The sequence below is a fragment of the Ictalurus punctatus genome, chromosome 5, assembly GCF_001660625.3.
Source record: "Ictalurus punctatus breed USDA103 chromosome 5, Coco_2.0, whole genome shotgun sequence".
Classification (NCBI taxonomy): domain Eukaryota; kingdom Metazoa; phylum Chordata; class Actinopteri; order Siluriformes; family Ictaluridae; genus Ictalurus; species Ictalurus punctatus.
This window is the reverse complement of record NC_030420.2, coordinates 8,948,107-9,019,637: the sequence shown is the minus strand read 5'-3', so window position 1 is coordinate 9,019,637 and position 71,531 is coordinate 8,948,107. Positions and strand designations below refer to the sequence as shown.

At 38.6% G+C, this 71,531-nt stretch overlaps 4 protein-coding genes across 9 annotated transcripts in view; 3 read left to right on the top strand and 1 right to left on the bottom strand.

Annotated features, from left to right (window-relative positions):
- LOC108265386 (solute carrier family 35 member E2A) overlaps positions 1-16,211 on the top strand; it is a 26,133-nt gene extending 9,922 nt beyond the window's left edge. For both annotated transcript variants that reach the window (XM_047155475.2, XM_017467650.3), the window contains exons 3-9: positions 1,784-1,919; positions 2,948-3,075; positions 3,851-3,971; positions 4,089-4,142; positions 6,091-6,163; positions 9,162-9,307; positions 13,098-16,211. In XM_047155475.2, the coding sequence (XP_047011431.1) occupies positions 1,784-1,919; positions 2,948-3,075; positions 3,851-3,971; positions 4,089-4,142; positions 6,091-6,163; positions 9,162-9,307; positions 13,098-13,326 (887 nt within the window). In that variant the 3' untranslated portion in view covers positions 13,327-16,211. The remainder of the gene's footprint in view (positions 1-1,783; positions 1,920-2,947; positions 3,076-3,850; positions 3,972-4,088; positions 4,143-6,090; positions 6,164-9,161; positions 9,308-13,097) is intronic.
- Positions 16,212-21,219: 5,008 nt separating this feature from the next.
- On the top strand, positions 21,220-39,536 carry cdk11b (cyclin-dependent kinase 11B). 3 transcript variants are annotated; one of them, XM_047155472.2, is made up of 19 exons: positions 21,220-21,302; positions 23,044-23,174; positions 23,690-23,805; positions 23,997-24,124; positions 24,205-24,349; positions 25,660-25,808; positions 25,997-26,134; positions 29,274-29,363; positions 29,462-29,602; positions 29,859-29,930; positions 30,539-30,735; positions 32,157-32,369; positions 32,508-32,613; positions 32,743-32,864; positions 33,176-33,283; positions 33,438-33,554; positions 34,375-34,523; positions 38,404-38,593; positions 38,939-39,536. In XM_047155472.2, exons 2-19 carry the CDS (start codon positions 23,064-23,066, stop codon positions 39,029-39,031), a joined length of 2,385 nt encoding a protein of 794 aa, XP_047011428.1. In that variant the 5' UTR covers positions 21,220-21,302; positions 23,044-23,063; the 3' UTR covers positions 39,032-39,536. The 3 variants fall into 3 exon arrangements, with proteins under 3 accessions (XP_047011428.1, XP_017323132.1, XP_047011429.1); XM_017467643.3 differs by having other exon boundaries at positions 24,202-24,349; XM_047155473.2 differs by having other exon boundaries at positions 21,256-21,302; positions 23,044-23,090; positions 24,202-24,349.
- Positions 39,537-40,856: 1,320 nt separating this feature from the next.
- On the bottom strand, positions 40,857-59,604 carry mmp23ba (matrix metallopeptidase 23ba). 2 transcript variants are annotated; one of them, XM_017467645.3, is made up of 8 exons: positions 59,246-59,604; positions 50,628-50,767; positions 50,232-50,371; positions 46,201-46,368; positions 44,565-44,729; positions 44,137-44,247; positions 41,542-41,668; positions 40,857-41,365 (listed from the first exon to the last, which is right to left on the bottom strand). In XM_017467645.3, exons 1-8 carry the CDS (start codon positions 59,351-59,353, stop codon positions 41,191-41,193), a joined length of 1,134 nt encoding a protein of 377 aa, XP_017323134.1. In that variant the 5' UTR covers positions 59,354-59,604; the 3' UTR covers positions 40,857-41,190. The 2 variants fall into 2 exon arrangements, with proteins under 2 accessions (XP_017323134.1, XP_017323135.1); XM_017467646.3 differs by having other exon boundaries at positions 50,628-50,763; positions 59,246-59,603.
- Positions 46,220-70,834, top strand: ubiad1 (UbiA prenyltransferase domain containing 1). 2 transcript variants are annotated; one of them, XM_017467647.3, is made up of 3 exons: positions 46,220-46,327; positions 67,311-67,878; positions 69,520-70,834. In XM_017467647.3, the coding sequence occupies exons 1-3, from the start codon at positions 46,322-46,324 to the stop codon at positions 70,005-70,007; spliced, it is 1,062 nt and encodes a 353-aa protein (XP_017323136.1). In that variant the 5' UTR covers positions 46,220-46,321; the 3' UTR covers positions 70,008-70,834. The 2 variants fall into 2 exon arrangements, with proteins under 2 accessions (XP_017323136.1, XP_017323138.1); XM_017467649.3 differs by lacking the exon at positions 46,220-46,327 and adding an exon at positions 66,568-66,813.
- Positions 70,835-71,531: the final 697 nt, after the last annotated feature.

The window sequence follows — 71,531 nt, the reverse complement described above, 5'->3', positions numbered from 1 at the left end:
ATGTAACTGTCATGGTTCTGGGCTGGAGTCAGTTCTCGAACTGCTCTGTGTATATTGTGTATATATCTGAATAATCTCATATAGGATGTGATTGGGTGAGTTAATTTACCTGTCAGATACAAAACGCTTTAGTTTAACGGTGTTCATTAGTGATGCTCAGATCAGGATTTTTACGACCGAAACCGATCCAGATACCAATCTTTTCTTGTTTAAACTTTAATCAGGAGGTCATAAACAGTTAAAAGTAAGCTCTCTGCTCATGGTCACTGTTAATTGAATTATAATAATAGCAATGAGAAATACTGTTGGTTAATTGATAAATAAACAAGCATAAAATATTTATTTTAACATTTCTTAAACAATAGTCCTAATTAAAAGTAGATTAACACAGGCATGCTCCATATTAGGAAAAAGGCTAATAGCCTTCTAAGGAGATAGCTTACTAAGCTTAATGTCAAATTGATATTAAATGCAACCCATAGTAATTAAACTTTATTTAATTTCTCATTTTATTTATATTTTATGAAGTTATTATAATATCTATTTTTTATATTAAATGATTTATTTATAACTAAGCACATTTTCTGTCTTTACATTTTATTAGTTTTCTGTTTGTTTATCAGTTATTCCTTTTAGATCAGTTCCCCAGTACAGCGTTGCCATGTCTGCTGATAATATTACTTTTTGGGGGGATTAAATCAAAACATGGAAACTTGTGCTGACTTTTCTAGTGATATCTGGCAACACTAAGTTTAAATGAAGTGTATATGCTATGTATTTGAGTTAGTGAAGAGCGTGAAGGAGAGCAGCAGTGTACTCCTTCTGAACAGTTGCTAATCTTGATTATGATTTGTGAGTAATTATTTAATAAAGAAGTTTGAATTATACCCACCTTGTAGCGTTAGCATTATTATTAATTTACTCCGCCCGACAGCGCTGTGTTTAAACGAGCAGGTGAAAGTTCAGGTCATTTTGCGGGATCAATAAAAGATGGCGGTTTGTGAGATCGGGAAGTCGAAGCAGATGATGTTCAGTGTTACTCTTGTCATCATAATGGCTTCTCTGCAGTATTTAAACACTTGTTTGGTTGACTGAGGAGATGAAAAGCAGTGTGAAAGTAACTGTTGCGTGGTGTAGATGCATTTTGGACTTCCTGTAGTTTTTATTCCGATTGTATTATACAACTCCGAACAGGTCACTCGCACCGGTGCGAATAAATATTTATTCACAGTCGCACAAAGTACTTTTTCCCGTTCGGCATGATGAGGTTTAATGTCCGACAACTTCCTTAGTGCCATTTAGCATCATGTTAGTATCATGATTTCCCCTCGCGCTGGAGCTCGCAGCGAAACTGGCCGCTCGAGGGCTAAAATGCTAACACCGTTTCCGGTTTTGGCATTATAAAACGATGTCATCCCTGCACCGCTCTATGTGATTGACTACAAGGTTAGGAAGCGCTTGTTTTGATCTGCAGCGGCGTTTTCTATGAGCGGAGGACGAACTTTAAACATCAATATTGCAGTCGATCATGTTCATTTAATCGTGGGCAGTCAAAATCGTAATTGCGATCGATATCCGATTAATTGTGCAGCCCTAGTATGGACCCTTTAACTTTCATAAACAACGCACCTGTGTGAACCTAGTCATTTGTGCTTTCTGTTCTCTTTTCCCTGACAATTGTTGAGTAAATTTCAACAGAAGCTCTTTAGCGCTATGCAAAATGCTGTCTCAAATGCTCTAGTGCATGTTCTTTGCGTTATTCCCAGCTCATCTTATGTTTCAGGTGCTGTACAGATGCTCTCCACCACAGTGATTGGCTGCATCAAGATGTTTGTGCCTTGTTGCCTGTACCAGCACAAATCCCGTGTTGAATACCCTCCCAACTTTCTCATGATCATGCTCTTCGTGGGATTAATGAGGTGTGCCTCGCTGTTGCCTTTTGTTTTTTTCTGTCCATCAGTTTTATGAGGCCTTATCGCCCAGCAGTTGACCTGGAAACTCGTTTGATGAGCACCAGTGTGTGCTATTAGAAGGTTCAATATCCATCTGCTTTGCTTATTAAGCTTCATGTGCATAGATTCAAAACAAAGCTGTACTGTACTGCAAATTCCTTACAAATCACTGTTTGAAATGATTCATGTACCTTCCATACTGAAAAAAATATTCGATTCGATTTCACGATTGTTATTGCGCTAGACACGGCGCAGGTTTTTTTTTATGGACATAATCCAACTTATGCAAATGTGTACATTGGAAATTCGGCTGTTTAGCAGTCCTTCCGGGATTTTGAGATTTTTGCGATCACAGAAATGAACGCAAAATCAAGCAACCGCTGCAGTATTCAGAGGAGCTTGCATGAGTACAGTTAATGTTTACCAACAAACATCACTGTTAAAGACCAGGCAGAACAATTTCGTGCAATTGCAGCTTCGCCAATTCAGGTAGTTTTCTGAAAAAGGCACACACACAAAAAACTCTGCAAGTTGCATCGGAAATTTTGAAGAAAAAAATCGTCAGCAAAATTGGGCATTTTTGACCGAAATAATCAAAAAAAAAAAAAAAACTCTGCAAAATTCTGTACGGAATGATATATTAGCGCCAAAGAGCATTTTATTATTTATTAAGTCTCTGCCGTCAGGACACGTTAGGTCCTGGATTACAATATCAATGCAGGCCTATTGTTTGTGAGTTACGGAGATTTGAATTAAACCCATTCGATTAACACGTACAATACATTCGCTAAAAATTCGATTAGTTCAGTTGTACTCTAGACAGTAGAATCCAGTTTGGTACTATAAACTGAAAAAGCATTAGGTTAAATTAGCAGTTTGTGTTCTGTTGTGATAATAACATGCAAAATATTAAACCTCTTTCCTAGAATAGTAAGTCCTGGAATATGATTATGGTGATTATTTTGTTAATCTTTTCCTCTTTGCTTTCCTGTCAGGTTCACCACTGTGGTGTTGGGGCTGGTTAGCCTGAAAAGCATAGCCGTGTCGTTTGCTGAGACTGTGAAAAGCTCCGCACCCATCTTCACCGTCATAATGTCCAGACTGATATTGGGGGAATACACAGGTATCATACAGACTTGAATCATCCTGAAATCAGTCACGATGCTCACGACACCGAACAGGGCGTTTACTGATTGTTTATTCATTTCATACTGCAGTTGTCTGTCATATCAGCATTGCTGATAAGTCCTGCATTAAAGATTAACAGGATATCGTGCAGTAACTTTTCATGTTCTGCTTTCTATTTTCATTTCAAGGCTAGTCGTTGAGTCAATAGGACTTCCAAAGGTCCAGAGAGAAATTTCTGGAGTATTTGAACAGCTACTTTCAATAGAATCTATTAAGCTCTTAAAGTAAATTTTGTGTGTTTTTGTTTTTCGAGAGAGAAGAATTATAATGCGAATGATTACAGGAACTCGTCTTGAGGACATTACACAACACTGAGTGTAATTATCAACCGCGTGAATAAGTAAATAATTGGAATTGTTGCTGTAGTATAAGAGGAGCGAAACACTTCAGGATGTTCTTTCATAAGAAAATATGAAACTTCCGGGTGGAGTCAATTAACTCCCATTCATGTCTAACTGCATCACACCACCCCAGCTGTGATTGTTTTCCTCTAACAGCATACCCGAGCGTTTTATTCTTTACGTTTTTTTCTGAACCGATACTTTTCTTTACACGCCTAAGCTGGGTTAGTGAGGAAGCCAGAGACAACAGTATCTCAATAGATCTCGAACCTTAATGGCACAGTTGACTTTCAGGAACGTAGCAAATAATCATCATGGCATGCATTTGAACACATCCATTAACAGCACGTTGTGTGTTTTGATCAACAGGTCTTTGGGTGAACTTGTCTCTGTTCCCAGTAATGGCCGGACTTGCTCTCTGTACAGCCACTGAAATCAGTTTCAACATGCTGGGCTTCTCTGCTGCTCTCTCCACGAACATCATGGACTGGTACATGTCATCAATACACATTTATGTTTATTGCACTTGCTTCCAGTACCTTGTTATCTAATTAACATTTAATATTTGACTTTACTGTTGATTTTTCTTTTCTGTTTTACGTTGTAGCTTACAGAATGTATTTTCTAAGAAGTTGCTAAGTGGGGACAAATATAAATTCAGGTGAGTGTTTTGTGTTCTCCATAGTGCATCTTTTAGGGCTTTTCACACTTGAAATCATTAAACTTGGGTCATTGTAAACCCCGGCGATACGGAATCCTGTGTTATCTTGTTTCACGCTGCTCATATTTTTTAACAGTTAATCCTGGGTATTCATAATCTGAAGTTTTGCACTGTACATTCCTAAACCCTGGGTTAACCACCTTCTTTGCATATTTGCAGTGTCAACAACCATGATGGATATATACAGCACGTGAATGTAGTTTAAATAAGAGCTTGTCTCACACTTTCTCCTCAGTGAGGAAAAAAACCTCGCCACGTAAATCCTTCTTGGGTGTTTTTAAGCCTCCCGAGACGCGCAAAGTCGGAAAAAAACAAACGAAAGAAAACAGAGGAGTGTATTATTTGAATATATTTTTTTTGGGGGGGGGGGTTCCTTTTAAGCGTGGAGAGTCTTGTGTTTACTTTACAGTAGCGGCATTGTTATCTTTTTGTCGCCTAGTTGACCAGGCGTTTGTTGCTATCCAGCTTCAACGTCAGTTCCTTAAATACACTGTTATTTCTGACTGTGCCATCCAGTTTGTCCTGAAGAGACTTTTCTGAACATAGCTGTAGAAAATAAAATCGTCTCCTATTCTCTCCAATTTGACATGTCACCATTTGACCCCCCCCCACCGTCCCTCAAACACTGCCGATATTGTCTACACACCCTGCAGGGTTTCTGTATACGAACAAAGCACGTGATATGAGTCACGCGCTGTTCAATTTCTGATTGGGTGTCTGTTGCTTAGTACACGTTTGTACACGTTTGGCACCGCAGTGCTTCGGATCAGGTTTTTATAACCCCGGGGAGAAAGCAGTGCTAACCCCGCTTCTAAATTTCAGGTGTGAAAAGTTCCTGTACCCGGAGTTAAAATCGGGGTTTTGAGCGACAGTAACCCGGGGTGAAGCACAGTGTGAAAAGCCCTTATACTAGAGTTATCCAAATGTCATTCTGTATGGGAATTTCAGCCATGGAGTCATCTAATCTATTTGGGCAGAAGATGCTCATTTTCTCTAACAGCGGCTCTGTCAGTAGTGTCGGCTCCGGGTTTACATTAACGAGCTCGTTCTAACATGTTCCCTTTTCTGTAGTAAGAAGTGCATTATAACAGTATTATCCTCTCTACACACTATTTCACTTCCACAATATCCAGTGACGTTTATCAGCAAGTATATTAAGACCTATATAGACCTGCTTACTGTTATGCACTCCACAAACTCATCGGAGTACACTCGTACAAATTTCTGCCAAAGAGCAGTCTTTTTCTCTCCAATAAAATGAAGGAAAATAGATATACTATCTGGAATGATTTGTGCAGGTGATTTTGAACTCTCCAACATTAACAGACATTTCCTGCTTGTGTGGGTTCTCAGATTACAAGCTGAACGCGCGTGCGTATGCATGTTTTTTCCTTCCAACTCTGTGCCTTATGAGGATACATCTAGTTTTACAGAAGTGTAAACCAATATAAAGCAAACAGAGATTGCTTAAACAAATTTAGTCACAGTAATATGAGTAAATAATGTGCCATATAATATATTTGTTTTCATAACATATTCATAACGAGGCAGAATGACTTTTGGACTGTAAAGTATGTTGTCAAACATGTCTTTAAAACCTCAGTCATTATCATGTCTTAACTACGTCGTAAGTTGCACTGAACTTTTAAGCAACAACTCCCTGAATGCCAGTTTGAAGATATTAATCAGATGTGCTTTCTTTTGTCTAATTCTCTTTACGCTGCAATCTTCCACAAGCCTTGTCTTCTCAAATATATCGGTTAAAAAAATGTCTTCTGCTAAATATGAAGTGGCGTGTTATTAAACGTGAATGTAGCATGGAATTGGAAGTTGGAATTGCTCTGAAAGTGACTCATAATTTGTAAATGTGTATTTTTCTCCTATGTAGCCCTCCAGAACTGCAGTTCTTCACTAGTGCAGCTGCGGTGGTCATGCTCATTCCTGCCTGGGCCTTCCTCATGGTCAGTCAGTGCTTTTGATGAACTATAAAAGTATTCTGTATATAGGGTGTGTGGGTAATTGGGGTTTTTTGTTTGTTTGTTTTGGGGGGTTTTTTGGACTCAGCATGCCATTTTTCCTCACAGACACTCTTGTCTCCACTCTTACTCTTTCATTTTATAATGACAACATGGTAAACATTGACAATGTAAGAGATTGTATGGAAGCACCGCTCTCAAAAATATTATTTCTAGTCACATCTCTCTCTCTCTCTCTCTCTCTCTCTATATATATATATATATATATATATATATATATATATATATATATATATATATATATATATATATATATATATATATATAAAGAGAGAGAGAGAGAGCCTTACTGGCTTGAATGTGAGCATTAATTGAGACTGAAAGATCATCTTATTTCTCTCAGGCTATTGTAAACAATCAAAGAAATCCCAGACACTTGTTCCAAACCATAAACAGATTGCTTCGAGTTAATGCTATTAACACTTTACCTGTTTCTCAGCAGCTATTTAATTCTTTTCAGTTTTTTAATTCTAAGACTGATAATGTTCGCAAAGAAATTTCTGTTACACCTGACTCTGCCTCTTCACTCCCCTTCATCCATCTGGGTTCACTGGTGTTTCTTTCACTCATTTCTTACTGCTTGATTCTGAGGCTCTCACAAGGGAGGTATCCAGCATGAAATCAACCACTTTCTTGCTGGATCCAATTCCCACAAACCTATTTAAAATGTGCTTTGATGTTTGGTGCCCTACTATTCTCAGCATTATATATGAATCATTGGAGACTGGGGTCGTTCCAGCAGGACTAAAGACCGCTGCTGTTATACCTGTAGCAAATTTTTAAAAATGCTGCCGTGGATGATTTTAACAATTTTCGTCCCATCTCAAATCTTCCATTTTTGGCAAAAATACTTGAGTGTGTTGTTGGCTCTCAGTTGTGTAATGTGTAATCATCTTGCAATTAATATCCTCTTTGAACCCCTTCAGTCAGGTTTTTGTAAACTTCACAGCAATGAAACAGCGTTGGTCAAAGTTACCAATGACTTGTTGATGGTCTCTGATTCTGGAGCTACTTTCATTCTTATACTTATTGATCTTAGAGCTGTCTTCGATACTGTTGATCGTGGTCTTTTACTTACTTGCCTTGAAAGTGTTTTTGCTGTGTCGGGGACGGTTTTAAATTGGTTTAAATCTTATTTTGCTGACCGTTCCCAGTTTATTTCTATGGGTGGTTACAGGTCTGACACCAGTTCTGTGCTCACTGGTGTTCCTCAGGGATCAGTTTTAGGCCGTTTACTTTTCAATATTTATTTATCTCCACTTGGGCATCTGCTGCGATCGCTCGGCCTGCATTATCACTTTTATGCTGACGATACCCAAATCTACATTCACTCAAACATCAAGGTTTTCACCAGATTTTGTTTTCTTTCTGACTGTATTTCTGAGATAAAAACATGGATGAATAATAATTTTCTGTGCCTGAATAGTGGAAAAATTGAAGTTATGCTTATAGGTTCCCATCATCAAATTCTCAAAGCTGGTCCACTGTCCTTGTTTGTTGATGGTTCTGTTCTAGAGACTCAAAGTAAGATGAGGAACCTTGGAGTAATTTTTGTTACCAGCCTTACATTTGATTCTTTTGTTCAGAGCACTGTTAAAGCATCCTTTTTTCACCTCAAAAATATAGCAAGACTGCACCCTATGCTAAACTTCTCCTGTAGCTGAAAAGCTGATTAACTAATTTGTTGTCACTCGGCTAGATTACTGTAACACCGTTTTAGCCGGAGTGTCTAAATCCACAATCAATAAACTGCAATATGTACAAAACTCTGTATTTCCAGGTCCCAGTCAGGATCCTGGCAGCGATCATATTACTCCTGTTCTGGAGTCCTTGCACTGGCTCGCAGTCAGGTTCCGTGTCGATTTTAAAATTAACATACTAAGCATTACATGGCTTGGCTCATAATTACTTATCTGCTTTATTGATTCCTTACACCCCAAATCGCAGACTGCGCTCCTCATTGTGTAATTTGTTAACTGTTCCACGAACCTGCTTAAAATCTATGGGTGACGGGGCTCTTTCTGTCTCTGCTCTTTCCTTTGGAACTCTCTTCCTCTCGAACTTAGGGAAGCTCAGATCTTTGGCATATTTAAAGCTCAACTCAAGACATACTTTTTTTTAAACTTGCATTTGACCGTTGATGTCTACTTTTATTATTATTGTTGTTATTCTTATTAACTTTTTTTTTTTTCCTGTGTACTGCTTATTTTGTGCACAGAGCTTTGAGAATCTGCTTTAAAAGGCGGTTTATTAAATAAAGTTTATTATTATTATTATTATTATTATTATTATTATTATTACTATTATTAAATATAAACCTGGCCGCCTCTGCCAGATAGTTTCAAATGGGCTGTGGTTGGATCTTCCAGCAGGACAATGATCCAAAACATACATCAAAATCAACACACAAATGGTTTACTGACCACAAAATCAAGGTCCTGCCATGGCCATCGCAGTCCCCTGACTTGAAACCTATAGAAAACCTGTGGGGTGAACTGAAAAGGAGAGTCCACCTGCGTGGACCTCAAAATTTGAAGGATCTAGAGAGATCCTGTATGGAGGAACGGTCTCAGATCCCTTGTCATGTATTCTCCAACCTCGTCAAGCATTATAGAAGACTCAGAGCTGTTATCTTGGCAAAGGGAGGTAGCACAAAGTATTGACTAAAAGGGTACCAATAATTGTTGCACCCCTATATTTAACAATTTCTTTTGATTTCCCTGAGAGCAAAGTATTTTTGTGAATTTTTTTAACAAATGATCAAAAGGACAACAATAAAGACAATTTTTCACAGCCTTCTTTGCTCATATTTACCAAGGGTGCCAATATTATTGGAGGGCAATGTAGGTATAAAATATGGACCTCTAAGCAAATTGTGGATTCACAATGTCACCTGTAGTGCTTCTCCAACTCATACCCTCAGGATATCCATTTGTTTGGGAAAAGTGGGCGTGGCTTAAACCTGACCCAGGACATTGTGGTGCTGTTGCTGTTTGACGGAGTCCTGTTTCATCTGCAGAGCGTCACGGCCTACGCCCTCATGGGACGCATATCACCTGTCACTTTCAGGTAGGAACAGCATCTGGTCATTCAGTCTCTATAGTTATCATAAAACAGTTGTGTACTTGGAATACAGACTGAGCACCAGAACTGAAAGTACATTGAATATGAAAGGAATAGGAATATGTCTGGAGATTGTGTGAATAATTGGAATGGGTTTAGTAGGTTAAGTGGAAGGCTTCAACTTTTCAATCAGCTGTGTTGTGTGAGTATTTGATGGATAAAAATTAGATTGATCGGATAGTTTAAAGGATGATGTTGGAACCATTTTGCTTGCTCCTGACATGTCTTTCCTCCGTGTAACACGCACAGCCTCCTTATAATGTTACATGAGTCCTATAATGAGTTCAAAATGGTGACTGGGTGTGATGTTCATAACCGAGGTATTTCAGCTAGTGGCTGGCAACTGGCAGTGACAAAACTGGCAGAAATCCTTGCTCTATAACCATGCAGGTGACTAATTAAAGGAAAAACCAGAAGCTTTGTTATTTTCTGGGAGGAATTTTACTGCCTTGGTTTGTGTCACTTGTCCCTTTAGAGTTAGGAGTCTTTGCAAATCAATAAAAAGTTATTCTGACTTATCATCTTTTTCCTATGATGAAAGATACAGTGGTGCTTGAAGGTTCGTGAACTCTTTAGAATTTTCTATATCTCTGCATGAACATGACTTAAAACATCATCACATTTTCATACAAGTCCTAAAAGCAAACAAAGAAAGCCCAGTTAACTAAATATTATACTTGGTTGTTTATTTATTGAGGGTGGATTGATTGATTGAAAATGATCCGATATTACATATAAGTGAGTGGCAGAAGTATGTGAACCTTTGGTTTCAGTATCTGCTATGACCCCCTTGTGCAGCAATAACTGCAACTAAATGTTTCCGGTAATTGTTGGTCAGTCCTACACGTCAGCTTGGAGGAATTTTAGCCCATTGCTCAGAACAGCTTCAGCTCTGGGATGTTGGTGGGTTTCCTCACATGAACTGCTTGCTTCAGGTTCTTCCACAACATTTCTATTAGATTAAGGTCAGGACTTTGACTTGGCCATTCCAAAACATTAACTTTATTCTTCTTTAAGCATTCTTTGGTAGAATGACTTGTGTGCTTAGAGTCTTTGTTTTACTGCATGACCCACTTTCTCTTGAGATTCAGTTCATGGATAGATGTCCTGAGATTTTTTTTTTAATTCGCCAGTGTATGAATGCATTGTTTTATCGATGATATCAAGCCATCCTGGCTCAGATGCAGCAAAACAACCCCAAACCTTGGGCTGTGACAGTGGCAGTTTTTCACCATGACTAAACCACCGTGGTGAGCAGGTGTTTGGGGAGGGGGTATGGAAGAAATGAATAGTTATCACTATATAATATTTAATATAATGTAATATAATATAATAAAAATTATATATTTTATATATACTATATACTATTTTATAGGCTTAAATTAAATAAAAACCTAAATCTAAAAAGATTAAATGAGGCTTTATTTTAGCACTTTCATATGTGAAACAATTCAATACAGCCTTGTTGTGTCATGTTGTTGCAATGAGAAACAGCCTGAGGGTGCTGTGGGATACGGTACTGTGTTTGCAAGGGGAGAATAGTAAGGGGAGTGGATAATAAAGAGATGGAGTACACAGTCGCATGTTTTTCTGACAAATGCTTTATTTCTTTGAAAGAAATACCAGTAGGATGGTAACCTAAATAATATATTAAAAATCTAAATATTAAATAAAAAAAATTTAAAAACACAGCTGGGTAACATGCCTTGTCGACATATGGCTTCATCCAAATTTATTGGTTCACCTCTCTCATTGGGCACAAATCCAAAATGTTCCCAGATCGCCGATGTAACATTTTCCCAAATGGGAAACCATCTGGTCTCCCAGCAAGGTCCATTGCAGCGACAGAACCCGAAGTGTAAAAGCAAGAATTTGCCTGACTGGATTTTGGCGCGCTCAAACAAACCCGCACCAAACTAACAGACAACACCATATAAGGTTTGATTATGATTACATAATTTGTGTATTAATATAAAATCTCCCACTATATGATGGGCTATAAATACAAATGAATATTGCAGTTGTTGTTATTATTATTATTATTATTATTATTATTATTATTATTATTACACTTGTATACAAAACATTGTACTTTCTACTTGTCATAGTGTCTGCTCAAGCAGAAACATTAACGTGCCGTGTGATGTGACACCACCGCAGGTGGCACTCCACCACCAGTGGTGCAGTTGTCATGGCCACCGTCACAGCCCTACCCAAGCCATGATACTACCACCACCATGTTTCACAGATGGGATAAGGTTCTTATGCTGGAATGCAGTGTTTTCCTTTGCCTAAACATAACGCTTCTCATTCAAACCAAAATGTCTCATCCATCCACAAAACATTTTTCCAACAGCCTTCTGGCTTGTCCACGTGATCTTTAGCAAACTACAGAAGGGCGGCAATGATCTTTCTGGAGAGCAGCGTCTTTCTTCTTGCCACCCTGTCATGCACACCATTGTTGTTGTTGTTCTCCTGATGGTGGACTCATGAACATTAACATTAGCCATTGTGAGTGAGGCCTTTAGCCACTTATAAGTTACCCTGGGTTTCTTTGTGACCTCAGACTATTACACTTGCTTACATTTGCTATTGGAGTGATATTTGTTGGTTGACCACTCCTGGGAAGCGTGACAATGGTTTCCCATTTTCTCCTTTTGTACACAATCAATCTGACTGTAGATTGGTGAAGGCCAACGTCTTTATAAATGGTTTTGTAACCTTTTCCAGCCTGATGAACATCAACAACTCCTTTTCCGAGGTCCTCAGAAATCTCTGTTGTTCATGCTATGATGCAATTCCACAAACATGTGATAGGTCCCTGTTCTGTAAATAAAACCGGTCGCTCACTCACACCTGATTGTCATCCCATTTATTGAAGTCATCTGACTCTAATTTCACCTTCAATTTAACTGCTAATCCTAGAGGTTCACATACTTTTGCCACTCACAGATATGTAAAATTTGATCGTTTTCCTCAATAAATAAATGACCAAGTATAATATTTTTGTCTTGTTTTGTTTAATTGGGTTCTCTCTGTCTGCTTTTAGGACTTCTGAGAACATTTGATGGTTTTAGGTCATATATATATATATATATATATATATATATATATATATATAATATATATGGACTTGTATAGAAAATTCTAAAGGGGTTCACAAACTTTCAAGCACCACTGTGTATCTATCCTGATGGGAGTGGTCTCTTCCAGGTGGACACTGTCCCCATCCACAGGGCACAAGGGCTCACTGAATGGTTGGATTAAATATAAAAAATGTTGCAAATCATTCGATCAGATCATATCACATCACCAGATCCCAGCACAACTGAACACCAGTGGGAGCTTTTGGCCTAAAACCTCACTAAGACACTTTATGATGGTTGTTCTTTTAATTTGTCTGTACCAAAGAGATACTTGATTGGCCCACAGCATTCCCCAAGTGTCTCATTTCTCTTTACTACAGCAGATGTTCCTGTTAGAATGTCTGCCATGGAAAACCCTGTGAATGAGTCGTTACTATAGAAATGACAACATATTAGCCTGAGCACATTAATATAAACCTGTGATTTGTATCACACCAGGAACTACTGTCAGAGCTGCTGTTCTATCTTCTGACCAATCAGATGCAAGAATTTAATAGCGCTGTGGTATAAACGTAATTTTTGCAACAACTTAAAGCATAAAGCGTTCACTTCTTGTATACTAATCTTTTCGTGTCATTTTTCTTTCTCAGTGTGGCGAGCACAGTGAAGCACGCTTTGTCCATCTGGCTAAGCATCATCGTGTTCGGTAACCCCATCACGCTGTTATCTGCTGCGGGCACCTTAATGGTGTTTGTTGGAGTTTTGCTGTACAACAAAGCCAAACAAGCGCAGAGGAATACTCTGCAATATCTCGCCCAGTCAGCAGATTCAGACCACAGACCCTTACTTCAAGAGTCCAACATAAAAGCTGCTGACTGAATCAGCTGGGACTTAAATCCTCCAAGGATAGAAGTTTTTATATTTATTTCAGTTTTCCAAGAGTTGGAGAAAAGTAATCTTCCAACTATCTTTTTTTTCTTTCTTGTTTTCCCCCCAACACGTCCTCATCGAATTCCCCTTATGACTTATTAGATACCTCACATAAGTTGTACACTTGCATAGCTAAAGGTAGAGGGTCTAATAAGGAGCAGATTATTTGTTCGGAATTGACCAGAAGCAAAATATTCTTTGGTGATTTGTTCAATTTCTTTTAATTTAGGTATATGTGCATAGGCACGTTGCTGTCTTAATTAGACGACTTTGCCGATTAGTTGGCAGGATATAGTTTCAATATGTTTAAATATCCGTTGCTTCTGTACATTTTAAAAACCACTTCACCCTTTTTTGTGCTTGCACATATACGATCATATAGACGCCTAGGGACGATCTAATCAGCATCACACGAGTAAATAAAATAGTGGAAATGTGGTGAGGGTAGGGCTGGGTGATATGACAAAAATATCATATCACGATACTTGAGGACATTTCTGCGATACACTATGTGTATAACGATATATAATTTGGCTAAACAACAGTAGTAAAAAATTGTTAAACTGAGTCTGACAATACTTTTCTTTAATGCCTACAAAAACAAACAAGATTTAGTTGTTGTTTTTTTAAAGTATGTCAAATCAACAGCATCCATTCAGTACCATTTAATATGTAATTATTATTTTTTAAAAAGGTAAAAAAAAAAAAAATCGTAATAAAATAGTATATATAAAAAAATACATTACTATACCAACGGTATCTCAGAAAAGTGCATCACGTAATCATTTATCACAATATTGGTATTCTATCGAAATATCGCCCAGCCCTAGGTGAGGGAATATTAGCAAAGTTGTGTTGTAAATCTAGTATTGTGGGTGGAGAAAAGAGGAGTTGCTGTTTTAGCACCACCACCACTACCCAATTGTGACATCTGAGAATAGAACTGGGGTTTTAACCCAAGAAACAAACTGTTCCAATGGTACGCGTTCTTTGAACACATCTTAATATCCACGGCCTACTTACTTGTACCACTATTGACCAATGTCAGCCTTGTAGCACAAGTGCTAATATTAAATGTACCACTGTCAGTATAGCTTGGGCATTTAACTATTATGTAAAAAATACAGTAGTTATCATTTTTCAGATTATCTATGATTTCTAAAAATAAAAAAAAAAACAGTTATTGTGAGCACTAACAAATAAGGCTGCTAAAAAAACGACATTTTTCACAGTGAGCCAGCGACATAAAAAAAAGATCGCTGACATTATTTAATGATCTACATTTCAGCCAAAGTGTACATTTTTTATTAAGTCTTTTTGAAGATGTAGAAAAGACTACTATTATGGTTATGAACAAGGCCTCAAAATTACTATTGACCAAAAAAACAACATATATTTAGGGTCCAAATCAATCCAGACCATGACTGTCCATAGGCCAGACTGACACTGTGATGGATGTCTCTGGTCAGTTTGTGATTATACATTCCTCTATCTTTTTTTTTTTTTTTACTTTTTAAGTACACAAATTCTACTATAAATAACTTATCCAATAGTCAAATTTTTGTCATAAGCTTCAGATTTTTTATTCATACAATTTTGCTTCTTTAGAAATAAATGCTTGACTATTAACAAAATGTGCCTGTTCTTAGAACAATCTATTTAAAGCTTGAAATTAGAACAAAAAAAGTCTAGAAATAAGCTGAACTAATACATGATTTATTATAGACTTTTTTTTTTTTAATCGTTTCAAGATTTAAACATACCACAACTTTTCGGGTAGTTCCTATACTTTGAATGAGCTACGAGCAGCTACGACCACTTTGTTGTATGACTGTGGAGAAGTTCGTTCTTTAAACCGTGATCCTTTTTACACTGGAATGCAACACAGCTCATCTTTAGGTATTAATGTGTGACCTGTTGATACATATTGATGTATTGTTGCATCCCTGTCTTTTTGGGTTTGTTTGGGGTTTTTTTTTTTTCCTGATTAGAGAGATATTTGTTCTTTAGTCAGTAACACAGTTCTGTTTGTTATACAGGGATGATGCACTGCATTCATGATGCAAGACACTTTGATGCAGATAAATTTGCATTGTACTGTTAGTCAATCTTCATTGTACTGTTGTCTGTCGTCGGGACAATTTACAGTCTCTACCAGAGCTTACAGTCTGTCCGACCGTCCGTCCCGGGCCAAATGTCTGTTACTGACAGAATACTAATAACAGAACCTGTGAAGGCCCTACGTTTCTGACAGAACTTGTGTTCCTTAGACTACTGAGCTAAAGACTGTTTAATAGTCAGTCATCTATTTTACACTCAACTAAGAGCCTCAGATTTTGGTCTTTTACTTGGTCTGTGTACCAGCGAGTTGTACATGAAGTGTTATAAACCTGTGTAATTTGATTTTGAAAATCTTTCATTAGCCAGATGTTTTAAACTGTAATTTAATTTCTTTCAATTATTATAGGTGGATATATCAGTATGACTGTCTTAACAACTGGAAGGACTATATGAGATGGCCATGTTTGTTTGTTTCTTTATTAACCACTAATGAAGTTCACATTTTAATACTGAAAATGTTTCATATGTATTTTTGTCTGTACAAATTGGTCTGACCTGTGTAAATGTTCAATCTGTGCATTGACGAGGTGTACAGGTGTAATTTTTTATTTAGAGGGAAAATGTCGAATTTATTCTCAAATTTATATTAAACGGAATGCAAATTTTGATGGTTATTTTACTCTTTCTGGTCAACTCCCTTAAAGATTCTGTAAGGAATGAGTGATAAATTGTGCGTTTGTCTGTTTCAGAAACACACATTACATGACTACTTGCAGTCAATAAGTACATCCTGTGGAAATCATTGGCTTTTTTTATATTTATATTTGGACAAGCAAACATTTGATCCTCTTTGAAACAGTGCTTATTAAAAGGTGATACACACTATCAAATGACACATAAAATTTACATTTTGTAGTCATTTTCACAATTTAAATGCACAAAAAGCAGATCAGTCACATGGAAAAGTAAATACACCACTAAATTATTACACCTTCGAAACAATAAAATTAATATCAGGTGTTCAGGATTGGGTGCCAGTGATTAGAACCTGCTTAGGGAGTGCAGGTGGAACCTGTCTTATTTATACCCCTCTCATATCTAGTGTCTGGTGTGATGTCATCATGCCAAGATCTAAAGAGTTCTGTAAGGACTTCAGAAAAACAGTTGTGGATGCTTATGAGTCCGGCAAGGGATTTAAAAAAAATCTCCAAATTATTTGAAATACATCATTCCACTGTACGGAAAATAATCTACAAATGGTGCAGATTTCAAAGGACTGCCAATTTGTCCAGGACTGGCCGTTCCAGAAAATTCATCCAAAGAGCAGACCGTCCGATGCAAAACAAAGTCTCTATGAACTCCAAAATGTCATCACAGGATCTGCTAGTAATTCTTGCAACTATTGGTGTCAAAGTGCATGCTTCTACAATCAGAAAGAGGTGAGAAAGATAGCTTTTCAGGAGAAGCACCTCATACAAACTGTGAAGCACGGTGGTAGAAATGTTTGGGTTTGTCTCGCTGCTTCAGGGACTGGACAGCTTGCATTCATTGATTCTATGACTTCTGCATCATATCAAAGAGTGCTTGAAGATAATGTGAGGCCATCTGTGTAAAAGTTGAACTGAATGTGGACCTTTCATCAGGATAATGATGCACACTAACACACTAACACACCCAGCAAGGAATGGCTCAAAAAGCAGAAATGGAGGGTTATGGAATGGCACACTCAAAGCCCAGATTTGAATCTCATTGAAATGATGTTGGGGGTATCTGAAACGGGCAGTGCATGCAAGAAAACCCTCAATCTTGCAACTCAAATAATATTGCATAGAAGAGTCAAAAATTTCCAGCAAACCTGGCAGACAATTATGCAAAACGCCTACAAGAAGTTATTTCTGCTAAAGGGGGAAATACTAGCTTCTGAGGCCAAGGGTGTACTTACTTTTTACACAGAAGAATATCACATCTATTGATATTTCTGTTGAATAAATGATTGAAAAAGTTCAATTTTCCTCTGTTCATGTACATTGCATCCGGAAAGTATTCACAGCACTTCACTTTTTCCACATTTTGTTATGTTACAGCCTTATTCCAAAATGGATTCAATTCATTATTTTCCTCAAAATTCTACAAACAAAACCCCGTAATTACAACGTGAAAGAAGTTTGTTTGAAATCTTTGCAAATTTATTAAAAATAAAAAAACAAAAAAGCACATGTATATAAGTATTCACAGCCTTTGCCATGACACTCAAAATTGAGCTCAGGTGCATCCTGTTTCCACTGATCATCCTTGAGATGTTTCTACAACTTGACTGGAGTCCACCTGTGGTAAATTCAGTTGATTGGACATGATTTGGAAAGGCACACACCTGTCTATATACGGCCCCACAGTTAACAATGCATGTCAGAGCACTAACCAAGCCATGAAGTCCAAGGAATTGTCTGTAGACCTCCGAGACAGGATTGTATCGAGGCACAGATCTGGGGAAGGGTACAGAAACATTTCTGCAGCATTGAAGGTCCCAATGAGCACAGTGGCCTCCATCATCCATAAATGGAAGAAGTCTGGAACCAGCAGGACTCTTCCTAGAGCTGGCCACCCGGCCAAACTGAGCGATCGGGGGAGAAGGGCCTTAGTCAGGGAGGTGACCAAAAACCCAATGGTCACTCTGACAGAGCTCCAGCATGTCTCTGTGGAGAGAGGAGAACCTTCCAGAAGAACAACCATCTCCAATCAGGATTGTATGGTAGAGTGGCCAGGCGGAAGCCACTCCTCAGTAAAAGTCACATGACAGCCTGCTTGGAGTTTGCCAAAATGAGAAACATTTTGTTTCAAAACAAATCTCAGCCCATGAGAAACAAAATTCTCTAGTCTGATGAAACAAAGATTGAACTCTTTGGCCTGAATGGCAAGCGTCATGTCTGGAGGAAACCAGGCGCCAGTCATCACCTGGACAATACCATCCCTACAGTGAAGCATGGTGGTGGCAGCATCACGCTGTGGGGATGTTTTTCAGCGGCAGGAACTGAGAGACTAGTCAGGATCGAGGGAAAGATGAATGCTGCAATGTACAGAGACATCCTTGATGAAAATCTATTCCAGAGCGCTCTGGACCTCAGACTGGGGTGAAGGTTCATCTTCCAACAGGACAATGACCCTAAGCACACAGCCAAGATAACGAAGGAGTGGCTACAGGACAACTCTGTGAATGTCCTTGAGTGACCCAGCCAGAGCCCAGACTTGAACCCGACTGAACATCTCTGGAGATCTGAAAATGGCTGTGCACGACGCTCCCCATCCAACCTGATGGAGCTTGAGAGGTCCTGCAAAGAAGAATGAGAGAAACTGCACAAAAATAGCTGTGCCAAGCTTATAGCATCATACTCAAAAAGACTTGGGGCTGTAATTGGTGCCAAAGGTGCTTCAACAAAGTATTGAGCAAAGGCTGTAAATACTTATGTACATCTGCTATTTTGTTTTTTACTTTTAATAAATTTGCAAAGATTTCAAACAAACTTCTTTCACTGTGTCATTATGGGGTTTTGATTGTAGAATTTTGAGGAAAATAATGAATTGAATCCATTTTGGAATAAGGCTGTAACATAACAAAATGTGGAAAAAGTGAAGCGCTGTGAATACTTTCCGGATGCACTGTATATCAGCTTCATTAATAGGCACTGTTTCAAAAATGTTTGCATATCCAAATATGTCAAAAAAGGCAACAATTTCCATAGGGTGTACTTATTTTTCACATTACCCAAACACTTTGTTAGGAGCACCTGTACTCCTACAAATTGATGCAATTATCCCATCGGACAATCTTGTAGCATCAGTGCAATTGCATAAAATCATGCAAAGAGCTTCGGTTAATGTTCACATCAAACATCAGAATGAGGGAAAAAATGTGATCTCTGTGACTCTGACTGTGGGACTGTGAGAACCCTGACCTCAGTTGCACTGAACACCTTTGGGAGGAATTGGAATGTTGATTTTGAGCCAGACCTCCTCATCAGTGCCTGACTTCACAAATGCTCTTTTGGCTGAACATTCCAAAATGTTGTGGAAAGCTGTCCAAGAAGAGTGGAAGCTATTGCTTTTTTGTCATATTTTTTTTATTCATATTTATAAGTATAAAGTCATAAGACATTATGTGTGTAAATTTGAAGGCAAAAGTGTTTGAATACTTATTTCCCATCACTGTGTGTGTATACAGTGGGGTCCAAAAGTTTGAGACCACTAATGAAAATGCTTCTATTTTGCAATGTTTTCTAATTTCATACAACAGCATCCATTACAAATTATATTAATGGTAACAACTTGAGTGAAAAGTTTGAAATATTTATATGAATTTCAGAGTTTCTTAGTATTTGGTTTTCCACTTTTTGCCCAAGCTGACCCAGACGTCACAGGTTTGTGCAAAACCTGATGATCCGTTTCAGATCAAATCCATTGGAGTGTCTTCTGAACACGCTCTTCAGTAGGAGAAATTATGGAAGCTCTGACCTTTAGTACAAAGCAGTTAACACAGTCGATTTCACACATTTGCTTACATTTAAATAGGGACCTAGAACTAGTGCAGAATCTTTCAATTTAGAATCAAATATTTACTTTATTTGTTTTGAAATATTTCACAATTCTAAAACCTTTTATTTATTTCCAATTTTAAATGAACAATTAAACAATATCCCAAATTTCAAACGTGGTATCAGACTTTTGGACCCCACTGTATATACATGATTGAATCACATAATTTTTGACGATTATTCAGCTGCACATTCTCCCCAAAGATGTTCTATTGGATTCAGGTCTGGAGACTCCGCAGGCCGTTGAGGTTCACTGAACTCTGCCGTGCTCATGGAACCAGTTTGAGACCGGAAGCTCGTGGGACAAAAAAAAGAGTGGGACATAGAGAGTTCAATTCACGAGTTGTTTCTATAATAACTCATTCACAGGTTCTTGTATGGTGCACGCTCAACATAATCTGAAACTAATAAACAAACAAACAAATAAATAAAAGGATGTGTTGGTATTTAACAAAGAAAAACATATACATTCATATTATGATATATATTGTTATTAAGTGTTGTTTTTTTAATGAAGGAGGTGTTTGTTTGCTATTTATGAAAAAGCATGTTGTGTCAGCTCTTTTTTTTTTCTTTCTTTTTTTTTTTTTTTTACTGAAAACAGTCAATAGGTTTTCCACCACATGAAAGTCTTCAGGTCTTCTGGTTCCTCTGTGACATGGAAAAGTGCCATTTAAGAAACATCAAGAAAGAGAAAGAAAAAGAGCCGATGATGAGGTGTTTGTGACTCTTAATAGCGTGATAAAAAGAACCGGTTTCATGGGTGTTCTACAACATTAAATGTAACCAAAAATGGATTAAAAGCAAGCGCTAGCTTTCATTATTAAATCGTAAATTGTAATGTTTGACACATTGCTGTGGTCTAAGAGGAATCAAAGGTATATTTTATGGTGTGCTCTTATGGGAAATAATCATCTTCAGAGTGGTAACAGTAACCCATCTTTCGTTTTTAAAGAGTCTGGGGAGAAGTCTGTAGGGACGTTGCCATAGTAACATAGTAATTCCTCAGAGACAGGTTGAGGGCGCAAATAGTACGTTGCCTATCCCGGTGCATTATGGGATTAAAACTGTGCACCTGATATCCTCCACTATGATTTCGGAGGGCACTACAAAATGGCAGATTCTGAAATCAGGGCACAGTTTCGGAGTATGTAAACTTGTCCACTAGATGGCAATAATGATCTAGTAACTTGTCTGTTACCCGGAAGTACTTTCAGACGGAAGCCCGTAGTATTTTTTTTTTTCCGGTATTTTGAAAACGCGCCGAGTAACTTTCAGGTTTGTACGCTGTTTTGAAATAATACCGTTATACTTTTATATATATATATATATTTAAAAAAAAAAATTAGATTACTTCTGATATAGCCTAAAATACTTTATTACATGTTCACATATATGTTTGGCTTATATCCAGTTAGCGAACGACCGATTAACGATATCTTGTGAGTTAGGTTAGCTGGCTAGCCGCTACTCCACTATTTAGACTGGCGATAAAACGGGATACGTATCAAATAGCGTCCTCGTAGACATCTAGTGCCCTAACTAGGCTGTCACAGCTCAGTCACAGCATACACTGTGGAGTGCACTTACATTGTGTGTGGAGTCTTTTGAGATTCAGCGCAACGTTATTTACCGTGTGCTAGCTCAGCTAATGCTACTGTTGAATGTTGGATTGAAGTTAATAAAAATCAAGCTTTGTCAAGTAGCCTGGATGCTAGCTAGCTAGCTGTTCTCCAAAACATCCGGCTTATCTTCAGTAGCTAGCTGGCTAAATGAATGAATTAACCGTGATATTTGGATTCTTATAAAATGTCACATTTTCTTGCCAGCCCTTTAAGTGTAAAATAAGCCTCGCTTACATCTTCAATTATTTAACGTTATTTCAATATGTGTTTATTGGAGCTGTGGAGGTTTCTGTTCGTGAAGTTTCCACCAGCAGAGTTTATTACATACAAGTCCGCACTATTTGTATTACCGCCATTTACTTCACGTGTCCAGTCCATCTAGTTAATAACTATAAACTCTTAATAATTATTATTATTTGATAATGGTAGGTTGTGATTTTCACCACTGCAACAAAATGTTAAACAACCACAGATCGCTTTTTCAGAGCTAGTGAATTAGTTAATGCTGGAAGAGTCACTTCTCTTCATTTAGCTTCCCTGAGATCTGTGATTTAGTATACTGTTTAAAACCTTTCACCTGTTTTTGTTTTTAATATTTTTTAACATATATATATATATATATATATATATATATATATATATATATATATATATATATATATAAATGTGTGTGTATTTATGTATGTATATAATCTTTATTCAGAACATTTAATTTGACTGGTGTTTTTGCTCTTGTTCAACTATGAAAGCTTGTTATACTGTTTTACTTTCAGGAAAACATACATGTTTTTTTTTTTCTTATTAAAAAGTCTTATTGAATAAAACGTAGCATTAGCAGTAACAAGAAAACAGGTTTTAGTGACTAAATGTTAGCGCTGTTAGCTTGGGGTTTTGTTGTTGTTGTCGTTTTAACAATTGCTTGGTGTTCTTGAACATTGAATGACCAAAAGTTCAACGAATGATTAAAAGTGTCAAATATTATTCTGTGTTTTCCGTAAGGTAAAATACACGGCCTGACATTCTCAAGTCTCACTGTCCCATATTTCTCCTCTCTCTAACTCTTATAATGAAAGGTTTAATTCAACACTGGCCTCATTCTGTCCCAAACCCTCTGCTGTATGTTGTTAGACTAAACCTTAGTTGAATTTTATGCTCTTGAATACAGTATTAAACACTAAACTGTAGAGCTATTCGTAATTACCGATAGTGTAAACATAGGCACCTGCTGTGAGCATCTCCTAATAAGTTAAGAAGGACAGAAAGGAGGACATACTATAAACCAGAGAAAATAACAGGCAGAGATAGGAGTTTAATCAGCTACAGAGCACCGAGACTTTGCAACCGATACCAAACCATTTCCCATGTATCACTGGTTTTTTGCTCTTTTCTTGCAGCTGGTTGTGACTTGGAGCTGATGGGGGACGAAAAAGACACCTGGAAGGTTAAAACACTCGATGAAATTTTACAAGAGAAAAAACGCAGACGAGAGCTTGAGGAGAAGACAGAACCTAAGCGCGTGAAAAATGTAGGCTAAGTTTTGTGCTTTAGGTATAGCTTATTTATTGGAAAAATTGAAATTTACCTAAAGAGATAACTCTCTAATCGTTTTGCTCATGTTTAACAACTGCCTTGCCAGTAGTTGATTGATCATTGGATCACACATGGGTCATTGCTAAGCTTAAGTAAGCTCACGTGCATTATCTCATTTATATCAAGTCATGATTCTCCGTTATCTCAAGGCTCAGCTGTCTCTAGTCATTTGTTTCCGTTATCTCAAGGCTCAGTTATCTCATTTATTTAAAGTCTGCAATCTCAAGTCTCAGTTATCTCAAGGTGCCGTTATGTCATTTAAAGTCTGCAATCTGAAGTCTCAGTTATCTCAAGGCTCAGTTATCTCCAGTCATTTCTTTATCTCTAGTCTCCGTTGTCTCATTTATTTAAAGTCTGCAATCTCAAGGCTCAGTTATTATTATAAGTCTGACTTATTTCCAAGGCTCAGCAGAGGGCTTTAAAATTTCAAACTGTTTCCTCTTTGGGCAGACGGATGATCGGGAAGCCAAACGTGACACTCCAGAGGAAGGAGAATTACGGGACCACAGGATGGAAATAACAATACGCAACTCTCCATACATAAGGGAGGACTCCACAGAAGACAGGTGCTCCACATACACCCCTTTACTACTATGAAATTATGCTATATAATATTGCGTTGCATTTGTTTCATTTAATAATATATCTACAGCTGTTAAGTTTCTGCATGAAGAGTTATGATGTATAGTTATGTAATTGTAACTCTACTCATATTGGCAGAAAATACACTTTAACTGTTGTTCCCAATTTAATGTAGAGGAGAGGAAGATGAATCGCTAGCTATAAAACCTCCTCAACAGATGTCCAGAAAAGACAAGGCGTACCACAGGAAAGAAGAGAAACGGAAGGATAAGAGGAGACACAGGAGCCATTCTGCAGAAGGAGGTAGCCACCGTTGCTGTGATTACTACATAGTAGTTCTTCGACTGTTTCATTTTGTGAAGTAAAATGTTCTTTCCAAGTAGGAAAGCATGTCCGCGTAAAGGACAAAGAGAAGGAACGAGAGAATGAAAGGCGGAAACGGCAATGGCAGGACGACACCAAAGTTCGCAGGGACTATGATCGACAGAAGCGCCGGGATCAGGCCAGGGCCCACTCGCGCAGGGAGAGGTGATTGCACACCCACACACACACACACACACAGACACAAAAAGATTTCTCTATTTGTTTAGAATAGTGAGCAACAAGCTGGATGTATTGACCTTAAAGCAAACAACAGAGTAAAAATGTTGAAAAGAAGGAAGAATGCTAGTGCTATTTGTCATAAATATCTTATTCAGCAGTGTTAGGGTTGCAGTTATTTTAAACAAAAAACCCCAAAACAACTGATTTAAATCAGTTACCTACACATTATTTGATATGAACAACTATCTGATGCCACGTCATTGTTTTTTGGTAAATCATTACACTTTTGGACTGCAAATAGAAAATTATTATTAAATTACTAAAAAATAAAAAAGACGTTTAAATTTCATTGGTCATCAAAATATGTCTGAACAAGTGATTGAGTGAGAAATAACGGCACGAATTGTCGACTCTATCTTTATACAAGTTTGATTATACAAACATTTTGAAGGTTTTGTTGTTGTTGTTTTTTAGCTCTATGTGTAACCTGTTGTACCTCTCACCCCTGCTCATATTTTCACGCTCACTGAATTTGCTATTATTTGAACAATCTAAAAAAAAAAAAAAACATAGCGGGTACTGAAGAGTTTCTCATGATCAATGACGTGACAGTCATGTTTTTCCTTATTATACAGGAAAATTAAATTACCCAGCCATGTGATGAAGAAAAGTTTTTAAATTAAAATATTGCTTTGTTGCTTTGAAGATTTTTATTGTGCCATGAATCCAAAATTCTTTCATCAAGATACCTTCACCACAAATTCTCATTTATGTCTACTGATGGTATATTTTTATCAGAATGTATTTTTATTAGTACTGTAAATAAATGTCCCAAAGAAGCAGGGCCTAGCCAACAGGGAGCAACAAAATGTGTGACAGCCTTTTTTTTCCTCTTTTTTTCTTTTTTTTTTTGGGGGGGGGGGGGGGGGGGGGTGTCCAAACCTCCAGTCTTCCAAACCTCCAGTCTTCCAAACTTGTGTCGGAATTAATTTCTGATGGATGTATGCATAGAGGAGGGCTACTACATGCTAATAACTCTTGTCTGGTAAAAGTGCGGGTTGCTTTATATTATATTTAGGATCTTCTATCAATTTTAACATCTTATAAATTAAAAGCTGATCCAAATTTTTATCGATCGGGTTACATTTACTGACTGAGACCGCTTAGCTACTGGGTTTGTGATTTATTGGCTCAAGAGCCTTAGGGAGTTTTGGTTGTTAATAACGCTACACACTTGGATGTATTGGAGCTAATGAATTACAACGCACCGACCAGTTTTCCTGTTACGTCCACAGGGACCGTCTGGAGCAGCTGGAGCGGCAGCGTGAGAGGGAGAGGAAGATGCGTGAGCAGCAACAAAAGGAGCAGAGAGAGCAGCGCGAGCAGAAAGAGAGGGAGAGGAGGGCTGAGGAGAGACGCAAGGAGCGGGAGGCACGACGAGAAGGTAGTTGTTTATAATGACAGCACAACGGCACACACAGTTTATTTTAATTTAGTTATTTTTAGAGAGCGGTTTCAACGTTATGTCAGATAATCACATTCTACAGTGCACAAAACTTGAAGTAATTCAAGCCTCAGACTAATTGCTCAATTAATCTTAGATTAATCTATAAGCACTTCCTGTTTACGCAGGTCCCCCTTCCCACCACCGGGGCGGCTCCCTGGAGGATTACGGGGACAAATCCAAGTCTAGGCACCGCAGCCGTAGCCGGAGTCCTGTTCGTTTACAGAGAGAGCAAAGGCCAGAGAGTAGTGAACAACGGCGACCAGGTCAGTTAAACCAAGCCAAACACAGTCCTATTAGTCATAATGGAACGCTGTATAAAGTGAATTTCACCGTATTCTCTCAAAGGGAAGCCTGTTTACTTGGTTTTCTTTATTTGGACATTGATTTACAATATACATCCCTTTTGCTGGCCAATCTGACGGGGGGAAAAAGGGCACTAAGAACCAAGGTATCCTCATGAACGGTCAAGAACAGTTATGAATTATAATGCTGGTTTTGGTGAGACACAAGAAATAAAGGGTCGGGGTTTTTTTTTCCTGGTGGCATACATGTATCATATTCTTACAGAATAAAAAAAATTTGAATAGCTGAAATAATTCTTGGACACTTCCTGTGCTATATTAGTCAAATTCTTTGGAAGCTGTAGCCTATTAATATAGCTTTTTAATAGCTATTAATATTATAGCTTTGTCAGTCAGCTTTCGCAGCAGAGATCTTGATAATATGTTGATCCAAAGCAAGTCAGTGATATGAGCCGTTGATTCCATTTTCCTAAATGCAGCCAGAAAATGTCAGTAAAAAACTATGTTGCATTAAGGTGCAGTATCACATCACAAATATAGAAAAGGAATAATCACCGTTGAGAGAAAAAAAGGCCCCTTGTAATTCTTTGACATATTAACATAAACACTCTTTTCCCCAGGGGAAAATTTGCTTTTTGAACCAGTCATAGACTTAGGAAATAATCCAGCTATGCCGTATGTGTTTTTAAAGGATTTGGACCGATTTAAGTGTTTTGCGTTCCAATAATTGACTAGATTATATTGTTGTATTATATCCAGTACAATTGATCGTGGCTAAGAACAGTAACTGTAGTTACTTGTGTTTGCTTTATTACAAAATAAGCTTTTTATCTTCAAATAAAGCAGACTTTCTGTACCCTTTGGGGTAGTGTAGATTATTTGTTCTGCATTGTGTTTCCACCTAGGATGTTTTGCTCTTTGTATTATTACGAGGCCTTTCTGATGCACGGAAAGAACTGTTGGTTAAATTCACAGTGTAAGTCTCCATTGCCCAGCCATGTTCACCCCCTTGAACTTTTTAAAATTTTGTGGCGTTACAATTGAAATGTGTTGGAATTGAAATTGGGATTTTGCTATTTGATTTAGACACTATTTGAAAGTGCAAAATATTTTTTATCGAGACACCAAGGTTTATTATACAAGAAAACGTCAGATATTTGTTGCTTGTGTTCACCCCTCTGGGTCAATAATTGGTAAGCTGCAAGCCTTCTGGGATACGTCTCTGTTAGCTTTGTGCATCTGGATCCTAATATCTTTGCCCATTCTTCTTTGCAAAATTGCTCAAGATCTGTCAAATTAGATGGAGACTGTTGGTGAGCAGCAATTTTCAAGTCTTGCCACATATTTGCAAGGAGATTGAGATTTCGGTTTTGGCAGGGCCCTTTGGCAGTATGTTTAGGGTTGGAAGGTGAAGCTCCTCTCCAGTCTCAAGTCTCTTGCAGACTGGAACAAGGTTTCTTCTAGGATTGCCCTGTATTTGTCCTGCTTCCAGCCATCAACCATGACCACTTTTCCGAGTTTCTGCTGATGAAAAGTGGCATGTCTGGGCTATGGTTGTTCTGTGAACAGCTTGCATTATCAGAGTTGTGGATCTCTCTAATGCCTTCATTGTTACCCTTGGCCTCTTTGCTGCTTCTCTTACTAATGCCTCCCTTTCTCAGTAACTGACTTTTGGTAGATGGCCTCCTGTAGGCAGAGTCGTGGTTGTGCAGTATCCTTTCCCCTTTTAATAATGGATTTAATTGCGCTTTACTGGATGTTCAATGTTTGGGATATATACATATTTTTTTTATATCCAAACCTAAGAGTCCTTTTCCAGAACTTTGTCTCAGACTTATTTTGATAGCGCTTTCCAGGAAAAACTGGTTACACAAGAACCAATTAAGATGTTTCACAGCAATGGGGGTGAATACTTATGCAACCGCAGTTTTTTCAAGTTTTTTTATTTGTAAATAGTTACACATACTATATTGGTTTTTCCATCCTCACTTCAGTATAATAGTCTAATTTGTGTAAATTCTTGATATACTTCCTGGAACTGAAATGGAGCAGTGGCAGGACAGGGCAGTGGCACTCTTCCCCACCCCTTTTTTTTCGCAGGTGCACACCTGTTAGATCCTGTCAGTCTTTTACATCCTAAAGTCATGATCTGTTTGAGATTTTTAACCATCGAGCTATCACGGCCAGAAAAAGTCTAAGACATGAACCATGCCATATGTGGTTTTCCTCAAGCCTTTTTATAAATCCACCATAACCGCACTAGTCTTCTTTTTACTTCTTCTACATAATTGCATTTCTGCAGTCTACAGTCTCCATATGGACCTTCAACAATATAATATGTATTTATATTAGGCTAACATTACATCACCAAAGAGCCAACATTCAGACACTGCAGGTTCTATGGTGGGGTTTGGGAACCGTAGACCATTTTCCAGACCAGACAGATATTATTATTATTATTATTATTAATAATAATAATAATAATAATCATAATAATAATAATAATTATTATTATATAACATATGTCCAGATAAACTGCACCTAATATTTGGTCTAGATTCAATGTATGACACCCCCAGCCTTTTTCTTTTCACTTTACCCTGTATGTTTATCATATTGACCTTGTATAAAAATACATACATGATATCAGATGAATATTTTACTGCTATTTTATTAGTCTAGTCGCTGGCTTAAAGAGTAGTAGTGTGCTACATTTGCGACTGTAATGGTAGCTATTAATAAGTGCATATAAGGTTGTTTCCACACTGTAAAATGAATTTCGGCCAGAGCTTTTCCTCAAAGTCTTAATGGACCATTCTAGCCCGCTTGTGTGGTAATAAGACACTTTTAGTGGCGTGTGCTAGCCATTAGAATTCTCTCACTGGCGGAGTATGTTGTGCGGTCTGCTTCTCGTAGGCCATTAGATCACCCGGTTTCCTTCGCTGTTTTTGCGAGATCACTGTAAAAGTGATAAGCATCCCCAAGATTGTGCCAAGCATTATATAACAGATGTCTGAGTTTTAAATTTTTTATTTTTTTTAAATACTAGCATTGATGGCATAAACATTTTTTTTGTTTTATTTTGTTTTTTTGTCGTCAGTGAAAGAAGAGAAGCAAGAGGATTTACTGGCTGATCTTCAGGATATCAGTGACAGTGAGAGAAAGACAAGTACGGCTGAGTCTTCAATTGGTAAGCATATACATGCATGCACACACAAGAAACTAAACTCTACAATCAATATCTGTTTTGGTTGGTTATCAGCATGTTAAGAACTTTTGCAATTAAAGGCTCAGCTTCTGGTTCAGAGGAGGAGGAGGAGGAGGAGGACGACGAAGAAGAAGAAGAAGAAGAGGAGTCGAGCAGCCCGAGTGAGGAAAATGAAGAGGGAGAGTCGGGATCAGACTCTGAAAGATCTGAGCAGAGCGCAGGTCAGTATCCGTCCAACCTCGGACCTGAATGCTCTCAGTTACATTCTCCCAAATCCTTTGCAGGCAAACAGAGGTCAGGTCAGTTTTACAGACTTTTCCACTAACTTCTGGCAGTATTAAGTCACATAACTGACTTATAGATTGAACACAATTCAAATTATGGCGGTGGAAATGGTTAATAAATAATCCATATTGGTCCTATTTTTAATATTGGTGACTTGTTTTTATTCAAAATGTCTAACTTTATCATTTGTAGAAGACGTGAGTGAAGACGAGCAATCAGAAGAGGAGGAGGACGAAAGAGAGAATGGCAACCACATACCTGCTGGTGAGGGTGGGCTTACAAAACCAGACACTATATGACTCATTTCAGTCTTTCAGTTTACGGGCTTCTTTTTTTAGTCCTGGCTGCTGTGAAGGCCAATAGATTTGCTCTGTACTCTTTTCCTGAAAAGCAGCTATTACAATGGCTTAGTGCGACTTAAAAATAAAGAAATGGTCGTGCAAAAAATTTTAACCAAGCCAGATACAAATAATTGCAGGATTTAAGCAAAGAGAAAGACAGAAATATTACACTGCTATAGGGAATATGAAAATCTGTGCAAATCTGTCATGTGAAAAAGTAATTGCGACATGTTTCTTTTCTATTGACATGTGGACAACGTTTTTTTAAATCTTCAGTATTAACAATATGTATAGATAAGAATTATGTAATAATTAAATGCAACAGAAATTTGACTTTGCAGTCATTAAAAAAAAAAAAACTGATATAATTTTTATATTGAAAAGGCAAGTACGCCCTTGGCTTCAGTAACTGATATTGTCCCATTTAACAGAAGCAACTTTATGTAGGCATTACCTGTAACTGCCTAAAGTTTGCTCAAACTAAGATGGTTTTAGTGTTTTTGTGTCATTAACACAAGTGTTTCTGTACAGTCCCAGAGTCACGGTTTGATCACGACTCAGAGGAGAGTGTTGAGGAAGATGAGGGTGAGGAAGTAGACGCTGCAGACGTGACCCCTCAGTCTCATTCTCAGTCAGCCACACCAGAGGAAAATTACGTCCCAGATTCTCCACCAGTCTCACCTGTAGAGCTGAAAAAAGAGCTGCCCAAATATCTGCCTGCCTTACAGGTACGCAACAGGGCTGTCACCAAGGAAGGACTTAAAATGGAGGAATTTCTGAATAGCTATAAGGCAAAATAAATGAAACTGCAAATAACTTTTTTTTGAACTATTGGTTTTAGGTTTTTACGTAATTAATCTGCTTCACTGTACACATCAATCAATGGGATTTAAATTATTAGCTAGAATACGTGTTGTTGTTGTTGTTGTTATTATTATTATTATTATTATTAGAGAAACGATAATTAACTCTGGAATAAACAACATTGTGTGTCACTCTTTGAAAAGTGCCTTAGCTCCAAACATTCACCACAGTTGTATCATGTTAGTCGGGATTGTTCACCAAAACCAATTACTGCCATTGTTTTTTACGCTGCATTAGGGGTCTGCAATCCATGTGAAATTCATCACCTGAAATTTCACTTAATTGATTAGTTTCTAACAAGGAGTAGGTGTTTTACACGTGCTAGGGGGTTGTGGGATAGTGAGCAGCAAGAACCTCATTCACGGTGCAGCGGGAAGAGTTGAGCTGGATTCAAACCACACAGTGTGACCAATTGGACAATATACATTGGTCTGTTGTCCATACACAGATGCATCCATTCACATTGTACTGTCTATGTATAGTCTCAATGACACAAATGAAATATTAATAACTGCCACAACTGTCGTCTTTCTGTGATGCATGTTGTTGCTAGTTTTTTAGTGTTTGCATTTTTAGAGCCTTTAAGAGCCTGATTGACTAGTTCATTCATGCGCTGGATTGTAGGCAGACACTGCTCTAGTGGCTGAGTGCTGGTGAATGGAGCAGAGGGATGCTTCAATCTGTTTACATTTACCTTAAATTATTGTTCCCGTAAACAGGAATGTCGTGTGTAGTTTAAAACCTGTTATTTCTAGGCATTGAAAATTGTAAAATTCAAGTTTATGTGAAGTGGAAGCATAATGGCACACTGGGTAGCATTGCTTCTTCAAGGATCTGGGTTCGATCCTAAGTATGGGTTACTGTGGGTTGGTGGTTGGATGGATGGTGTGTTTGGTTGAGTTGTTAGGCTTCTGTGAAGTGCCCACCTCTTTAGTAATCATGTCCCCAAAACTGCCGTACATTTTTTTTAGTTGGTGGATAATACCATCAAATCAGTGCTATTTAAATGTGTTTGCATTTACATTTAAATTGGCCTTGCTCAAGAGCCCAGTAGGGCCAGCTTGGTGGTGCTGGTATTTCAATTCCCAACCTTCCGATCAGTAGTCCAATGCTGCAACCACTGAGCCATTCATATCACTGCAATTTTGTTTGTATCCAATGCATACAAAATATGCATGTTTATTTTGTATATATCCAGTTCAAGCATTATTTAAATGTAGTGGGAATTTTATATGGCACTCACCGTAACATGCACATGACCGCTGCATCTCTGCTTTGTTTTAAGGGTTGCCGTAGTGTGGAGGAATTCCAGTGTCTGAACCGTATAGAAGAAGGTACATATGGGGTGGTATACAGAGCCAAGGACAAGAAAACCGATGAAATCGTAGCTCTTAAAAGGCTGAAAATGGAGAAGGAGAAAGAGGGCTTTCCAATCACCTCCCTGCGAGAGATCAACACCATCCTGAAGGCTCAACACCCCAACATTGTCACTGTCAGGGTGAGCTATTTATACCTTAAGATTTTTCCTGACCTCTGTTGAATAATTACATAAAATCACAGTTGATATAGTCATTGATTAATAAGTTGATATTAGAAAGGTTTAATATCTAATTTTTTTAAATCCATGTTTCTGCAGGAGATAGTTGTGGGCAGTAATATGGATAAGATCTACATAGTGATGAATTATGTAGAACATGACCTAAAGAGTCTCATGGAAACCATGAAACAGCCTTTCCTACCAGGTAGGGTACCTCCTTCAGAATTTATTTATTTATTTACTTACTTACTTACTTGCTTACTTACTTATTTGCCGTTTTATAAGTAACATGCAAATACAACTGTATTCTCTCTCTCTCTCTCTCTCTCTCTAGGTGAAGTGAAGACTCTGATGATTCAACTACTAAGAGGAGTTCGCCATCTCCATGACAACTGGATCCTGCATCGTGACCTTAAGACCTCCAACCTGTTGCTGAGCCACAAGGGCATTTTAAAGGTGCCACTTGACTTGTACTTTAATGTCTAATGTAATATACTGTTTCATGTGTTCGAGGTAAATCCATCCTATTTAATATAGGAACCCTGTATTGCTTACACTTGAGTTGCTAATAGAAACATTTAAAATAATAGATTACTCTTGCTGGTTAAAGATAAACTGTAATAGTTGTTATTTATCCCCTTTCCATCAAAATGAATTCAATTTGATAATGTTGTATGAGGTCCTGTTAAGTTTTTGGACTTTGGACCATATGTGCTTTGTAAGGAATGTTGTTCTTGGATTATACTTATGGTTTCTGTGTCGTGTAGATTGGAGATTTTGGACTGGCACGAGAGTATGGTTCCCCGCTGAAGCCTTACACACCGGTGGTGGTCACTCTGTGGTATCGTGGCCCAGAGCTTCTTTTGGGGGCAAAGGTAAGTAATACATACACTTTAAAATGAATAAGCTGTGCCTAGCCTTCATGTCTATTTGTAAACTGTATACAAAATTATAGTTTTTCCAAAGATTGTGCTAATGCAACTTTAGTTAGGACGTATATACAGATTGATATGATTTTTTTCATGACAGGAATACTCCACAGCTGTGGACATGTGGTCAGTGGGCTGCATATTTGGAGAGCTGCTTACCCAGAAACCACTCTTCCCGGGCAAGTCTGAGATTGACCAGATCAACAAAATATTTAAGGTGCACTTTTATACGGATACTTAAGTCCTCAGAAAATCTTGTACTTTGAGAGAAAAGCCATGGTTTTGGGAAGTTGTTGAGGAAATTTAGGAATTTCCATATCACTGACTACATTTACATGGACAGCAGTAATCTAATTATTGACCTTGCTCTGAGTAAGACAATATTGTGATTAAGGTGTTTACATGAGTCGCTTTTAGAATAGTCCTTTCATGTTCCTGTTTTACATATTATAGAACGTAGTTCGATTAACAGCACACGTCATTACATCACCGCACCACGCCGTCTGACGTCCTTCCGGAATTTCACGTTTCACGAGCTCTCTTTTTTTGCAGTAAAATGGATGAGCACTGCAGTGAGTGATCGTGTCTTGTCACAAAATGTGGTGAAAACTCCCACACGACATTAATAGTGTGATTAAGATGTATACATGTCTGTAATACACCTCGATAATGCAAATAAAACAGGACTACTCCACGTGTCTTAATTCGATTTGTTTTTACTTCGAGTGTGACTTTAATCAGATTAAGGTAATTAAAAACTGCTGTTTACATGGTAGTTTCTTAATCAGAGTATTGTCGTAATCGGGTTAATATTGGATTATTGTTGTCCATGTAAACGCACTGACTGATAATAGCAATGATTCATATGATCAGATAAGTGATCCAGTGCAGTCATGGTATTTGGCAGGTTCCCCAAACTCATTTAAATGCTGTTTATCTATTTGTTTTTTCAGGTGTGTGAACTCCCCCAAATCCTCTTAAAGCTGTTTGTGTTATAAGCGAAACTGTGTGTGCAATTGGTTTTTCCTGTGTCGCAGGACCTCGGCTCTCCCAGTGAGAAGATTTGGCCAGGCTACAACGAGATGCCTGCAGTGAAGAAGATGACTTTTACAGAATATCCCTATAACAACCTGCGCAAGCGCTTCGGAGCTCTGCTCTCAGACCAAGGCTTCGACCTCATGAACAAGTACGTTCAGGATTTTCAGGTTGCTTTGAAAGCGGTACACACAAGCGCACACATTCACAACAGCTCTATTCTCACAGGTTTACTTCAGAAGCTAGGTACTTTAATCACATAAATTTGCTCCTCTCTGATTTTATTTTTGTACAAATGACAAATGTTTTATTAGAATTCAATAAAGTCCAAATGGACAGGAAATATAAGAATCAAAATCTTATGCTATGTATTGTTATAGTACTTTATACCACATACTAAGTTTCTATGTTGACAGCAGTGGCAGCCATAATTCAAATCGCAGGTTTATATCAGTGTGCATTGAAACATGTAATCATTTCTTTCATCGTTTTTCATCAGGTTGATTATTTTCCTGTAACAGCACACCCCTGAGTCTTTTATTCCATACACATGCCAAGCCAACATGGTTGACTCCCCAATATGTTTTTGTTGTTTTGTGGTTCTGTAGCTGAGTGACCTAAATATTTCAGTAGGATACTGCAGGTAATTTTTAAATTTCACGTTTGGGTACGCATGTGTGTTATGTGCACACACGTACATATGAGCTGTGTGTTTGGTTTGAGCAGATGACCGTGTCTTTGCATTGGTGCTTCTGTCTGGAGCAGCGGGGGATTCTGTCTGTCAGGAATCTGTCTGGCATGCTAGACACAGGGCAGACAGCAACAGCAGCCAAATTACACATGCTAGTCTGCAGCCCCGATGATGTCAGGAAAAGACCCATTTACTTCTTTTCCCTCCAGCTTACTTGGATTTATGGATCGCTTTCATAAGCTGTTAGGGGTGCAGCAGTATACAAATGACATCACAAATAAACAAGACAGGGATTTAAAACAGGCTGGACTACTGTTTATTTCTACAGGGCCTATAGAAAATCATCATACCCCTTTGCAAAAGTCACTTTTTTTTTGTCTTACAGCCTTATTTTTTTGGTTCCAGCTTTATTTACACATTCTGCCTTACAAGATTCAAAACAACACAAGTAACGTTAAAAGGCAACAGTTCGGAAACGGAAAAAAAGAAAGAATATCAGAGTTGTAAAAGTGATCAGTCCCATGATTTAATACTTCGTAGAGCCACCTTTTGCATTGATTACAGCCATCACTCTGTTTGGATATGTCTCTATTAGCTTTGCGCTCCTAGATTGGGAAATATTTGCCCATTTCGTCCTTGCAGAATTGTTTGAGTTCAGTCAAATTTTGTGGGGAGAGGCAATTGACTGCTGTCTTCAAGTCCATCCACAGATTTTCAATTGGATTTAGTTCAGGGCAGTGAATCGGCCACTCAAGGACATTCACCTTCCTATCCTTAAGCCACTGCGTAGTTTCTTTGGCGGTGTGTTTAAGGTCGTTGTCGTGCTGGAAGTTGAACCACCTGTCCATCTTCAGCTGTCTAGCAGAGGGCCGCAGGTTTTTCTCAAGAATTTGTTTGTACTTGGCAGCATCCATTTATTCTTCAGTCCTAACCACCAATTGCCCAGTCCCAGCTGAAGAGAAACACCCCCACAACATAATGTTGCCATCAACATGCTTCACAGTAGGTATGTTGGGTGTTGTGCTGTTTGGTTTTCGCATAATGCTTGCAGTTCAGTCCAAATAGTTCAATCTTGATCTCATCTGTCCATAAAACCTTTTGCCACATGGCATTAGAATCTTCCAAATGTGTTTTTGCAAAGTGCAAATGAGACACTGTGTGGCCCTGTTTCAGAAGAGGCTTCTTTCTTGCCACCCTGCCATACAGGCCAGCTTTGTGAGGTTGTTGTTGCATGCACTGGCCAACCAATCTCACCCATAAGGACTCGTAAGTCCTTCAAAGTTGCCATTGGTCTCTTGGTCACTTCCCTGATCAGTATCCTCCTGATTCAGTTATACAGATTGGAGGGAGGGCCCAATCTAGGCAAGGTGTTGGTGGTGCCATATGCTTTCCACTTCTTAATAATGCCCTGAACAGTTCTCAGAAGGTGAAAGCCTTTGAAATCTTTTTTGTATCCTTCTCCTAACTTGTGCTTTTCCACAACCTTGTCCCAGAGCTCTTTTGAAAGCACCATTCCAACCATGGTGTATTGTTTGCGTTGCCATGCACTACCAGTAATGGAATCATCATGGAACAGCCGGTTTTCTTATGAAGAAATCAAAACCAACTGCAATGAATGTCAGGTGGGGGGTCAGTTAGCATGGTGTGTGATCTGGGAACAGACTAGTTGTACCTGAGCAAGTTTGTAGTGGTTACTTTAAGGGGCTGATCACTTATCTGAACCAGGTATTTCACCAATTGCATTTTAATAATTGATCAGAATTTTTTAAAATCATGCAGATGTCGATGGTTATAATGTGTAATACCAAGATGCAGCAAAAAAATCATTTATTAGGGTGCTATTCACTTCAATGTGCTTTTTTTTTTTTCTTTCCCCCCTACCAATAATCTCCCCGATTTGGTCACCCAATTCCCATCTACTAACCAGCTCTCCTCTACTACACAACAGCTAGCAACGAGGGAGGGTGAAGGTTAACGTGTGCTTTCTCCAAGACATGTGAACCTTAGAGAAAAGCACTATCTGCCCTCTTCCTTACACATGAGCGCACAGACAGCTGTGATTGGCTAGTATCACTGTGATTAACAGGAGCGAGAGTACACCATCCCTCCTACCCAGAGGCGAATTTTGCTCCCTTGCCTCTGAGCCAAGGATATTATCTCCTGGATTCGAATTCACAATTTGTGAAAAGATGGATCTCAAATTCATATAGGCACTGTTGGGAAGGGGTCAAATATGCAGAAAATGCTGGAAAAGCAAAGAATGTGCAGGACCTGGAGGATTTTTCTGAAAAACAGTGCTCCAGTTTAGCTCAGGACAAACAAGGGACTCATGAACAACTATCACAAAACATAAAAACAGTCATTGGTCATCCACGTAACGACACACAGTATTACGAATCAAGGGTATGTAAACTTATGAGCTGGTTCATATTGTGTCTTGTGGACTAGATGTAAAGGTCTGTTATGTGAAATAGCTTATTCAGAGTAGTAAAACAATGCAATTTTTATGATCCCTCTTATTTTTAATAAATTATTAACATTTTGCAAATTCTGCAAGGCCTGTGTAAACTTATGACCTCAACTGTATCTAAACACTACCTCACGTTAACACATAGCTTTGAGTACTTTTCAAAAAGATCTTTGATATATTCAGCGCAAACTTAAGAAAGGTCAAGATGGGTTTTTTTCCCCCCTGAATTTTACGTAACATTCAGATGTGGTAGACTGTTTATTGAGAGAATGATGCAAATTGAGCGAAACGGACTGAAAAACAAAAAAATGTTTATGCAGACGCAGAAGGAAAATGCACTCGTTGGTTAAACAAGCAACCTTCGTGTAAACAGTTGTGACTGGTCATGCTGGATTCAGCTGCTGCATTGCAAAGAAGATGCTAGTGGAATGAAGATTGGTGTGCAGTACATTGGGCAGTACGTGTAGTTGTTAAATAATCATCACATTTACATAGTCCACTCAGTGTTATGCCTCACCTCTTTGCTATCATTGCACTTTTATTGCACTTAACCTTGCAAACATTGCCAGACCATTCTGGATTTGGATTAATCTGACTTTAAAGTAGAATTGTCATCCATAAGAAGAGTTAAAAAGCAGTAGGGAAAAGACAGCTGCAGACAAAGTAGACTGGGCTGCCAGATTACACAAAGCTGAGTAATCCACAAAACCCAAATATTTTTGCATGGTGTTTTAAGTCAGCTGTTTTACAATGCATTTGATGGATTAGTGGCTAAAATAAAAGAGAAGCTGAAGAAAAATACGAGCTTGGGCTAGCATGCAAGCCATTTTGTCTCTTGTGTAAATCAAGCCTGCTGTCTCTCACTGTTAGATTCCTGACCTACTGCCCTGCCAAGCGGATCAGCGCTGATGAGGCATTAAAGCACGAGTATTTTCGGGAAACGCCGCTCCCTATCGAGCCCTCGATGTTCCCAACTTGGCCAGCGAAGAGTGAACAGCAGCGGGTGAAAAGAGGAACGAGCCCCCGACCCCCGGAGGGAGGCCTGGGCTACAGCCAGCTGGTAGGAGACACTATAGTTTAACTGCCAGTGTTGTGCCTGGAAGCCTTACTGTACATGTGGATCTCAAGATATCATTTATACAGTATTGTCTGACTTTGGTCTTAAGGAGTCCCTCCATGAATCTGAACTCTGTTGAAGCCAAAACAACCAAATTTAATGTTCTTAGACTGAAGAAGTGCCAAGAAGCATTGAAGTGAGTGCTGTTTCAGCTAGCACAGATTTAAACGGATGAGGATCATGTATAAGTATAGGATGAATGATTTCATACTGTACCTGATTTCTCTTCTAAACACCTTTCCATGCTCACAATTTTCACCTCGTTTCAATTATTTGTTTATTTTTTAGGGTGATGACGATCTGAAAGACACTGGATTCCACTTGACGACAGCCAACCAAGGTCTGTCCAAGTCAGGCCCAGGATTCAGCCTGAAGTTCTGAGGTAAATGGTCAGAGCTAAGGGAATTGTTTGCTCTTTGTGGCACTAATGCCAGGACTCAGCTTAAAAGAGACTCCCTGAAAGCTGGCCAGATTTTCCTCTGAGACTCCATGAAGCAAACTGTTCGAAACAGTATGAAGATGGAGAAATTCAAGTCCTATCTGTTCATCTACTCCTAGCAGTTAGAGGCAATGAACTGCTCCTGCATTGCACATAATCCCAAATTGGGGTTCTGACTTCTGATATAATTGAATCGCTCTGTCTTTCTTTTTTTTTTGTGGATTGTCCTGTTTGTTTGTCTACAAGTTTTAGCTTCCACTCAGTTTCACTACGTACAGATTTTGGGTTTCATGGTTGTTTTTTTTTAAGCACCAGACAAAGGACTGTTCAGATTCAAAACCGCATTCCAGGCTACACATAATGGATTCATAACTGGGGTCTGCCAAAACTGTCAGTTATTGACACAGGTGATATTGGGTTTTAAGAAATAAACTATTTCCAAGTCTATTTATACACTTTTACTATTTCTCAAATGTCAGTAGTGAATCTTTTTCATTTTATTTATTTTTATTTTTTTTCTTTTTTAGTTAAAGCAGCAGTTACGAAACTGACGTTTAAAACAGAAATGACAAAAAGTGGAGAAAACAGTCAGGGCAGCCTTGAAAGCAGCTCCAGTACCAGATGTCCAAAAATGATGTCATTCTTTGCACTGCACACACACTCGGCACAATCAAATCCGCCTCCTCCATTTTATTAGCAAAGAAGCCAGAGTGACTTTCCGTTGAAGTCGATATTCTCCACTTCAGTCATGGATACTTAAAGACTTGGGAGTTTAAAAATGGGAATGAGAAATAAAGTGCTTTAATTTCTAGGTATTATATAGCATCTTGTTTCTGAAGTAGCCCTGACTCACTGGATGATCACTGTGTGGTCTGCCTGTGTTTTCATTTCTTCAGTAGTCACAGTTGCTAATTAAATGGTTGAAATGTCATACAGCTGGTACAAATTTGAAGTACAATTACTGGTCAATTTCTCGGCATAGCAGCTACTGGCTATAGGATATTCAGCCACCTCGGAACACGTTTTAAGACACGGCTCAAATTCATCATGGGTTATATGGATTTTAAGTGCGTAGACTGCTTAAAGTGTATAAATTATCATTGTAAAAAAAACAAAAACTGTGACGCTGAAAATCTGAGGATCTGAGTTCGTGCTGAGCATGTCACAGGCAAGTGTTTTCATCATAAAATAAACCAATCAGTATGCAAATTAGGGTTGTTATGGTTAGTCACAGTTTATGCTTGAACCTTCATGTACGTCATAGATTCTCAATTTCATCTTCTAATGACAAAGTGATAAATACTGACTATGTAATAGATGTTATGTGAAATGTTTTCACACTTTTTCTTCAGTTTAAAGATACTCCAGGAAGCGATCTTTTTTTTTTTTCCCTCTCTCCCACTCTCTCATTTTCACCACTAGCTTGTGTGTTTACATCATTGATTAATACCATGATAGAGTGAAACCATTATATTTTTTTAATTATCGTACCATCAAAACTTCAAATAATAACACGCCTAATACAAATACACTCCTTCCATTTGAAGGACATGGGTGTATGTGTATAGGGTTACGGATGTGTCTGATTTGTATTCATAGCGTTTTGATCTCATGAAGAGTTTAAACATGTGGAACCTTTTATACCTTTTTCTATTGTCTGATGACTTGTTTTATGTAGAACTGCTGCATCAAGCAATTTATTCAATCAAGGAGAACTTGTTTCCAAAATGGTCCACAATAATAGAGTTAATAAAGAAAAGCCACAACTCTCAAAGAATAAATTTTTATTTAGCACCTAAGGAAACAAATTTACCACAAAAAAAAATGACAACAGAAAAACCCTGACATCAAAATATTGATAGCTTTATGTATGAATCTAGAGGAATATGTGCCCGAGTAAGTGAGGTTCCATGGTGCTCTTAAGCCTTTGGTTACTGGTTACATCTCATTTGTTCTTTTTCTCCTATACAGCACTTGATCACAGACTTTTTTTCCGTTTGTTAAATAAGGACAACACTGGCAGAGAGAATGGAATACTCATTTTGGACAAAACCAAAAAGTGGTTTCTGTCAGTACTATTTCATGTTGTGGCTTGACATCCTCAGAAGCGCACCCGTAGCTTCCACGAATAGGTTGTCAAAACCTTGTTCTTCTTCCTCACGATGCAGGTGTACGTACCCTCATTGATCGCGTTAGCCACAATACTAATGTGATCGTCCTTCAGGGTGATGTAGCCAGGGTGAGAGAACTCCAGCAGCTCGCCGTCTTTATACCAGCTACAAAGATCAGAGTGGTGAAGGTTAGTGGATTGATTGAACCTAAAAAAATGCAGTCATTTCTTAGTGGACCACTAATTCAAACTTCCAAATTGAGCTCAGTACAGTTGATGGACAATCCAGTCATCACTGTTCAGTGATTGGGTTACAAATTTAAAAAAACAAAAAACACTCACTCCACTTTTCCTTGCTTTGCAGCTATTTTCTTTCCACAGCGGAAGGTAAGTTTCCTTCCCTCAGCAACCAGCTTATGTTTGGTGCGCGGTGGCTTTGGAGTCGGGGCGACGGTAGGAAAAGGGAAGGCTGTTTGGGGAATAATGACAATCTCATGTCAATACTAAGCACTGACTTGCGATACTGTAACGTCTGCAGCATGTGTATTTAAAACTGTTTATGGCATTCATCTTCACGTCCTGGAACCTGACCAGGTTTCTTAAGGTTTAAGCCAGACTGTTCACCAAAAAAGAGCAACCACAGACATTGTTAAGTAATGTTTACCCTGAGTTTTGAAAACGAATGCTCGTGTCATCCACGTTGTTGGATACGGAAATGTCTGGAAACTTTACCGACTTCTAACTCATCGTAACCCCAAATGTTTTGGTCCTGCTCCACACGATGTTGATCGTTATGCATCTGAAGACCACAAGCCGCATGCTGGGATTTCAGTGGTTTGTAATCATGCAAAACATGCTCCCCGAAAGACCAGATTTCACCCTGACTGCAATGAGAACCAGACTAGGAACTGCCTTTTCATCCAAGCAAACTAAATTTCAGCTTTTCGCACCAGTCTGGCTCGAAGAGGAGACATTTTCCCCAGTGTGTTCTAGCATACAGACCTTTCCCAAAATGTTTGGATTCCTCAAGTTTATCTACTCTGCTGTTATTTATCAGCCAGCACCATGACTTGATGAGAGCCTGAAAATGGGTGTATGGTAGTTCTCAAAAAACGTCTCTCTCTTCAAAACTGACATGTATTAGTCTGCTAAAGGGCTTGAAACAAACTTGGGGGGGGAACCTAGTCTTTCAGACCAGTAGGACCTGTCCATGAAAAAACAAGGGAGCGGGTATGAACCATCGCTTCGTTTATTGTTGTCTATTCAAAAAAAAAAAAGGAGGTGCTTGGACTGAGATGATGTTACAGTTTTAGCTGCAAACTCATATGAGAAAGATTATAGCAAATTGCATCATCTAATTGGAAACATTAAAATGAAAGCATCATTTGAGGCTTTTGAACTCTCCGTAAGGCTCAATTAAAGCTCAACACTTGTAGAACTTCACTCTTTTTGTGCGTCAGTCAGCTCAAAACCATGTCGAATATGTTGACTACTTGGTCAGTAAAATAACTACTAGTTATAAGCTGCTTGCTTTAAAAGGAACAATGCTTCCACCTTGCCATGAGAAATGTACTTACACAATTGGACCAACGTTTTCTGTAATGAGTATGTTTGAGAGACGCTGTTTACCAGCCAATCACAGTGGCAGTTTGCGGGTATTTTTGAAGACTTCAGTTTCAATGAGCAACTTTTCCTGTTTAGAAGAAGTATAAGTGGGGCTTAAGCCTATTCTCTTTTATATTTTCCTATTTTGGCTCATTTAAAAATGTCCATACTGCTTATCCTACACAGGGTCACGGGGAGCCTGGAGCCTATCCCAGGGGACCTGGGCACAAGGCGGGGGACACCCTGGACGGGTGGCCAACCCATGGCAGGGCACAACTGCATGCGTGCACACACTACAGACAATTTGGAAATGCCAATCAGCTTACAATGCATGGCTCCCTGAATCATGGGGAAAACTTGCAAACTCCATGCATTCAGGGCAGGGATAGGAAATGTACTGAGAAATGGTGTACTCAAAGTGCAAGTTTTAAAAAAGTTGCTATTTTTAAATGTACTAAGAATGGTAAAAGTATTTATTTATTTATTTATTTAACTGATAAACTTAAGCAATGTTTTCATGTAAAATGTATGTTTGTCTACACGAACTATGCCATTTTGCCCAAAAACATTCATTTCTGAAAATTTACTGCTCATATTCATGATTAATACTGTGTATTATTACTGTGATAATACATAGATTCTACAGGGCCATCACAGTCACCTGACTTGAACCCCATAGAAAATCTCTGGTGGGATTTGAAGAATGCGGTTGCAGCACGCAAACCCAAGAATATTACTGAACTGGAGGCCATTGCTCATGAGGAATGGGCTAAGATCCTCAGAAAGCTGGTGTCTGGCTTTGCATCTCGTTTGCAGTAGGTCATAACAGCAAGAGGGTGCTCTACTAAGTACTAAAGATGCTTGCCATGAAGGGGTTGAATAATTCTGAAACTGGAGAAAATCATTATAAGTTGAATTTTCAGCTGAATTTGGGGAAACCACCAGTCGCATTCGTTTCAATTGCTTTTGTTTGATGTGTTCATTGCAAGCAGCTGAAAGTCTGTATACTTTGACAGTAAACCTGATTTGCAATGGGGGTTGAATAATTTTGATTGCAACTGTATTCAGGGCTGTTGGATTGCTGCTGTTGGAGATTTTCTGGCATAAACATACTAATAAGTAGCAGGTTATCTAAAACTTCCATTTTAAAGAGTTCTGATTGGGTTTGAAAAAAAACATATGCAAGAAGAGAAGTACCTTAGCTTCTAGATTTATTCTTTTTTTTTTGGTGCAGTGCTCAAAGCGTAACCAATGTAACTGACAGGTGACTGGCTTATGGCAATGCCAGATTTCACAGATTATCAATGTCTGCAGAATTTTTTAAGAACTTACTGTAACAGAAGTCACAGCTGTGGGGGCAGTGCTTTTGCATGAGCTTTCTTTTGCTTTCACAGAAGCCTTTCCTGGCCCAAGCGGGACAGATAAATAATCTATCCAAACATCCTGTGGGAGAGACAGAAGTATTAGGAAGGGAGAGAAAGATGGGCAAGAAGAAAGTGGAGATCAATGACATGTAAACGAAGCCTTAGAAATTCAGACGTAGATAGAAGGCTTCACGTAAACTCTTGCTGACTACCTTTGAAAGAATCTAAAGAATTTCTTTTGAGCACTTTTCTGAGAACATTCAAATTCCTTGCCAAGATATTTCTTCAGAATCATTACTAAGCATTGAATCAGCATGCATCTTACTAAGTCCCTGTCTTGGCTAACCTATCTCACTGCTCCTGTATTAAATGAAACCAGCTGTTCTATCTGCGCACCATACAGTCGCTGGAGTCCCCAGACGTCGTCCTGCGTTACGAGTTTGCGTCCAGTCAGCGTCGCGTTGAGATGCATTATGGCCGTCGGGTTCTGCGAGTGCATCAGGCCAAGTGCATGACCAATCTCATGAGCTGCTACATGCACCAGGTCAGTGAGCCAGACCCCTGCTCAAATAACAATCACACATGCTTATATAAGGTCAAAACTATCTTCCTGCAGTGTTAGTGCTAATCAGGTCATCATTTAATTAGCCAGTAATGTGGCAGCAACATAAAATGCATGAAATCATCCAGATCCTGGTCAGCCAAGAACAGTTACCTAAGGCTACCTTGTGCACCGGATCGAAAGTGGACAGTTGATCCTGTACCCAATGTAGCCTCAGATTCCTGTTCTTGGATGAAAGGAATGGAACCCGATGATGTCTTTTTTTTGCAGCCCACCTACTTCAGTGTTTGGCATGTTGTGCATTCTGCAATGCTTTTCTGCTCACCACTGATGTAAAGAGTGGTTATTTGAGTTACAGTAGCAGTCTGTCAGCTCAAGCCAATCTGCCCATTCTCCTCTCACCTCTTTCATCGACAAGGCATTTCCACCTGCTCAATGGATATTTTTTGTTTTTCACACCAACCTGTGAACAAACTAGAGATGTTGGAGGTGTTGGTTGTTCCAGGAGATCAACGGTTTCTCAAATACTCAAACCAGTCCACCTGATACAAACAACACTGGAGACCACATTTTGGTGTTTGATGTGAATGTTAACTGCAGCTCTTGATCTGTATCTGCATGATTTTATTCATTGTGCTGTTGCCACATTCACGGCTGATTAGATAATTGTATGAATGAGCCGGTATACAGCCATTCCTCTTGGCCTAAGTGACCACTGAGTGAACTGTATATACCGTGTACTGTATTCTACCTTCACACTCAAGGTTGCTTAGTAATATAAGAAACCTAGACCTTTCAAATAACTGTAGACATTTCACTTGGCATAGATCCTTACTGCATTCTTCAAAGAATATTTCCTGAGGGTTTTCTGATTGATCATTTTAGCTTTCTAAATCTACTTGGAAGGAAACATTCTCTTCTAGGGTTTGTATATTTAACCGTTTTTCCTAAGAGTAAACTTAGGGTCTACCATTAACACTTCCTTAGTTTTGTTTTCATCTGCCTGTGTGATTAGACTAACTTTGACCTCTGTCTTGTATTTAGATAATAATAATGGATTAATGTGGCTCTTATTTGATGTCCAAATGCCTCTGGCTCAAATTCATTATAGAATGCTTTGATGTGTTTTTGATCATGGGCATATTAACTGCAGTGTGCTTAGTTTAGTTACCCTTGACTGTCAGTGACGTTTAAATCATGTACGCCTACCCCAAGACGTCTTTCCCAAATCCACACGGCCCAAAATGTAGAACCGTGTCACACACTCTGTGGATTTAGGCTCATTTGGTTATCAATGTTTAACCTTTTCCTACTAGGGGTAAATGGCTTGTGCTGTAGATGCAGCATGTACGAGAAATCCTAGTAAAAATCTGGGATACATTCTGGTCAGGTTGTGGTCTTGAACTCGGCAGTCTAAACAAAGGCCAGAGAATGAGAACTTTGGGGCAGGTGGAGTTTTTGATTACTCGCCTTTCTTCCAGCTGAAGCGCATGTTCCCCAAAATCCAGTACTCGTCGTCATCAAAGTGGATCTCTCCGGTAGGAGGGAAGAAAGCGTGTGCCAGTTCACCTGTGATGCCATCAAAACAGTGATGCAGGTAGGACTGCAGACAATCCGTATGATTTACTGGGTAGAAGCCTGCCAAAAGAAATGTAGCGCTTGTATTCATAACTCAATCATATTAATATAGTCGATTGACCTTAGATCAACACAACACAAACTTCGAAGGCCGTAAGGAACGTAAATTTAAGGAGTGCTCAAATTTAGGCTACGACTAACTTTCAGCCTCTCCCTGGAGTGCACGTGCATGGAAGATAACTCTAATTTCTCTGGCATGCACTTTGAAATTCCTCATTTCATTTGGTCCAGAATGTCCCAAGTGTTGCCAAACATCCATTAAAGTAACCATTTGGGGCACATATTGTTTTTATTAGAATTTGAATGCTAATAGTTTTGTGTGTGTGTGAGCCTGGTACAGAAGTGAGCCGAGTTTACAATTCATTTCCATGTTAATTTAGGATTTATCCAATCTGAATGAATTCCTCATGGGCATTAAATGATTAAAAGATTAGCTTTTTTTATTTTATTTTTTTTTATACAACATTCACTTTAAACCAATGTGTGGTGACATGGGAAAGCCCTTTATGTTGTCAAATTCTGACATTTTCTACTATATATAATCAACTCAACAAGAAGTATTTCTGAGCCTCATCACATCATTGTCATTCATTACTCATCCCTGCTGACGTTTACATTGGTGGAGAAATAATATCACTGATTCATTGTCAGTAACGTTGACTAAATTTCTTTTAAGTGATGTTTTTTTTTTTTTTTAATTGGGTCATTTAAGCATTTTAATGATGATGTGTCAAGCACTGACGTGACAATGACGTGCATGAGTATGGGCATTTTGACACCTAGTGTCTGATTAGAAATGGAATTGATTAGACTTATAGCTAATCCAAAAACTTGTTCAGATCATTAGAAAAGCACACTTAGATTGGCACCCTTGGTAAATATGAGCAAAGAAGGCTGTAAAAATTTGTTTTTATTGTTTAACCTTTTGATCTTTTGTTAAAAAAGAATTCACAAAAATACTCTGCTCTCATGGATATCAAACTATTGCAAACAAAACACAGGTTAACCAAAAAAAAAAAAAATCTTTGTTAAATATAAATGTGCAACAGTTATTGGCACCCTTTTTGTCAATACTTTGTGCTACCTCAATTTTCCAAGATAACAGCTCTGAGTCTTCTATAATGCTTGACGAGGTTGGAGAATACATGGCAAGGGATCTGAGACCGTTCCTCCATATAGAATCTCTCCAGATCCTTCCAATTTCGAGGTCCACGCTGGTGGACTCTCCTCTTCAGTTCACCCCACAGGATTTCTATGGGTTTCAAGTCAGGGGACTGGGATGGCGATGGCAGGACCTTGATTTTGTGGTCAGTAAACCATTTGTGTGTTGATTTTGATGTATGTTTTGGATCATTGTCCTGCTGGAAGATCCAACCACGGCCCATTTTAAGCTTTCTGAGTCCATGATGCTTTTGACAGAGTCCATGATGCCATGTATCCTAACAAAATGTCCAGGTCGGTCCTCTGGCAGAAAAACAGCCCCAGAACATTAGAGTGACCACCATATTAAACCGTGGGCATGAGGTAATTTTCCATATGGCTACCTCTCTGTGTGCAACAAAACCACCTCTGGTGTTTATTGCCAAAAAGCTCTATTTTGGTTTCATCTGACCACAGACCCCGATCCCATTTGAAGTTCCAGTAGTGTCTGGCACACTGAAGACGCTTGAGTTTGTTTTTGGATGAGATTAGAGGCTTTTTTCTTGAAACCATTCCAAACAACTTGTGGTGATGAAGGTGACTTCAGATTGTAGTTTTAAAGACTTTCTGACCCCAAGATGCAACTAACTTCTGCAATTCTCCAGCTGTGATCCTTGGAGATTTTTTGGCCTCTCAAACCATCCTCTTCACAGTGCGTTGAGACAATATAGACACACGTCCTCTTCCAGGTTGATTCGTAACATTTCCAGTTGACTGGAACGTCTTAATAATTGCCCTGATGGTGGAAATGGGCATTTTCTATTCTTATGCTATTTTCTTGTAGTCACTTCGCATTTTGTGAAGCTCAACAACCTTTTGCCGCACATCACAGCTATGTCCCTTGGCCTATGTGTTACCTCATATTTATACCCCTGTGAAACAGGAAGTCATGGTTGAACAATTTCCTGTTCCTAGTCATCCAGGTGTGCTAAAACTTTTTTTTTAATATCAGTGGGAATATACTTCAAATATATTTTTCTCAAATGAATTCATAGGGGTGCCAATAATTGTTGCACGCCTTTTTTTTTCTTTTTTTTTTAAACAAATGTTGTTTTTTTTTATAAACCTGTTGTGTTTGTAATTATTTGATATCCATGAGAGCAGAGTATTTTGGGGAATTTTTTTAACAAGGTTAAACAATAGAGAAATTTTCACAGCCCTCTTTGCTCATATTTACCAAGGGTGCCAATATTAGTGGAGGGATTTAGACATCTTTATGTAGACTGACTGCATTTACCAACGTGCTTTGTTATACTGGCTCTTTACCTGATGCGATCTGGCAGAAAGCCAAGGCAGAGTAACTTAACTAAAATCATTTCTGGCATTTTAGTCAAATATATTTATTTATGCTTTCTTAACTTAGAAAAGTCAAAGTATATTATTGGCAGAAGAACTCAATTTTGGTCAAAACCTGATTCCCCCCAAAGTTGTTTTTTTTTCCCAGACTGCCACACATATGAGCGTAATTTAGTTAAAGTTGTTAACAATCTCCAAGGTCTGGTGCAAATCATTTCGAGTTCCTTTGTTTAAACATAATTATGGCCAGTATTGGCCAAGGTTCTGTGTTAGTGGCTGGAGAGTCTGAAACTGGCAACTTGTGGGCCCTTGAGCAAGGCCCTTAGCCCTCATGTAAAATTGGCATTATACGGCCTCTTCTGACCAACTTGCTTTCAGGATTTTTTGCCTAACCGCAAGTATTTTAGCTTTCTAACGAATAATACAACAGCAAAGATGTGGCACAAAATCTGGACTCGATCCTCTTTTCTGTCATTGAAGTGATTTAGAGTTGTTTCAAATGAATGGAACTAATTATACCCTGTTCAGTTGTGTTTGGATGTGATAGTTTCCAGACATAATATGTTAACAAATGATGTCTGCAGTCAAGGCCAGGAATTTAGGTGAACATTCCCTGGGATGAATCTGGTTTACTATTCTGATGGTTTTCTACAAAATACACTGCTCTCGGTGCTGTAATGGTTTGTTAGATTAGATTGAATTGTTATCTTGAATTATTCATTTAAAAAAAAAATACACTTTCATTTTAAATGTGCAAAGAGGACGGAGGGTTTGTTCCACTTCAAATGAATTTGGATCACCTCTCTATCGTATAGCGTTTAAATTTTAATGGATAAACAAATCCTAAGAACTGACTTTTAAAATGTTACATAAAAAAAAAAAATACATAAATGATCCTTTTCACATCTCCGAATCAGCCCTATAATCAAGCAACATTATTGTTAATGTTCATATGTTGTACAGTTATAAAGAATATTTCTATTTTTCTTACATATATTAGGTTGTGGGGGGTGTTTTGTTTTTGTTTTTTTTTTTCATTTTTTTTTTTTTTAAATTATTTGTGTTGTCGAGCAAACTGGGACAAAAATGTTATGCTGGATGAAAATATATATATATATATATATATATATATATATATATATATATATATATATATATATATATATATATATATATATATATATATATATATATATATATAAAATATTGTAATCTTTTATAACATCACTACTACTATTATAGCAAATGTTTTTGTCATTGTTAATTTTCTCCTTGATTAACATCTCTCCATTAAGTGCCTTGAGTTTTGTAATTGTAACTTTTTTATATATGTATGGAGTTGTGAATATGAAAGTCCATGCTCGTACCGATTTTGATGTCAGCCTCCTCATCATCAGGCACCTCTCTAAAGCTGAAAGGTGACACGTCGCTCCACATGCCAAAGGCCTTGGCAATGCCCCGGCGTGTGTCACTGGCGTTCATCAGGTTCCTCGGGAATGACAGCAGTCTGCAGTAAGAATTGTAAACATAATACGTTTTTAAGAAATTTGGCCACATTCTGCAGAACTGATAAGGATTCTCGTAAAACCTCTTGTTCATTCAGCTTCACTATGAGACATTCAGCATGTCCTGGATGGCTGAAAAACTTCACTGAATCTTTGCATAACACTACACAAAAAAAGTCCTTATTCTACAGGTTTGTGAATGACAAAATAAGATCATAAATCATGCTTTGAGCATGTTTAAACAAACAGCATGCCTACTTGTATGTTAGCTTGAATTTGTCCCATTTCAGTTTCTCTGGCGTCAGAGTGTAACGCTTGTTCCTGGAAAGGTGAAGCACGTGGGACCGGGCGTCTTTGCGGATCCCGATGATCAAAACTCCAGACATGTGAGCTTCTTCCTTGGACAAAAAAACCTCAGATTAGCCAAATGGCAAAGCCTATGACGCATTTGCGCCAATGTGCGTGACTCGTCTCCTGATACAGATTTAATAGTAGCATTCCTCTAATGGCTTTAATGGCCTGTTAACTAGAAACACATCTTGAAGGAATTAGTCAAATAGATTTGAATTTGAAATGTGCAAACAGACAGATGCGTTATTTAAATAGGTTGCATAACCCTTTGTAAGTATTGTGTGACTTGTCTTTCTCCCTGAAACCTGCTTTATGTCCAGTTTTAGGTGCTAGCACGAGAAAAATATAATCATTCCTTTGGGTATTCAATCTGAGAGCTGAGATCTGAGTGTTGACTAACTAAAGTGACAACTTTTATTTTTTTTAAATGAAGTATCAATGTCCATAATGATGTATTATGAAGCTTGCAGTGGCCTCATTAAAAGTACATCAGATTGTATACATAAGGTTGAAACTGTTATCCAATATCTCCACCACGTGTATTATATAATTCCACCGTTAATTACTACTCCCCTAGTTGCTAGAAAGAAAGTGTCAGGAATAAAACACAACGTGGCGTGCTGTTCTAGGAAAATAATCAATGATGGGGTGGTATGATGCTACTTGACATGAAGCAGAGCTACTGTTCCCACACTTGGAAGTTGATTATTTTCTTATAACGGCATCTCATGAAGGTTTTTATTCCTCTTATACCACAGCAATTTGTCAAATATTCCATCTGTCCATTTTCTGTACTGCTTATCCTGCAGAGGGTCGCGGGGGAACCTGGAGCCTATGCCAGGGGTGGGGGACACCCTGGACGAGGTACCAATCGATCACAGGGCTCAATCACATACACTACACGTTCACACACCCATCCATACATTACGGACAAATACCAATCAGCCATCAACACATTTCTTTGGACTGCGGGAGGAAACTGGAGTACCCAGAGAAAACCCCCAAAGCATGGGGAGAAGATGCAAACTCCACATGCACAGGGAGTAACACCATGGTTTTTTTTTTGTTTGTTTGTTTATAGTTTAGTTTAAATGTTCACGTCCATGAAACAAGTTAGTTCCTGCACTGCAAAATAATCACATCTTAGCAAGTGACAGCATGTTGAATAAATAAATATTTCTCATTATGCGAATATTATGTAACAAATATTAGCGTTATAGACCTTTCAGACTATTTCTAGACATATTTGCTAATTTTAGGCTTAAAACATTGGCAGATAATTTAGCTTCTTTCTCGAAATGAACGCTTAAAATAAGCAAGACTGCAGTATCTGCCAATAGAATAAGACAATTTCAAGCTTGAAATGAGTAATAAAAATCTACAAATACGTTTAATAATCGTATATTTGTTGAAAAACAATCTAACGGCGAGAAATATTACTTGAATTAGCATATATTGAAGATATTCACTGAGAAATCTTTTATCGTATCGTCACTTTCGTTATAGAAGTCGTTCACCGTGCTCGTTTTCTTTTCTCTGGCTTGAAGTTAGTGTGACAAAAATGCAGCTTGTCCTGTTACCGTGGAACTGCGAAGTGTAAACTAAGTCCTGGAGACTTGTTGGAAAACTCAGTTATAGCGTTACCACTGACCGTTACAAAGCACTGGCGAATTTTGTTGGTTTTAGTTCCCAACAATATAAACAAACTAGTAAAGTAATTTAATCCACCACAACCCTGACCAGGCAGTTACTAGGGATGGATGAATGAATGCTGTACATTCATGTACAAGGTGAAAAATCTCCCACAACTTTTTTCTTGTCCCCGTGTGGATCCCAGGCCTGATGTACACCTCTACAGTAGAGTTCAGCCAGATGCCCTGTGAACCTTTCTGAAAAGTTTCCTTTAAAATAAATAAATAAAAAGTAGTGTAGTGTGGAACAGCGTGGAATATTTGAGTTTGTATCTGCATCTGTTCTTTATGAACAATGTATTCATATTCGGTTACGGCAAATGCACACAGCATGAATGAATGTAGAATTTCTTAATCAATGTCCGATAAGTGTACATCTATGTGAATATGCCCTGAGAGCTGTTTATTCAGACACACTGTGCATGAAACAGCAGCTTCCTTGACTCTGCAACGTAGACATGGCGACCAAGCCGTGGTATTAAATGAAGATGAATTATGAAAGGTTGACTTTGTTCAAGCTATCCGACACTAGCCCTGCTACAATCTGCTGTAATGAAAGACATTCGTAAAAGGATATTGCTACAACTGATACATCTACTGCAGAGTTACTTCCTCTGCAGTTAGTGTGCATGTTTGTAATGGTGCTCTACACGTGGATCTTATGTAACTATCCGAGGATGACAGCTGAAAGTTTGGGTGGCTGTGTCATTTCACGAGCTGGCAAGCTTAACTTTGGAACAAGCAAGGGAAATAAAAATTTTTGATCACAGTGCTCTACTGGAGTCGTCCCCACTACGGCCTCTCACAGATGCACTAGACATTCCTTAAAAGGCAAATAATCATTTGGCATTAAACTTTTATTGAGGAGGTATAAAAGCAAACAACATTTTTTCTGATATTCTTCAGGATTTTATATATATATATATATATATATATATATATATATATATATATAATATATATATATATATCAAAGAAAGTGTGTAGAAAGTGAAGGAAATCTCCTTGATTTATTTTTGTGTGATCTTGAGATAAAGTTGTACATTGAGCAACTTTAAACTACTGCAGGAGTAACCTAATACTGAAAGTTCTCTACATTGGAACACACAAACACACATCACACATTATAGCAAGCCAGAAAGTGTCTGGGTTAAAAGTTTACAGACTTGGAATGAAACATCAAAACTCTTCCACATTTTCAACGTCTAGATGTCTAGAACAGTAATACAGGAACAATGTCTATATGTGTTGCAATGTGCAATGATGAACTTTCCATTGTGCTAATCCCCTGGTCAATATGACCCATCTGGATTTCTTGTAGAAACTGATAACAGCAGTTTATAGAGAAAGAGAGAAGACAGACGCCTTTTTTTTGGGGCCAGTGTGGGAGAGGAGACATTCCTGAGTGGAAACAGTCCCAAAACAGGCCATGTAGCCTGGCTTTATATCACATGCTTTTTCAGGCTTGTTGTTCTAAGCTGCACTCTTGGCAGACGCTTTCTCTTTTTTCCTAAAGAAAGTCAATGGAAAATGACATCTGAAGTCCAAGGCAAGCGTGGCAGTGTCGGACCCTCAAACGATGGCGGGCTTTAGAGGATCAGCTTGGATTGCAGCTTGATCACACAAAATGCCGTATGCTGTAGGTTTTTTTACGTATCATTCAGACTAGTAGCATTTATTCATGGACTGTACAGAGGAACATTTGGCAAAACCTTGAATGTCTAAATAATAACATAATAAGAACAGGCGACGTTTTTGTCCAGTTTCTGTGAGCCTGTGTCCAATGCTCTAAGATGATAGGAGTGGAAACCAGTGTGGTCTTCTGCTGTTGCAGACTCAAGGTTCATTGTCTTGTGCATTCTGAAATGCTTTTCCGCCCACCACGGTTGTAAAGAGTGATGATTTGAGTTACCGTAACCTGTCAGCTTGAACCAGTGTGGCCATTCTCCTTTGACCTGTCATCAAGTCATTTCTGCCCACAGAATTGCCGAACACTGGATGTTTTTTTGGGTTTTTTGCACCATTTTGTGTAAACTCTAACCAGCCCATCTGGCCCAAAAACAGGTCAAGTTGTTGACCTGTATCTGCCTGATTTTGTGCACTGTGCTGCTGCCACATGATCGGCCGATTGGATAATTGCATGAACGTACAGCTGTACAGGTGTTCCTAGTCAGGAACAGTCCGTACAGGTAGTTCGAGAGTGTATACATTTCAAAAAATATTTGGCTAAATACAATAAATGATTGATTCCAGGAAAGTGATCATATTTACATCATCCGATAACCTTTGGGGTTGTCATAGGAGTTACCTTATACCAAGTTATTGTTTGTCTAATTGTAGTAACCCGAGCTGACTGGCCTTGTATTGTCATTTCAAACACTTTTCACCACTTATCCGAAACAGCTTCGTTAGTTCTACGGTGGAAGTCGCCTTGACTTCTTATGAATTAATTTCAAATAACCACACTACGATAGGCTTCAGAACCCCATTACAGATGCAGGTTTTTACTTCTTCAGAAAGCATCCATTAAATGAATCTAGCCAACTTTAGAAAAAGGATTCTCAAACACCACCTGAAAAGCTTTTTTGTTTATGCAAGTCAAAACAGTCTATTAAAGCTGAGCAGACTCCTCATCGAAAGTAACAGAGTCTTGGCTTTCGCTGCTCAGACGAAGCCATGAACAGTGCAGCTACTTCACAGACCCTCCTGTCATAAAGTCTGCCAGGAACCACTAAACCTGAACCTGACATTACACTTGACTCGAGCAATGTTTACCGTCACAGTTCTCAAGCAAAATTGCTCAGCCTCAGCATCTGCAAAAGTCTTTCCATATGGACCTGACACTTTTCACTTTTTTTTTCCCCCAATTTGTTGGGTTTAGGCTAGTTCATTGCAAAATCAAAAAGGTTCAGTTAACATGGTTTCTAATCGAGTCTAGCTGGACTGAGGGAAGGAAAAAGTTATTCTTGCAGCATTTAAATGATAAGATGTAACTGAGAGTTCAACAATATGTACCTGTACCTATAACTTTAGTGAATTATTTTGCAATTGTTCATAACACATTAGATGCAGCAGTGATACTGTAGCCCAGGGGTGTCTAATCTTATCCGGTGAGGTTTTCCTTCCAACCAAGCAGGAGCCACACCTGATTCCACCTGTTTAATCAGTTGATCTTGTAATAGACTCAGGTTTGGCTTCTGCTTGGTTGGAATGAAAACCTGAACTCACACCGGCCCTTTCCGGATAAGATTGGACACCCCTGCTGTAGTGGTTAAGGATCTGTGATCCAAATCCCAAAAACTTCACATACCACTATTGGGACCTGTAACTTTCGATTGTCAGCTATATCTAAGCTACGTTGGATAAAAATGATCAGCCAAATGTTTAAGGTAAATGCTCATGCTATATCATAGCCTTTCAGGTTTATGCAATAAATTATGACAGTTGCACAATTAGATGAAGTTATACACTTTGTTAGTACAAATTTTTCCTGCTTCATCGTCTAAAAAATGACAGGAAACACTATGTATCGGTGTCATCATGTGTATTCATGTCTGTCACATTTTCAATTTGGTGAACTGACACCTAGTAACTTTGACAATCTCAGTATTGTCCTTTAAAATAATTTTTTTTTGTTAATCCCTTCAACTCTTAGGATCGCTTAATGGGCCAAGATGTGCATTCCCATCCTCGGTTAACGACATACCTATCCTGTTAGTGAATTATATGGTTTAAGATGAATAATTGGGTAATATCCTGACCTTTTGGTTGTTTTGCTTAGTGATTATGGTTTGGAATAAAACTGCCCACCAAAAACTACACATCCCAGTGTTGAATGAACACAGCATTTACATGAGTCAGGCTGAATCTGAATGTCATGAGAGAATGTCTTATGTTAACCCTTAGCAATGGTTGACAGTAATGAAAAGAATCATATGGTTTCAACTATGGAGCCTTTGGAAATGAATGAAAGATTTCTATCCTGATGGGAGTGGTCTCTAGCAGGATGACTCCACCCCCATCCACAGGACATGAGGGCTCACTGAGTGGGTTGATGAGGATGACAGTTATGTAAATCACATGCTATGGCCGTCAGACTCACCAGATTTCAACCCAATTAAACACCTATGGCAGATATTGAACTGCCGTGTTAAACAGCACTCTCTACCAGCATCATTAAAACACCAGTTGAGGGAATACATTTTGAAAGAATGGTGGTCAGCATTGTCCAGTACAGTTCCAGAGACTTGTACAAGCTATGCCAAGTTACACTGAAGCTGTTCTGGTGTCGTGTGGTAGCCCAACACCTTACCAAGAGACTTTATGGTTTGTACAGGATTGCACTGAAGTCAATCTTTATCCTAAGAACCATAAAGCGTTCTTCTGTTTGTCTCTACAACAGAGACTTTCACTTTCAGAAAAAGGTTTGAAAAAGTGTTTTAGGAAGCTAACCACCATAAACACATTGTAGAGTGTAATGCATTATTTTAAAGGAATAAACTCCTATACAAATCTTGAACTTTGGAGGTCCATGCAATGAATGTTAAGATTTAAACATCTTACTTTTTTTTAACATCCACTTGCTTTGCTAGCTTCAGAAAAAATGATTGCTGCCCTTATTCATCATCCCTATAGTCCACCTCGTTTTAGAATGATCTCAGTAAGGGGGTACAGCCTTTAGCGTTATAGCACCCACATTTTGAAATTCACTTCCTCATAGTCTCTGTGATATGTATACTCCTGCTTATGTTTCTTATATCCTTGGAATTTGTTCTGTTATGTGGTCCATCTTGTCATTGAGTCTTCTATTTTGTCCCTTATTTGTCGTTATTCTATTGTATCTATTCTGAATCATGTTTGTTACATTTTATTTAATTATATTCTACATATTGTGCACCTATTATTTCAGATTTCTGTCAAGGAAAAATCTTAGTAGTAGCAGTAGAATTTGGCACATTCCACTCCACATATTTCACATTTTTATATATTTTTCCTCATCGTGTATGCATATTCTATATCTTGCCATTGTACCACTTTCATATTGTTCATATCTTTTAGACTGTACATATTCATAATCAGATCTGTGTATACAAATATCATTACTGTGCCATATTATTTATTGATTACTTGACTATTATTGCATCTGGTTGTAGTATTAGTAGTAGTGGTGGTGGTAGTAATAATAGTGGTGGTGGTAGTAGTAGTAGTAGTGATGGTGGTAGTGGTAGTAGTAATACTAGTAGTGGTGGTGGTGGTAGTAGTAATAGTAGTAGTGATGGTGGTGGTAGGAGTAGTAATAGTAGTGGAAGTAGTAGTGGTAGTAGTGATGGTGGTGGTGGTAGTAGTAATAGTAGTGGAAGTAGTAGTGATGGTGGTGGTGGTGGTAGTAGTAATAGTTGTGGTAGTAGTGATGGTGGTGGTGGTAGTAGTAATAGTAGTGGTAGTAGTAATACTAGTAGTGGTGGTGGTGGAGGTAGTAGTAATAGTAGTAGTGATGGTGGTGGTAGGAGTAGTAATAGTAGTGGAAGTAGTAGTGATGGTGGTGGTGGTAGTAGTGGTGGTGGTGGTAGTAATAGTAGTGGTAGTAGTGATGGTGGTAGTAGTAATAGTAGTAGTGGTAGTAGTAGTAGTGGTGGTGGTGGTGGTAGTAGTAATAGTAGTAGTGATGGTGGTGGTGGTAGTAGTAATAGTAGTGGTAGTAGTGATGGTGGTGGTGGTGGTAGTAGTAATAGTAGTGGTAGTAGTGATGGTGGTGGTGGTAGTAGTAATAGTAGTGGTAGTAGTAATACTAGTAGTGGTGGTGGTGGAGGTAGTAGTAATAGTAGTAGTGATGGTGGTGGTAGGAGTAGTAATAGTAGTGGAAGTAGTAGTGATGGTGGTGGTGGTAGTAGTAATGGTAGTAGTGGTGGTGGTGGTAGTAATAGTAGTGGTAGTAGTGATGGTGGTAGTAGTAATAGTAGTGGTAGTAGTAGTAGTGGTGGTGGTGGTGGTAGTAGTAATAGTAGTAGTGATGGTGGTGGTAGGAGTAGTAGTAGTAGTGATGGTGGTGGTGGTGGTAGTAGTAATAGTAGTAGTGATGGTGGTGGTAGGAGTAGTAGTAGTAGTGATGGTGGTGGTGGTAGTAGTAATGGTAGTAGTGATGGTGGTGGTGGTGGTAGTAATAGTAGTGGTAGTAGTGATGGTGGTAGTAGTAATAGTAGCAGTGGTAGTAGTAGTAGTAATAGTAGTGGTTGTGGTAGTAGTACTATTCCATTCTACACTGAAAAAAATGTAAATATGTGGTAAATCAGATTTAAGGGAACATATTGGGTATAGTTTACATAAAATATATTTTCTCATCAAAACGTGATTTCATTTCTTATAAAATTGTTTAAGCAAGTTTCTAATTACTAGATCAAATTATGTAGCGTGAGCATGATCAATTCACACAGAATAAACATAAACCAATTATAAGTGCAGCGGTAAAGGGGCTGGTTGTACAACTCCAGTGACCAGGGTTCGAGTCTCAGCTCAGGTGTGAGAGGGGTGTCTGATTATTTTTATTTTTTTTATTTTTTCAGGCTTTTGAAAATACATTATAAAAATATGTTGGATGTAAGAAAACAAATCGTATTCATGTAACTCAATTCAATCACGTGGACATTTCTATGATTTTCAAACCATTCCATTAATAATGCTATTTTATTTTATGCACAGAGTAGCTTCCTGACCCATGTAGTGTCTAGAGAATAATACACTACAGATGACTTACACACAGCTTTCAATGCGAGAAAGAGGTTTTTAATGTGAAGTGCCGCATTGAAGCGCGAAAAACCAAACTCACACACACCTTACCTCAAACGTCCAGGCAGGAAAAGCTGCGGCTTGCTGCATGGTCGCTAAAAACACGCCGAGCAGCCCGAGAGCCACAGCCAGAGCCAAGTCTTCCTTTCCCCGCACCATGTCTCCGTCCAAAAGTGTACCCGCAAACAGCACGTGCTCGAGTCCTCCACCATCTATTCCTCTTTAACGCCTCGGCTTTCCATCTGACCTGCAAGTTATTTGTCCGACGTCCTGCTGGAGTGCTGAAGTGTTCAGAGCTTCTCCTCTCCTCCGTGCTCCAAACTGTGGAGCTGCACTTTTCCCTTTTTTTTCCCCCTCGGACTCTTCAGCACACCTCCGCGGTCTCACATTACTCCAACTGAGATCAGAAGTATTTGGGAAGGAAAGCAGCTGTAGACTGTCTATAGTATGCTGTAAGTCCAGCCAGGCAGAGATGACAGTTTTATCAAGACTTCAGCCTGCAGTTTATGCTGTTTTAATTTATATCATACTGTGCTCTCAGAAACAAAATACTAATAATATATGGATATACATATATAGATATAGATACAACTTTGTTATTGTTATTTGCATCTACCAGGACTGCAAATAGTAGCATTGTGCAAATTAACAAAGTGCAGGTTGAATATGTACATGTGTATAAGGCTATGGGCAGTACAACAGTATGATTGGTATATACACTACAGTCATGTAAAAATAAATAAATAAATAAAATAAGTACGCCCCATGGAAATTGCTGGGTTTTTTTTTGTTTTGTTTTTTAAACATATTTGGACAAGCAAACATTTGTTCATGTTTGAAACAGTGCCTATTAATGAAGTGGATATACTTGAACAAAACCACAAGGAAAATTAGCTTTTTCAATCATTTATTCAACAGAAATATCAATGTGATGTGATAGTCTTGGAGGCGTTTTGCATAATTGTCCACCAGGCTTGCTGGAATGTTTGACCACTCTTCTATGCAATATTCTTTCTTTCAGTTGCAAGATGTTTGAGGGTTTTTTTTTTTTGCATGACCTGCCCATTTCAAATCCCCCCACAACATTTCAGTGTTCAAATCCAGGCTTTGACTAGGTCGTTCAATAAGCCTCCATTTCTTCTTTTTGAGACATTCCTGGATGGATTTGCTAGTGTGCTTAGGATCATTATCCACTTTCATTTCAACTTTTGGACAGATGACCTCACATTATCTTCAAGCACTCTTTGATATGATGCAGAATTCATAGTTGAAGCAATGAATGCAAGCTGTCCAGTCCCTGAAGCAGCGAAGCAACCCCAAACCATAACATTTCCACCACCGTGCTTCACAGTTGGTATGAGGTGCTTCTCCTGAAAAGCCGTCTTTGGTCTGCGCCAAACATGTCTGTTGTTACTGTGGCCAAACAACTCTATCTTTGATTCTTCATGATTTTTTCTGGTACACCTCCCGTGCAGGTCAAATTTGTGAAATCTCTTTCTGATTGTAGAAGCATGCACTTTAACACCAACAGCTGAAAGACTTACTAGCAGATCCTGTGATGACATTTTGGGGTTCTTGGAGACTTCATTTTTCATTGGACGGTCTGCTCTTTGGCTGAATTTGCTGGAACGGCCAGTCCTGGACAAATTGGCAGTCGTTTGAAATCTGCGGCATTTGTAGATTATTTTCCTTACAGTGGAATGATGTATTTCACATAATTTGGAGATCTTTTTAAATCTCTTACCAGACTCATAGGCATCCACAACCTTTTTTCTAAAGACCTTACAGAACTCTTTAGATCTTGGCATGATAACACCACACACCTCAATAGCAAAGGGAACACCAGACACTAGATATGAGAGGGATCTAAATAAAACAGGTTCCACCTGCACCCTCTAAGCAGGTTCTTTTCACTGGCACCCAATCCTGAACTCTTGATTCTAATTTTATGGATTTGAAGGTGTGAATGTAGGGGTGTACTTAATTTTTCAATGTGACTGATCTGTTTTGTGTTAATTTCAATTATGAAAATTACTACAAAATGTAAATTTATGTGTCATTTGATAGTGTATCACCTTTATTAATAGCCATTGTTTCAAAGAGGATCAAATGTTTGCTTGTCCAAATATGTAAAAAAAAAAAAAAAAAAAAAAAGCCATCAATTTCCATGCGCTGTACTTATTTGGTTCACATGATTGTATGTGATAATATAAAACCTCTGATAGGTATAAAGAAATATATAATATACTCAGCAAAAAAAAAGAAAAGTTCTCTCACATTCAACTGCTTTTATTTCCAGCAGATTTCTTAACGTGTAAATATTTGCATTAACATAAAAACAATCAAGAACTGAGACATAAACTGAACAAGTTTCACAGACATTTGACGAACGGAAATGGAATAATGAGTCCCTGAACAAAAAGAATATAAAAAGTAACAGTCAGTATCTGGTATTACAGTACTATGGTGCATATCATCCTCATGGACTGCACTAGATTTGTCAGTTCTTGCTGTGAGATGTTACTTCACTCTTCCACCAAGGCATTTGCAAGTTCTCGATTACGTCTGGGGGGGACACGTGGTTACATGTCATTTTCCACTGCAAGGACGATCAGCTGACCTTCCTGTCTCCCTGTAGCAGTGTCTTAGGCGTCTTACATTACAGACACTGCAGTTTATTGCTCTGAACACATCTGTAGTCCTCATGCCTCCCTGCAGCAGGCCTGTGGCATGTTCACACAGGTGAGCAGGAACCCTAGGCATCTTTCTCCTGGTGTTTTTCAGAGTCAGTAGAAAGGTCTCTTTAGTGTCCTAAGTTATTGTAACTGTGATCTTAATTGCCTACCGCTTGTAAACTGTTAGTGTCTTAAGGATTGTTTATGGTTCATTGAACAAGCATGAAAACCCTTTCCAATAAAGATCTGTAAAGCTCATTTGAGTTTTACAAAATTATCTTTAAAATACAATCTCCTGAAAAAGGGATGGTTCTTTTTTTGCTGAGTATATATGCAAGTATGCTCATAAATATGTATAAGAGATAAGTACATTGTATATATAACAGTACCCAGATTATATATACAGATAGTATACAGATATATAAAGTTAACCTAGAATATATATATATATATATATATATATATATATATATATATATATATATATATATATATATATATATATATATATAGCAAACCAGTGACGACATTTCCCATCCTGCACTGCGGCCTACAAACATGGGCGCCATGGACCACAATTCCCAGAACACTCATCTTCATTCTAATAATGGACACCTGCATCCAGTTCACAGCACAATCATAACCTCAGTTTAAAAGGACCTTCTCTGCATTCACTCTTCTGTCTCTGTCGTTACCAAGCCTTGATACCATGTTTGTTTATTCTGGTTTTGATTTTATTCTCATTTATGACCTTGTCTCTTTGCCTTGCCTAGTTTGGACTGTTGACCTGTTTGATTGGCCCTTGCCTGCCTATGTACCTTGATTTCTGCCTGATCCTTTGGACTATTGTATTAAACCACCTAACCTGCACTTGCTGCCGTCTCAGCCTCCAATACATGACAATATACAATAAATCTACAATTATATAGACATAAAACAGATAATCTGTCTTGTGGAACTATTACAAATAATCTGTTTATTGTAGCACTGAAATGCTTGCTAACTATTGGCCCTGGTTAACATATTTTAGACATGACTGAGGGGAGTTGAATTTGGCTTTAAAATGTGCCCTCATCACTCACAGTTGATTGTAATACTGGCGATGGCACAACATATTTGTTATTGCACCTGAAAAATTACCATTAGACAGTCCCTCCAGGATTTTATGGTCACAGGAATTAACGAAAATCAAGCAAACTCCGTAATATTCGGAGGAGCTTGCAATTTTTCAAAATTAACACAGATTTTCCGCAGATTTGGGTCAAGACGCATAATGTGGCATCATCCCAATGCACATTCAGTCAAAGCCCCCTTTGATTCATGTGCGTCGAACATGAGCACAGCTAAAATGTCTCATTTACCAACAAACATCACTGTGAGAGACCGTGCAAAACAATGTTATGCAATTGCAGTTTCGTCAATTCGAGTAGTTTTCCGCAAAAAAAGCACAAAAAACTTTGCAAGGTGCATCGCAAATTTTGAAAAAAGCAGCAAAATCAAGCATTTTTGTCCGCAACAATCACAAAAAAAATTAACTCGTTTCTTCATTGGTGGTGATTGTCTGAGATGCTGTAGTTCTGAACATAGCTGTTGGTAACTGACATTTCTTCCACGTAAGAGGTGAAAAGTCAACAGGCTCCTGTTGTCATAGTAACATGCTAGCAACCTATTGTGTGTTCGCCTAGCACTTCTTATTTTAAACGCAACTAACCTTTTCCATTTTGATTACATCAACAATCCGAAAACGTGCCACTTCTTCTTTTTTTTGTTTTCTGACATATATTAGTTACTTAATTTAGTTATGTAAATTGCAATTTCTGTTTTTTCCACACCACAACTGCCTGATATATTAATTCGTGACCCCCCAATAATAGTAAATTGTGCTTTTTGCATATTGATTTTATAAATCTCTGGGCCCCCTGGTGGTGGAACCTTAAGTGACCTCTTACAGATATAGCAAGAAAAAAATAAAAAAAAAATTCTAAGGTACATAAATAGACTGTATTTTTTTTTTTTGAGTAAAGGTATAAAAATGTATGCTTCAGGGGACCATAACAGTGACAAGGAAAGTTACAGTCTAATATATTTTTTCCTTAGAGTTTAAAATCGCAAATACTGGTACCCTTAGCTTATCAGTTGTCTTGTGTAATCTTTCCGAAGTCCATTTGTTTTGAGTCTAGAAAATCTGGGGTGGGTTATTTGGCAAAAATATTATAAAACATGATATGTTTAACAAATGTCAGGAAGATGTAGACTACAATTACACAAAAGAGGGTAATAAACTGCACCTTTCCTTATCAAGGTTGTGGTACATTCAAATGTACACCTTTTGTATGTTTAGTATGCATCTTTTACATAAAAGCAACACAGGGGACATAGCAAAAGGGAAAAGACAAAGAGGCAATACAAAAAAGTGTTATCACTTATGTTGTTTCAGCTATAAAGAGATGTCATCTCAATAACCCAGCATGCATTGTTAGGGAAAAACAAAAAAAAAGTTCTCTGTCCTGAATTTTCAGCTTTCCCAAGGTGTAAAATTTGACTGACTTACAAAGAACTAAGACTGAAGACTCCTTCATTATATGTTAAATAAACATCTTAAAGGACCCTTACCATATGGACAATCACATGCTTTTATTTGTTAAATAACTTTGAGGTTTTTAAAATGAATTTAATTATGATCAGTATTAGATTCTGGTGATTACACATCCCTATATTACTTTAGAAACATTACTGTATTAAAACAAGAGGAATTGACATAAATGATGTCTTAAAGTCACTAATATCTGACCTGCTTGTAATTAATATAATCAGACTCAAGAATTCAACAGCGTTGTGTTGTAAGTGATGTTAGTTATCTGATATTTTAATAAAAGTAAAACAGTAGGCTACACTGGGCTTCTGTGCATTCATTTAAACCAGTAGAAAACAAGATATGGGTTGTTGTTGTTTTGTTTATTTTATTTTTTTTTTTGGGGGGGGGGGGGGGGGGGGGGGGGATTGGGTTAGAATTTACCACCTGTGGATACAAATGCAATTATTTGTGTCTGCTTAGTGTTTGCTTAGCAGCCATGCTTGTTTTGCGCTTTGCTATGATAGGGTTGGGTCATGTTAAGTGCGTAGACAGCACTACTGGCCATAACAGGACTGAACATTTGTGGAATATTAAGTAATAAGTAAGTAAATATTAAGTATAAAATGAATAATTCATATTATTTCTTGAGAAAAGCTAGGTGAGTAAGCCTTGACACTGCGGCCGACTGCTCCATCACAGTCACCAGTTCTCAATCCAATGAAACGCAGATGAGAGATTTTTGGAGTAGTGATAGACAGTGCTCTCCACCACCATCAAAACACCAACTGAGGGAATTCTGATCGCATGTTGTGGCTCAGCATCTTACTAAAACACTTTATGTTACTTTGTCTTTAATGTGTCACCATTTGTATATCGTCCATAGTCTGTAGGAATAACATGGTCACTGGCCTTTCCTAGAGATATTACTAAAGATATTTCACTCAATCAGATATATCAATAGGAGCAGCACAGTGGTGCAGTGGGTAGCGTTTCCACCTCACAGGCTGTTAGCTCACATTAGTGTTTGTGTGGCGTTTCATATGTTCTCCCCATGTCTGGGTTGGCTTCCTCCAGATTCTCTAAAAACATAATGGCAGCTGGATTGGCTGTACCAATTTGCCCCTGTTTGTCAGTGTAGGTAGAAGTGTATGGTTCCCTGTGAGGAACTGGTGTCCCATCCAGGATGTATTCCTGTCTTGTGCCCAGTGTTCTCTGAATTCAGGATGAAGCACTTAATGAAAATCAATGAATGTACGTATAACAATATAACCTGTGTTAATAACAGTATAATTGCCTAATATTGTGGAACACAAACATTATGTAACAGAAGACATACTGATCCTAAATAAACAACAACATCAAAAAACTAAATTATATGTCTGAGCATGAACTGCAGGTGATGTCAACATCACAACCATGCACAAATTCATCTTGTATTTTTCCACACATTCATAAGGGCATGAGTCATTGTTTGTACGGCATTTGGCAGACGCCCTTATCCAGACTTACATTTATCTCACGTAATAGAACTAAGCAGTTGAGGGTTAAGGGCCTTGAACAAGGGTCCAGTAGTGGCAGTTTGGCAGTGTTGGGATTTGAACTCAAAATGTTCTTACATAAGTCCAACAGTTTAACTACTGAGCTGACCAGAGTCATAACTTTCTTCCCTAAGCACTCAGTGTCTGAGACTGTATAAGGCAGTGGTTCTCAAAGTGGGGCGCATGAAACGTAGCCAGGGAGTCTGTGGTATATATTTTTAAAGTGTTAAGTTAAAGTAGTGTAACTCACAACCTACCATTATGAAAATATTTATTAGTCTAATTGACTGTTCCCTTAAACTGAATAGGTTTAATCCAAAGCCTCCAAACTCACAAACATGTCAGCCTATAAATAATATCAGGTTAGAAAGTTCTGGAATAAAACGTTCTATGGCTCCAGTGAATAACCAATTAAATAATGAGCCTAACTGAAGATTTGGCTTTGGTTAATAAAAATAATAAAACAATTTGTGCCGAACGCGTCGGTCCGTGGGATTGATTTATTTATTTGCTTGAAAAAAGAAAAAGAAAAAAGTTTGAGAAGCCTGTGCGGACCTTATGAAACGTCTTTTTGTTTCCGGCCGGACCGAACATAGTGTTGTACATTAGGAGGGTTGGACGAAATGGCGTCCTTGTGCTGTGTGGTGTTAGCAGTGAGGTATTTAGCTGAACCGCTAAGCTAAATACTATTAAAATTGACACGTAGCCTGTGAGTGTGGAAGCGGGTTAGGGTTTGAGCGCCGTGCATTGCGCTGGAGAAAATCACAGAAGAATGTGTCGACAGTGTATGAAGTAGCGTTTTATCTTCTCAAAGCGGGACAGAGAAAACAGGTGAGAAATGCTTCCTAGTTCTGAACTTCAAATGCGCAGGAGTGTCTCCTAATCCTCTGTAATCTCAGCCTGGCTAGCCGTTATTAGCCTCTAGCGAATTTAACGGATTAATAATTAGCTGTAATAAACTTTGAATTGTTTAAAAAGAGGTCGTGGTGGTTAGGGTGAAAGTAGTTTTATAAGGACAAATGGGGATTTATTATCTGCTCACTTCTGCTATAGTAATTAGCTACCTTGCTAACTAATCCACTACTTGACCTCGGCTAAACTACGTGTCTGTATGTGTGATGATGATGATGATGATGATGATGTGCTTCATCAGTGCCCTTTACTCAGCTACCGACATCTATATTTAAAGGTCTCTCTGATGGTCCTATTGTCATGTATGTCATGTCTTCTGTATGTTTTCTTCTATAAGTACAAAGCTGTTTTTCCCTCCTCATTCTGATCTCTGAATACAGTCATTGTCCTCATTTTCATATCTGTGCATGTGCCAGGTACACGGGGTAGTGATGGCAGCTGGCCAGAAGAAAACCAGCGCCGAGACGTACTTGCTGTCCGGCTCCAACGGCCTGAACGGATCAAAAGCACAAGGAGTGACTCTAACGGAGCAAAACTGCAATGGCAAGAATTCCCGGCTGGCCAAGATGGCCTCGAACTTGCAGAAGAAGTGCGCGGCGTACGTGCTGGCCCTGCGGCCGTGGAGCTTCAGCGCCTCTCTGACGCCTGTGGCTTTAGGAAGCGCACTGGCCTACAAACTGGAGGGCTCTGTGGACCTTGTCATACTTCTGGTGTGCGCCGTGGCCGTTCTGGTGGTGCACGGTGCCGGGAATCTCGTGAACACTTATTACGATTTCTCCAAGGGAATCGATCACAAGAAGAGCGATGACCGGACTCTGGTGGATCGGATCCTGGAACCGCAAGACGTGGTGATGTTCGGCGCCGTGCTTTACTCGGTGGGATGTCTCTGCGCCACGTTGTTGTATTTCCTCTCTACGCTGCGGCTCGAGCATCTGGCGCTCATCTATTTCGGAGGGCTGTCGAGCTCCTTTTTGTACACTGGAGGTAAACGTGGCTCAAAAGTGCACTGGTTTTTCAGAGAAGTCGTATATTTGGTCATTCCAAAGATTTGGGTGTTCAGCAGTATTCCTATACCAGGCCCTCTAGGATTTTGCGATCGCAGAACTTGACACGAAATCAAGGGAACTCCGCAATATGCGGAGGAGCTTACGTTTTTATTTTTAAATTTTTTTTTTTTTTTTTTTAGAAATTACTGCAGATTTGGGCCAAAACGCAGGTGTCATGTGAACTCCTCACAATGCGCGTTCGGTCAAAGCCCTCTTCAGTTCATGTGCGTCGTACATGTGTACAGCTAAAAAGGTCTCATTTCCCTACAAACATCACCGCTAAAGACCGTGCAAAAAATTTTGTACAATTGCAATTCCGCCAATTCATGTGGTTTTCCCGCAAAAAATGCTGCAAATTTAGAAAGAAGCCGCAGCATGTGCTTGGTCAATTAATTCAAACCTCTCTTTGCTCCTACTGCAAGCTGAGACAGTAGAGTGGTTGCACTGTTCTATCTCTTCTGGCTAATCTACTTTAATATGTTGTCTATAATTCTACTTAAATCTAAGCTAAAATACTGTTGTGAAAATTTCTTGTATTTAGGTTTAGAATTGATTATTTTAACGACACGAAAATCAGCAAAATAAACGATCTTGAGCGAGCCAGTTTACCGAAGCCAGCCTGACTCCCGACTCTTTCCCCCAGCTCAGCTGCTGCTGCTGAATTGTAACGTGAACTCGGAGCTCTGAAACGCTGCGGCTCTTCCACATCAATATTTTTCCTCCACAGTCATCTTCAGTCACATCAGCAGCTACTGTGCCTGCTAACCCTGAGAGGTGGAGAAGGAAGAAAACATGTATTAGAATTATACAGCTCTGATATTCAGGGTGAAACAAAAAAATCACATTCATAGATCAGGGATTCTCAAACTCTTCGCAGCCAGAGACACATTTAAGTGTAAAATAGATAAGACCATCAGAAATAATACAAGCTACCTGAAATTAATAGCCTTGACCTAAAATGTACACATTATTATTCCATACGCATGCTACGGGTTGTTTTTATGTGAATTTACACAGACGAACCAGTTCAGAAGTTTACATACGCTCGAGTCTTAATACTGTGTGTCGTTACCTAGATAATCAACGACGTTGATGGTTTTATGTTCTTTCAACTTTCCAACAGTGAATATATGAATTTCAGCTCCATCTTTTCACACTGAGGGACACAACTATTACAAAAGGTGCAAACATTCGCTGATGCTCAAGAAGGCAATACAATGCATTAAGAGCCGGAGGGGGGGGTAAACTTTTGAACAGTTGATCATCCAGGTAAACGACACACAGTATTAAGAAACAAGCATATGTAAACTTCTGAACAGGTTCATTTGTGTAAATTCAGTTATTATTGTGAGTAGATGTAAACATGCTATGTGAAATAGTTTATTCAGGGCAGTACTAAATAAAAAAAAAAATTTTATGATCCCTCTTAGTTTTAAAAATAAAAGTGTTCCTGCATCATAGAGAGGATGTTGTTTCAAGTACACATTTGTTGCCTTTTATGTTCATCCTGACTTGCTAGCCTTTGTATATTTATATTAATAATGAATTGTCATGTTCTGGACTCTGTGCTGTTGCGCAGGAATCGGTCTGAAGTACGTGGCACTGGGGGACGTGGTGATCCTGATCACGTTCGGCCCGCTGGCTGTGTTGTTTGCACATGCAGTGCAGGTGGGTCACCTGTCTGTGCTGCCGCTGGTGTATGCCGTGCCGCTGGCCTTGCACGCCGAGGCCATTCTTCACAGCAACAATACGCGCGACATGCAGTCGGATCGCAGCGTCGGCATCGTCACGCTCGCCATCCTGGCCGGCCCGACGCTCTCGTACATCCTCTACAATGTGCTGCTATTCGCTCCCTACGCGGTGTTCTGTGTGCTGGCCACGCGCTACACCATCAGCATGGCGCTGCCGCTGCTCACACTGCCCATGGCCTTCCCGCTGGAGCGCCAGTTCCGGAGTCAGCACTACACCAAGATCCCACAGAAAACAGCCAAGCTCAACCTTCTCGTGGGACTCTTCTACGTCTTCGGGATCATTCTCTCACCGGCGGGGAGCCTGCCACTGTTATAAAAGAGAGCGCCCTTTCTTATTTTCTCATTTTAATGCTACAAAAGAAATTGACTTCATACCTTGTCACCGTTTCTTTTTAATTTTGGCCGTTTTTTTTCCCAGAGTACTGGACTTATTACTTACTGGATTATTATTATTATTATTATTATTATTATTATTTATAGCAATTTTTTTTTCATCAGTGGAAGTCCAAAATCTTTCAAAACGCACTCAAGCTTGCCATCTTTTGGATCACTTTACACCACCTGGGAGAAAAGTGAAAAGAAATACACTGCGTTTTTTTTTCTTTCCTGTTTTTTGTTGTACAAATTGTAATTGCGCCATTTTTTTTCTTCTTCTATAGTTTAGTTATTCCTCCATTTTAATTTGCTGCTTAACTTATGCTTCAGGGCTAACAAACGCTTTGCAGAGGTAACGACGCTAGCTGGAAAAATCAGTATTCTTTGAAACAGCGTGTGAGCAAAGTGTTTCTGCTCAGTTGCAGAGCTTTTGTTAAATTTTAGTTACACACACCTGGAGAAACAGTTTATTTTCAGGAGTTTGGGGCGTATTAGTGATTATTACTAAATTGACAGTTGTCTAAATCCACTCGGTTACACACTGTGTAGGAATAAACAGTGCCAGATTGTATTGTGTTTTAACGCGTCAGGACATTGACTGGCTTGTCACATGTTAAAGGCAGTCTGAAACCAAACTGAAGTCTTCTTTCTTTCAAGAAGGGAGAATAAAAATGTGATTTCTGTACATCTCGTTTAAATAACTGTCTTTGATAAAGATTTGAACAGCATCGGGTCTTTAAAAAAAAAATAAACGATACTTTACAGTAAGTGACTCGACTATATTTTTTCAAATTAAACAGATCACAGACGTGTCCAAAACACTCTTGGTCAAAAGAACGCAAACTCCGCAATATTCGCAGATTACCGCAGATTTGGGCCAAGACGTGCCATGTGATATCATCACAGTGCACACTGAGTCAAAGGCCGCTTCAATTCATGTTCACACATCTCATTTACCAACAACTTCTTGTTGCACTTGAAAGACCGTGCAAAACAATTTTGTGCAATTTTTGTGCAAATTTTGAAAAAAAAAAGCCACAGCACAATCACAGCATTTTCGGCATTTCCAAAACCTTTGAAATCCTATATGGACTGATTATTTAAAGGATGAGGATTTTCTCAAAGTTAACAGTCATAAAATGTTTAGATAGTGTTCATAGACCCTGAATCACAAAGAAACGTTAAAAGAAGAAACTCATACCTTCCATACCAGCTGTATGAACAAATTGCCACCATGCTGAATCGGGTAGCATGATTGATGCTCCTTTCATGACCAAATGGGAACTGGGAAGTTGTGGATTTCCCAGTAGGAAAGATCAGTTTGAATGGCTCTCTGAATCGTAATTCCTACTCGGAAAGTCAGAGGATTTTCCAGAGCGCCAACAGCATGATTTAAGTTTTTGTTTCAAATCACTAAATACTAGATGATACTTTGATAATTGAAACATTTAATTAACAAATTAAA

Coding starts and splice junctions, on each gene's coding strand:
- cdk11b (XM_017467643.3), top strand. CDS start 23,064: ATGGGGGACGAAAAAGACACCTGGAAGGTTAAAACACTCGATGAAATT. Junction 33,555..34,374: donor AGATCAACAAAATATTTAAG/GTGCACTTTTAT, acceptor CCTGTGTCGCAG/GACCTCGGCTCTCCCAGTGA. Junction 34,524..38,403: donor GGCTTCGACCTCATGAACAA/GTACGTTCAGGA, acceptor TCTCACTGTTAG/ATTCCTGACCTACTGCCCTG.
- mmp23ba (XM_017467645.3), bottom strand. CDS start 59,353: ATGGTGCGGGGAAAGGAAGACTTGGCTCTGGCTGTGGCTCTCGGGCTG. Junction 46,369..50,231: donor GGAGGCTGACATCAAAATCG/GTACGAGCATGG, acceptor TTCTTTTGGCAG/GCTTCTACCCAGTAAATCAT. Junction 41,366..41,541: donor GCAAAGCAAGGAAAAGTGGA/GTGAGTGTTTTT, acceptor TGATCTTTGTAG/CTGGTATAAAGACGGCGAGC.
- ubiad1 (XM_017467647.3), top strand. Junction 67,879..69,519: donor CTCCTTTTTGTACACTGGAG/GTAAACGTGGCT, acceptor GCTGTTGCGCAG/GAATCGGTCTGAAGTACGTG.